At 43.5% G+C, this 72,089-nt stretch overlaps 1 protein-coding gene across 2 annotated transcripts; it reads right to left on the bottom strand.

Moving 5' to 3' along the window:
- Nucleotides 1-8,414: 8,414 nt before the first annotated feature.
- EPHB3 (EPH receptor B3) lies at nt 8,415-58,787 on the bottom strand. Of its 2 annotated transcripts, none has more exons than XM_063916653.1 (16): nt 58,137-58,787; nt 29,674-29,738; nt 28,516-29,188; nt 28,155-28,310; nt 21,062-21,391; nt 20,757-20,881; nt 20,402-20,564; nt 19,518-19,623; nt 19,326-19,378; nt 15,619-15,741; nt 15,178-15,425; nt 13,685-13,900; nt 10,487-10,636; nt 10,176-10,369; nt 9,824-9,979; nt 8,415-9,677 (listed from the first exon to the last, which is right to left on the bottom strand). In XM_063916653.1, exons 1-16 carry the CDS (start codon nt 58,219-58,221, stop codon nt 9,569-9,571), a joined length of 2,952 nt encoding a protein of 983 aa, XP_063772723.1. In that variant the 5' UTR covers nt 58,222-58,787; the 3' UTR covers nt 8,415-9,568. The 2 variants fall into 2 exon arrangements, with proteins under 2 accessions (XP_063772723.1, XP_063772722.1); XM_063916652.1 differs by having other exon boundaries at nt 19,326-19,381.
- Nucleotides 58,788-72,089: the final 13,302 nt, after the last annotated feature.

The following is a 72,089-nucleotide window of genomic DNA, read 5'->3' on the forward strand; positions in this document are numbered from 1 at the left end:
AATTTGTTTGCCGGTCGTCTCATGTCGTCAACCGGCTCGCAGCGTGTTGACATGATCACGTACTTCCACAAGTAAGCCATCCATTCCGGTGTCGACTCCCTAGAGAGTGACATCACCATTACAGGCAATTTGCTCCGCCTCCTCACCAACATTTTCCTCATACATGTCGACACACACGTACCGACATACAGCACACACACAGGGAATGCTCTGATAGAGGACAGGACCCACTAGCCCTTTGGGGAGACAGAGGGAGAGTTTGCCAGCACACACCAAAATGCTATAATTATACAGGGACAACCTTTATAAAAGTGTTCCTCCCTTATAGCATTTAATATATATTTATATCGCCAAATCAGTGCCCCCCCTCTCTGTTTTAACCCTGTTTCTATAGTGCAGTGCAGGGGAGAGCATGGGAGCCTTCCCCTCAGCCTTTCTGTGAGGGAAAATGGCGCTGTGTGCTGAGGAGAATAAGCTCCGCCCCCTTTTCGGCGGGCTTTTTCTCCCGGTTTTTAGGAACTGGCCTGGGTTAAAATACATACATATAGCCTTAATGGCTATATGTGATGTATTTATTTTGCCAATAAGGTACTTATATTGCTGCCCAGGGCGCCCCCAGCAGCGCCCTGCACCCTCCGTGACTAGGTCAGTGAGCCGTGTGACAACAATGGCGCACAGCTGCAGTGCTGTGCGCTACCTTCATGAAGACTGTGAAGTCTTCTGCCGCCTGTTTCCGGACCTCCGTTCTGCCGTCTTCTTCAGCGTCTGTAAGGGGGATCGGCGGCGCGGCTCCGGGACGAACCCCAGGCTGACCTGTGTTCCGACTCCCTCTGGAGCTCAGTGTCCAGTAGCCTAAGATCCCAATCCATCCTGCACGCAGGTGAGTTGGAGATCTCTCCCCTAAGTCCCTCGTTGCAGTGATCCTGTTGCCAGCAGGAATCACTGAATGAAACCTAAAAAAAAAAAAAAACTTTTCTAAACAGCTCTTTAAGAGAGCCACCTAGATTGCACCCTTCTCGGACGGGCACAAAAACCTAACTGAGGCTTGGAGGAGGGTCATAGGGGGAGGAGCCAGTACACACCATGTGACCTAAAAGCTTTTTTAGATGTGCCCTGTCTCCTGCGGAGCCCGCTATTCCCCATGGTCCTGACGGAGTCCCCAGCATCCACTAGGACGTTAGAGAAATGAAACATAAATGCATTCTGTGCTTAGACTTGGGTCCCATCACCATGATATCTCATTATGGTATGCTATGATTCCAAAATACATAAAAATCAGATATCCAAAATACTTCTGGTCCCAAGCATTTTGGATAAGGGATACTCAACCTGTATAGTCACAAGTGTACAATGCAGAAATTATACTAAAACCATAAAACTGCATTGGACTAGCAATACAAAGTAATACTCAGTATAGCTATATATGTAAATAGTAGATATAACAAAACACAGTAGGTACTGGATGTATATCACAGGGTGTTTGTACCACACAACCCTGAATGTATGCACTCTCTTAACTAACACTGTCCCTTGACAGGTAGAATACTTAAGTGTCCTGTAAAATGCACAGCGCTGGCGAGCAGGCGGCTTTACAGAGGAGGATTTGCCCCAGCAGTCCCAGGAACAGTGCAGCTCCGTGTGATGGTGGCTGACAGGGAGTGAGGGAGAGATATGCAGCTCCAGGGCGGGAACATTTACCCAAATGGTGCCCTGGGGCTACAAGTTAGTCCTTATCCCCCTGCTGGCTTCCCCAATGGCCGCAGCAGGCTGTACAAAAACGGGTTTTTATAGAGAGAAATCCCCCCCCCGTGCCCCGATGGCTAGTGGAGCGGCCGCCCTTTACAGTGTCCACAGCCGCGCCGGATCGTGATAACAGCGGGCCAAAGAGACCCCTTACCTCCCCTTGTACCTGCAGCCACGCGATCTCGGAGGGCAGCGACAAGTGTGTGTGAGAAGGACACCAGAGCCTCCGCTGTAGTACCCCGGCAATCAGGGCACAGGAGTATACAGCGCCGCTGGGGGAGTGATGGAGCTGCAGCAGAGAATGTCCGTCTGACATTCATTAAGCTGCAGCCCTTGAAGTCTTCAGATTTCTTCTGAAATTAGCTTATAATATGGGCTGCAGGAGCAGCCCCCTGTTGATTGCTTGCTTACTGCATGGCACCAACTTACAAACTGAGCTCCTGTGCACGGAGGCAGGGTTATAGAGGAGGCGGCGCTGTGCCTCTTGGGAGCAGTCAAAGCTTTGAGCCTGTTGATGCCTCGGATCAAGATTCTACTCTACACCCCGATGTTAATCCTTGTGGAGCCCAGTGTACCCCGCAGCAGAAACCCATGACACTAATTCTATGTATAGTTTTATCTCTATAGCAGATACTGGTAAGGCAGATCTGCTGATACAAATGGGTTATGTGTAACCGGCGGTCACCATTCCGACGCCAGGATCCCGGCTTGGAGATGCCTGGCTGGGGGGTGACCGCAACGAAGCCCCTCGCGGGCTTACTGCGCTCGCCACAGGTTCTATTCTCATTCTATGGGTGTCTTGGACACAGAGTGTGAATAATCCCCATTAGTCGGCATGCCCACTATCGGGATTGTTAGAGGGTGGGATGCCGGCGTCGGTATTGTGAATGGCGGTCTCCTGACCACCGGTCACACAACTACATCCCGGTACGAACATAAGGCATTTAAATTTGGCAACATATTGGATCACACTGTTATTTTAGGTTCATTATATAAGTAAACACAGAATGTATGTAGTTTTATATAACACTTTCCATTGTTATTTTTTGTTAAATCTTTCTTTATTGAGGAATTAGAATACACAGAACCATTCTTCCTTTTATGCAGTTAGCACAAGTTCAGAACATTGTCCTAAAATGTAGTCGCCTGCTTTCTCACAAAATGTAAAACATAGAATTCTGGTTAGCTTTTGGGTCCAAGAGCAACTATATAATTGTTTTTCCCTCCAAACATCAGAAGACTCCAACAAAACCAACATCTTGTCAGCACTAAAAGTACAGCAACTGCTATTAGTTCCATTTTGCATGGGTCAGTCAGTAATGGTTTTCCTGGTTCTGGTGAATTTAACAGACGTCTTTCTTTCTTGACGTAGAATGGATTTCCCAGTACAAACGTGGAAATATACAGCACTTCTGCATTTAATAACACAGTGCTCCCTTTAAACCATAATGACCATGGTTCCAACCACCAGACCTCTCAACAGTAAGTTACAGCAATAACAAGGTTTTCAGCACCACTTACTGGGGTCAAGAATCCCCCCTAGTGTATACATAGACTAGGCAGGTGAAGATTTGTTAAAGGCATTGCCTACTTTTGGAATTGTTGCCTCTAATTGTACATGCTCTAACAACTTGAAGCAAAAAGGAAGTTCCTCCCAAGACTTTGGTATTAGCTGCAGCTGGGGTCCATGCTACTATTTCACAGGTTGATTCTTTAGCTCCAAGTGAATAGGACTCAATGCATCCAACCCCATCCAATAGAAGTATAAAAAACAGGACAAGGTGAATCCTTCTGCATTGGTTACGGTTAGCAGCAGTGTCCCCACAATTTGATACTGGAGACAAATGAAAGAAGTGGGGAGAACATAAAGAGATGAAAGCTATGCCTCTTGAAACTACAAAATGCTGGTACAGTAAAGATATCAATATGTCTGTAGCGTACATACTAATTTGACGACATCAGTCAGGAGCGAAATTAGTGTAGTAGAGATGTAACCGATATGGAGCCCGGCATACCCCCCCCCCCCCTCTGTTCATGTGGGCATGCACAATGAAGCCCCATTTGGGATATCAGTTCCAGAATGGATGTATACAGCGCCCCATCCAAATTTTGCTATGTGGACAGATGATTGCATGTTATGTCCCAGGCCTTAGCCTAGTGACCCAAGGCTTTCAGCACCCATATATCAAAATCAACACTAAGCGCCTGTGTCACTAGTCTTTTTGGTTGATTGCTGTGGAAAACAAGTCTAACAGCCAGTAAGAGGTGTTGAAAACCACCTGTTGACTTTGAGAGCAGGAAATAAAGTCTGCGATTCATTATTTAAAGCTGAAAAGTGTGCAATATTCCTACAATATTTTGATCTACATCTAGATTAGTATGATCACAGTGAAATATAAAGACTTGAGCAAAGGCCAAAAAACACACAAGCAAAGTAATATACAAGTGAAAGCCAGAAATTCCCAGTTGGAGGGTACAGATGGAATGTACATGTAAAACGGAGAGATTCCTTCAGGTTTTCCTGATTTAGTACTAAAATGCTGGTGATGACTGAAAGCATCTGAAAAGCGGGTGCACATTCTAGTTTAGTTCAGCCGATTGCTCCTAAGCATCATGTATTTACATTAACAAGTGGATGGAATTTATTCCTCATACGTGGTTGTCTGGGATATGGCTTGATAAGAGTTTTAGCTCAGAGAGGTTTTGGCATTAAAAATCTAGGCGCATACAAGTATGATGCAAGAGGTTGTGAACGTCCAGCATGAATACTCTGGTGCTTCAGATGCAGAGTGGTTTTGTGCCTATGCTACTTGTCCTCCTTAAGCTGCACACATTTATATCTTTTGCTTACATCAACATAAAGACGTACTAACATTAAATCAATGCAAACAATATAAATACTTGTTCTTAGTCTTTTTGACGGGTCTGCCTAATTTATGAAGTTTAAAGTGGAACATCACGTGTACATGTAGTCACCACACATTAATTACATTACTGTATGTGCATAGTCTGGCTGACAGCTTAGACGTGGGTAGATTCAGAATTGTAATATTAGCTTTAATATACAACAATATACAGTACATATTGCACTATATTAAAAGGTAAATCTTTCCTTCAGACTGCCAAATAACTTATTACACTAATTATAAAACAAAGAAATAATAAATATTTTGTTGGGCGATTCTCCAGAAAGTGAACATAAAGTCCCATATATCACACGGTTTTATTTATTTTTTCTTTTAAACTGCTCTGTCAAGAAATTGTTGTTATATGAAAACTTAATTGCTAAGTAGCAATGTCTTACCCTATAACTTAAGACCCACTAAAATATTGGTATTTTGGAGAAGTATGTAGTTTCTGTAGCTGCCCCAAGCATCACGAGAATCGCCCTGTTACGTAAAACATAAGTCAACTAAAAGGTGCTGGTCAAATAAGAATCCATGTCACATTTCTGATCAATAGGAACTTAACAATACAACAAAGTATACGTGACAAGTCATGTTTATCCTTTTCTCCAAAACAGAATCTGCCAAGAAGAATGAACACAGAATAAGCCTAGCAGATTCCCACCGATATGTCCTAATTTAACAGTTGTCAATGACAGCTGAGCATATGTTAATAATTTAAACAGACGTTAGGGTCAAACATTTATAAAACACCTTCTAATATTGATATCTCCTAACAATATTTTTGTCCAAAAATAAACACAAAAACAGTCAAAAGAAGAAATAAAAAGGAAAATATAACGATCACAGCCTTGACAACGGATCGTAGCTAAAAGCCTGATAATAAAGAAAAACATCAAACATCTTTAAGAAACAGGGTGGTCTTTACAGATAAATCCAGTCAAACTGAGCCAACTGATGTGTAATATTGCAGCTGTAAATAACCGCTCTATTCATTCCATGCAGTAGTCCAGCCTGGACAATAGTCTGCAATAGAACTAGGATGAACTAATCACATGCCTTACTTGTGAAGACTTATTCTTGTTGAGTAAGGAGTTTCATGACCCACTAAACAGTGGAACAGAAAAACGAGACACTAAGACATTAAATTAAGAAAATGTTCTACATCACAGCACATTATAAATGACTGACATTTAAGTAGAATACAAGTGTCCTGCCGGGCTGAAGTCAAGCAAACCTCTTTTTCCTAAACACACTACTGGAATTTTCCGTAACAGCTTTAATGGAACAAGGAGGTACTTCAGAAAGAGGCTTTGGCTCAGTGATTAAATGTGTCTACTGTAACAAAATGCGACACTGGGACGAATGTTGGAGACCCTGAATTAAAATCACAATGTCATGACTTTGGTTAATGTTGTATCCCAAGAAATGTGCTGTCCAAATAATCCAAAGTAGTCACTTAAAAATGCTACAATGAACACAAAAAATGCCTCACAGCTAGTAGGAAGGCCATGTGGCGTTACATGGTAATAAACCATGTTAACTGTGCTTATAGTGTATTGTATAACAAATGGCTACTTTGGATTTTGTGCGGTCCAAAATTCAACCTCTTCTAATCAATCTCCACTACAGGCCCTCTTGTCTAGGCAGGTCAAGCTTCAGGTTTGATTTCAGTGGGGACAGCCTTCCAAGGAGTTGTATGAGGGACAAAGACATAGGGAAAACTCTTGCATCAGAATAGTTAACACAAATCAGGAAGAATGTGTTGAGAAGTTAGATTTGCACAAGTTGTGTACATTTCCCAACTTCAGCAAATCCCTGCTGGAGAAATTGCGGTGTAGAAAGAACTTTAACTCATATATGGTGGCACTTCCCAAATATGTGCCTCTTTAGAGATAACAAAAGCACTTCTCCCATCTAATATTATATACTCGCTCCTCCCATGACCAATATCAGATGTTGTAAACCATATTATAAGATTATAGAACATGGACTCAACGCATCAAGAATTTATACATTTAACTGGAAGAAAACCAAACTATCCTTAAACCAATGACATCTGCAAATGAACAAACTAGAACAGCTGACATGCATACTTTACTTGTCCCCTAATCATTTTAGAAGTATTTGGCATACATGGATCTATTATGTGCCCACTTAGGCAACACCTACCCAAATCCCTTTGCCACTATATATGGCCTCTCTCTCTATCCTGGACCCACACGGGGAGTTAAAACTCTTCCTCATTCTTCAAAATACTTATAGCCATCTTCTGTATAAATACCTACAGTATGTAATGAATGTATTGCTTGTAACAAAAGCATGCATCTCTCTCCATCCATCTTCTCATTTCTGTATCCTCACCAATCTGCATTTTTGAATAAAATATTTTTACAAAAATAAAGTAATTCATAAACACATTACTAGGCAAACAAAATTGTGTACCAGTTGCAAGCTATTTTATTGTATAGGCAACTATACGTTATAGTCCTTTTTGGGACATGATCGAATACTGCTAGTCTTTATATATAAAAAATGTGTTTATCAGGCTCTTTTTCATTGGTGGATATCAAAAACAAATATTGGTGGTTATATAACAAATAAAAAGCAGACATTACGGTGTCTATTCATGAAGCAGTGAAAAGAGTGTAGAAATGATCCAGTGGAGAAATTGTGCATGGCAGCCAATCAACTACTACGTATACGTTTATAGAATGTACTTGGTTTCCTTACCTTTGGCTTATTATATTTCATTATTTGACTTCATATAAAGACAACTAAAGCTGCTTGTCTCATAAGAAGTCTTCCCATTTCCTACTAATAGGAATTTAACTGTACTACTAATAAAATATCTTTTATCAGTTTTTAATACATTTAAACATAATTTCCTTTGTAAATGGACTAAGATGCAATTGTAAAAATATGTTTCAGTCAATCAAATACAGTTACATCAGAATTAAGGAACGCTTAAAAATATTCTGCATATATGCAGCCCATAAACTTCCCCCAAATCTTCTGCGGAATTCAGTGATCTACCGTTCTGTTTATATTCCCACTCCCCTATCCGCCACATATCATGAAGTGTTTTGGCCAGTCTCCCAGTGTTAGTCTTTCACAGTCAGTTGACAGCTTTACCTTATTGGCTATGAAACTTAAAAAAAAAAAAAAAAAAACACCTCTCCTTTCCAAGACAAGCTCGTCAACAATACCATGTTCAAATTGTCTTCTGACAGGAGTAATTGAATTTAACAGTGCTCTTAAGAAGTGCATGTTCCCAACATGCAAAATACTGAAATCACTTGTCTGATTCATTGAAACTTGTCCATATTTGAATTAATGTCTTAAACTCAACCTTTCTTTGACCTCACACATGAAGCAGTGAAACCTGTCACAGCTGTTGTAGGCTTCTGGTTAAAATACAAAAGTAGTGTCTGAGAAAAAATAGGTTCCATTAAAGTGCTCCCATCACCTATGCCCTGTGGAGGCAGACGTTTCCAAGCAGCCAATTCAGTTCAACTTCGTGAGCCCTGTATGGGCCAGAAAGTGCCTCTGTGACATCACTTCCTACTGACTTAAGTTTCATTTTTATCAAAAGCGTATTGATGTGAAAAAGGTCACATATGAAGTAAAATGGTAAGAGTTTAGTTGCTACATAAGGCATTGGCTATAGACCGTTCTTCTTGTACAGCCCTTTTGACAACATAACAAAAATTTTCACTTCAGACAAGAGGAAAGAAATGTATGATGCAAATTTTTTCCTTAAATAATTTAATTGAAAAAGTATTTCTTAAAAAAAAGAAAAGAAAATTATAAAATGCAGTTATGACATTTTCCATTTTGAATACATCCTCATATCACTGGAAGTGTGAGTACACTTGCAAAATAAAGAGCGTAACATGGCTGCAGGAGGGTGGGCACAAATAAAAACGGTAGATAGGGAATAAAGGCAGGTGTTTAAAAAAAAAAAAAAAAAAACTTTAAAAAACCCCCACAACACAAACAAGCGTATGTGTGTAGCCTGTGTGTGTAGAGATATAAGGAAGTGACAAGTTTCCAGATGGGAGATGTCAACAGCGGAGGAAAAATATGAGGGAAAGGGGGAGGCGGCAGAGAGAACAAATAGGAGGGGGGTGGGGGGAGTGACGGAGTTGTACAGCGCTAATTCCTTATCTATGAGGCACAGGAGTTTCTGAAGACAAAATGGCCCCTATAAGAGTAAACTTGGTGCCAAGGAGTGTATTGTATTAATTAACACCAGATTAAAAACGATGGGCCAAGAGGTCTAAATCACAGGAACTCGCACAGAAAGGTCTCTGTACAATCTTACGAATGTAGGACGCGGGCAACTCTATATTCTGCATGCAGGTACAAAACATTTAAAAAATAAATAAAAGAAGAGGGAAGAACTGGGAATTATAGACGCCTGCTGTAGGTACATACAGAATAAAAACAAAATAGCTAGCTCTGCAACCCTGCACCCTTATTATTGTCATAGAGGTTTTGACGTAGGTGGAAGACACTTTAAAGATTTTGCCTTTCTTGTACTCTCGTGGGACCCTCTACTTACACTTACACTGCTCATATTTACACACGTACTCCACACGCTTCACATTCATGCTTACCAATCTCTTGCACACATTATCATTCACACAAACCAACTGATACCGATGGCCCTATAAAAAAAAAAAACAGAAGTAGGGCTGTAATATACAATCTATCCTGCCTACAGCAGCAGATCACACTGAAGTGCAAGTAATCGGCAAGCAGAGGGATGAGAGTTCTTTTGTGCAAAGGGACTGTGACTCCACTCAAAACCTCACTATCCAGGTTGTCTTGTGCTCCCTTGAGCTCCCGTAGAGCCCTTTGAAGTCCATATTATTTCTTCAATATGAAGAGCTTTGTCCCATGGTGTAGAGATCTCACACCTGAACTGGAAGAGTTTGGCTCATTTGCAGCCTCATGTCTTGGACACTATGGAGAAGCTTCTTTTGATGACCTGCTAGTGTCACCCCGATACGGAGCAAATCCCTAAAGAGCAGAACAGAGAGATTTAGGATTTACACGTTCAAACATGTCTTCTAGCACATAGCATATTAGCTCAAATAAGGAATGCAGACATTGCCTACAAAAATATCTGTATTATCACGCTGCCCATCTCCATCTGATCTACTTACTCAGCAGTCATTTGTGCCACCAAATGGAAAGAGGTAAATCCAGCACTCAGAAATTTCTCCTGATACTGGCCCATCTTGATGGCTTCCAACCAGTCACCAACAGTAGGAAACGTTGTGTAATCTGGGACGGTACGGTCTAGAAGCTGTTGGGAAACACTGGCAGAAAAAGTACAACGTAAGAGCAAAGTCTAATGAGACAAAATATGAGAAAAAAAGGGTCATAGTAACAAAGAGTTACAGTGAAGGATGACCATGAGAAAGAGGATTTCCAAAAAAAAAAAAACAGACACCAAGAGACAGGCATAGTATAAGTATAACATATATAGTGTGTAAATGATGTATGCAGACTAACCCTGCCTGTGCTGGACTGGTAACTTTCAGACTTGCTGCATTTCGTATTAACTTGTCCAAAGAACTGACAATCTGTGAAAATTTAGGCCTTAAATTACGATCACGGAGCCAGCAGTCAAGCATTAGCTGGTGGAGAGCAGACGGGCAGTCCATAGGAGGTGGAAGACGATAGTCCTGCTCCACAGCATTAATAACCTATAAAGAGACAACAGGTTTATATTCACCTATACATTTTCTGCAGTTTTGTATCCACTTAAGGCCCTAACTCATCTTTGTTACTGATAAGGCAGTTTTTACCAGGGTTCCACTTACATCTTGATTAGACATGTCCCAGTATGGTCGCTCACCATACGACATAACTTCCCACATGACAATGCCATAACTCCAAACATCACTTGCAGATGTGAACTTTCGATAAGAAATTGCTTCTGGAGCAGTCCAGCGAATTGGAATTTTCCCTCCCTGTTGGACACATTAATGTAGTTAGTGAAATAGGCAATTCTACAACAGAACTATGTAATGGCTTCACTACTACCCTATGTATTATGCAGAATTTCCACTGGTTTACGGTCGTACTGGTCTACACTTATACAGGGCTGTCTTTTCGTATGGGCTCAATGGGCCCTTGCTCAAGGGACCCAAGAGTATAAGGGCCCTAGGCTTATAGCTGAGGGTCCACTCTTTCCAGGGGTACCAGATTTTTGAAAATTGGCCCTGGGGAACCTGAGATATCTGATGTCAAAGCAGTGGTCCCCATCCAAGCCTGTTAATTGCACTTCCCAGCCAGATATCTTGGGTTCTGTCTGACTTTAGAGTTTTTCTGAGGGTATATTCCAAAAACTCAGACTCTCACCTTTTGGTGGACACTGGCAGCTTGTCTATACTATGCCCAGAACCAGAGATATCGCCTTCAAGCAGCTGGTCCCTGCTGCAGCTCCACACGCATAATTTGCAGTTTTATATTTTCTTTGGTTGATTGCCATGGCTCCTGAACTCTGATCAACAAGTCCCCAATACCTCCTGAAAGGTTGGACTCTCTAGGTTTTTTCCCATTCAAAGCCAAGAAATCTATTTCCAGGAACTTGAGATTTCTGTAGTCAAGCAAGCTGCCCTCCCACCAGAAAATTAGGAATATTAAGCCCACTCCACTATCCACCCCTCCCCTGCGTATTAAACACCCCCTACCACCCTGGAAGTCATGTACCGGGGCCCCTTCATTCAGCCCAGTGCCCCTTTTACAGTTTAGTGTTCACCCTTACCCCCCCATCTCCTACCATCTGTGCAGTAAAGGAGTAATTAGCAGAAATTACTGCTCCAGGTCCTACATGCTGAGCGGAAGATAGAACACACCCTACCGCCCGTGGGACATCAAAGCTGCTGCTGATAGCACCCCCCCACCCCTCCCCCTGGAGGATGGGTAGGGGACCCAGTGTGTTGCTATGCCCAGGGCCTACACTGCTGTTAAGAAGGCCCTGCACTTATATACAGTAGAAGCATTTACTATTGTTTCCTCATTGCACAGTGCTCTAGAAGTATTCTAATGGAATTACATGGCATTTCTTGCCTATCACACAGTGCCTGCAAATAACGAGCCAGCACAATAAATAGCATTCATCAGAAATATACAGGCCCTTTTTTGTGCACGTACCTAATACGGGTTGTGTACAGGAGGTTTACACTTACTTTGTTACCAATGGAGTATGTCAATCTAACATTGTGAGGTCAATATACTCACTGGTGACTAAGGGATCTATTTACTAAGCCTTGGATGAAGATGAAGTGGATGGAGATAAAGTACCAGCTAACCAGCTCCCGACTATCATTTTTCAAACCCAGCCTGTGACATGGCAATTAAATGTATGTGTGGAATTTATTAAAATAACAAAAACTTGTATATCGAACGAATACAAAAAAACACACACCATATTTGCAAGAGCAATTTACTGTGACAAAGGATCTTTCATATTATATTTTTATAACATCAGGTTGCTATATATATATATATATATATATATATATATATATATATATATATATACACACGTACGTACGTACGTACGTACGTACGTACGTACGTACGTACATGTATATATATATATATATATATATATATATATACACACACACATACATACACATACATATATACATATCTCAGCCCTGTAACATTTTACAAATGCAAAGTAGGCATGGTGATTTTTGAATTGGGATCACTGGCCTTCTGTGTGACAAGAGTCCGATAGAACTGGGGGATCCGGTCAGCTAATATATATCTCAGATTCTCAGTGGCTCCATAAATATCTCTATTTCTACACCTTGTTAGGAGTAATAAGTGGAAGTACTGCTTTTTAAATCTATTTACACTTATATCTATTTCTTTTCACCTATTTGTCTGTATGTGTCTAAGTTTTTAACCTCTATGTTTTGCTGTGTAATCCCCAGAGAAATGGGATATTTTAGAAGGCATGAGCAATAAAAGCTAAGTTTTATACAGTTAATTTAGTACAAATTTCACTTGTGCGCCCAACTAGGCAACTACTTTTTGGGTTTTCCCCCCTCTTTTTTTTCGTATTAAGTCAAAGTTGCAATCGGGCTGCACCCCCACACAGTTAGATCTAGTATCAGATTTAGAATTTCCTTAATGAGGTCCAAATGTCAGATAAGATCCAATTGGTCTATTGATCTTCAAGTGTGCAGATACATTTCTTTTTCCTACACAAGACATGGCAATTAAACACTGATCGGCTGGGACTTTATATCTCCATCCGAGGCTTAGTAAATAGACCCCATACGGAGAATGTATCAACTTCGTGACTTTATCACACCCAACACAAGAGCTGGAGAGTAGCAATTCTAATGGGGTGAATGTGCCACCACTATACCAGTAATGACATAATGTACTGCTTTTGCATCATTAAATAAAAACATAAGTACATAGAAAATGAAAGTAAAAATGTAAAAAAAAAAAAAAAACACCAAAATACACAGTAGAGCAAGAGACCTGGAAGCAAAGCGCTGGGCAGGGAGGCAATGGAAATATTTGATCACATTTAATTAATGGCCCATGTGTGTGGTGGAGATGTTCCAGCATCCTCAGCATGACGACATGGATCTTGCAAGTTCAGCAAATATACTGAATATTTTGATTAGGTAGCTATAGTGACATAATGGATGAAATTTGGCCTGGTGTATTTAGATTTTATTAGGGTACTGGAGACTGTCCAGACACACAGTCGTTCAGAAACAAAATAGGATCATAATGCAAAAATCTGCAAGTTGGTACTCAAAAAGAGGAAAATAAATTGTGCAATGGTTTATGGGAAATAGCAGGACACAGAAATATGGTTGCATATGTACATTTAGAGAAAGCAACGATTAATAATGGCTTAGCTAAATACAGCTCTGCAGAGTTTTTTTTCCCACACACACACAGCACTTTTCTCACTCTTTCAGGTTCTTTTTCACTACGGGACCTACGTCCACATCAATTCTGTCACAAACAATTCTTACCAAGGAGCTGGTATAAGTGGGATCAGATCGGCTGTTCTCCAGGAACCTGGACAGGCCAAAGTCAGACACCTTACAGACAAGGTTGCTGTTCACCAGAATGTTACGGGCAGCAAGATCTCGATGAACATAGTTCATCTCTGCCAAATACTTCATTCCTGATGCAATGCCACGTAGTATTCCTACTAGCTGGATCACTGTGAACTGTCCATCATTCATCTAACAGAAAAAAAAAAAAAAAAATCACCCATTATAGAACAATGCATCATTTACAGGACAATTAAATCCTGCATATAAATTTGGCTAATATGAATTTTACCCTTCCAAAAGCGTAGGCTACACTGTTCAGGTACCATTATTCTCAAACACATTTCAATGGATCCATTTCCTTTCAATTATATTTTTCCAACATTTTACCTCACAAAAACTACCCAGATACATAATTATGTCTTGCTAAATAGGAGTACAGTAGTTTTTATCGTATGTCACTACATATGTTCAGTAATTCATCAAAAGTTACAGAATATATGAATGGACAAGTCTGCTCAGAAAAGACAGAATTTAATTGCCCCCCCTTCCCCCAACAAAATAATAATAATAAAAAAAGATTTCATTTTACTGTGCAAATGCGATTTTTAAAACCATGTGAAGAACAAAATAATGGTTTAACGAAATCATCCGCTGTTATGAAGTGCAGACAACCTTGTGTGCTTTTATTTTACTTTGATGGGGTTTAGACATTTTACCACTTGCCAGAATCTACTACAATATTTCTGATTATATTTAATCAATAAGAAGCACTTTTTTTTTTTTTTTTTTGCTTAAGGGTCCTTTATAATATAATCAACAAGTTGTCAACAAAGACAGTCTTATCCTATTATATGGCTGCACAAGCCCTCCTCCTCAGTCATTTTTTTACAAAAACAGTAGCACTAACACATATGTATTTCTCGGAGGCACTCCTAAATTATATTTGTTGCCAATTTGCACTAGGTGTTACTGCCCATCATGTGTGTGGGGGGAATGTCGCTGAACAACCCTCCATTTTGAGACATGATCCAAAATGTAAAACCTATAATGCAATCTTGCTTTATGCAGCATATGTGCATTGAAAAAAAAAATCAGGACTATATTTAGTTGAAAGAAGTCCCGTCTGCACAAAAGAGGTCTAGGTTCCACCATAACCTCGCAAGTGTAGCTTTACTCTGCAAACTGCAGAAACAGATTAAAACCCAGTCAGTGTTTATGCATGTTACTGTGACTCCCAAACACAGTAAGGGGTATCTGTACTAAAATGGGGATTTATAGAAGTGGAGATGTTGCCCATAGTAACCAATCAAATTCTAGATGTTGTCTTCTAGAAGGTGCTAGATAAATAAGTAGAATCTGATCTGTTGCTATGGGCAACATCTCCACTTCTAAAAATCAGCATTTTTTTTGTAAAATAGACCTTTAAAATGGAAGCGGGTAGTTTTAAAGAATTACTATTCATTCACCCTTAGGAAAGAATCAAGTGCTCCATTCTCCATAAACTCTGTTAGGATCATCACTGGGCGACTCCTGGTCACAACGCCTTCTAATCGTATGATGTTTGGATGATCGAACTGTCCCATAATGCTTGCTTCACCCAGAAAGTCACGTCTTTGCTGTTCTGTATATCCTGCTTTCAGCGTCTTGATTGCCACCAGCTGTTCCCGGCGTCCAGCCTGCTTCAATCTTCCACGACAAACCTCCCCAAACTCACCTAGAAATGAGTAGATAAGAAATCAATCTGCCCATTCTTTTCTACAGTGTAACAGATCACATTTCACTTAATATATTCACGATAACCTTACGTCTGCACTATGCACTTCTAAATCCTTCCTTGCATCATTAAGTGAAAAACTAGACGCATCTGACTTTAACGGATATGCAGTGAATGTTTTTAGGAGACAAACCTGCGCCAATCACTTCTTCAATCTTCACACACGAAATGTCAATTTCTTTAGCAAAGTCTCGCACAGCTTCATTAGGATCCTCATAAGTAAACGGATCAATGTAAAGCTTCATGCCAGGAACCACTGTGAGAAGAAGAAGTATCAAGTACCTTTGTCACTCTGCACTGTCTTTAAAAAGCAGAACTACAAAATCATCCAGAAAAGACACACTCAAGAAAGGCTCTTTAATAGTCTATATATAAAAATACAAATAACCTGAATACTACTAGTATACAACTCAATCAATAGTGTTATAAAGAAAACTGTATACTGATGATTTTCTGCCACTTATTTATAAGACCATTACAATAAGATAGCTTACATTGAATAAAACATGAACCTGCCATTGTAGTTTTGCCCCAGATATGCACTGAAGGCCTTCTATGAAGTAAATCAGATATGAGGTGGTTGCCGCATAAGGGTAGACTTGTACCCACTGTCCAAAGTAACTTTAGAATGAAAGAAGTAGCCTGTGTTATTAATAAAAAAAATAAATAAATGTTTGTCCCTAATATGGTTAAAATCTATTCTTGTGGATTGAGTTTACAAATAACTGTATGCATTAGATCTATTTGCTGAACTGCAACTTACTTTCTGTTTTTCTGTGTACATGTAGATGTAGGATTAGTCATAATGGGGGGGGGAGGGGGGGTAGTGCTATCAGCTCACGTTATGTACGCTGACACTGTTTCTCCCCATGTATTACTGTGGAGGTGTGCTAAATGACAGGGGCTCAGCGCTGCTACCTACTAGATAGCGCGTAAGATGTCCCAAGCCCATGTATGAACAGCCAGTATCACTGACCTTACTGGAACCTGCAGTTATAGGGGGGAATTCAATTGTTTGAAAAGTCGGTTGGGTGTCTTTTTTTCCTGTCTATTACATAGGAAAAAACAGACACCCAACTGACTTTCCAAGCAATTGAATAGCCCCCATAGATTTCAAAAGCTGTAGGTGTCATTGCCCCATTCACAGCCACCGTAGTGGCTGCCAGGCTGAATGGGAGATCAGTGACGTGCGGTGGGGTGAGGCAGAGCCTTTCCTGTCATACAAACATTTGCGCCAGAGTTTTGACTGTATAAAGTATACGAAAAAAACAAAGAATATGTTTGATATATCTTCTTCGCATTATTCTAATCATTTTTATAGGCAAAACTATGGAATAAAAAGTCTATGGCAGGTGCCTGATGCGCACATCTCTGATCAAAAGTCACCAAATTTCCAGGAGTTTGCACTGCTGCACGTGTGTATAGTTTTCACAGGAACCCTTGGACTCATATTGTGTGTAAATCAGACTCTGCCTCCTGAACCATTTAGCTCACCGTACGTCCCTGTGGGAGATGGGAGATCTTGTGAGGCTTGTGAGATCTTGCACATGCCCAGTGGAGCCGGCTGGGAGGAGAGACACAGCGCATCTGCACTAGTGTGGGTTGTGACAGGGGAAAAGGAGGGGGGGTTCCACTTCCCCACTACAGCATCCAAGATGTTAATACATCACATAGGTAGTGTCAGCAGTGTATTGAAGGAATGCCTAGTTTATAGTGTTATTGTATTGGTCCACGATGAAGCCACACAGAGGGAATGGATTTAATTTCCCAACAAAACCTTTTCGTGCAAGCTTTGGACTGGGGTGTATGCACAAACCGTAATTTACATGTAGTCATGGTGCAGATGTCAAAGGGAAACCTGGTGCTCAAAGTGAGGGAAATCAACCACTACTATCGGGAGTAAAGTAAGTGTACTGGACTGTACACAGAGTGGAAATTAAATGCAATGTTTAACTTGACCGATTGTACACAGAGCAATACATTCACACACACAGCATAACAAGTGTTGTGTGGGAAAGAAAGATATGGAGGCTAATGAGGTGCTACACAAAACATAGGGCTTGATGACAAAGATGGAGGCAATGTCAATATGGAATGCAGTAGAGCAAGGTTTTGCACTGTGCATGTGTTGCGATTGTCTTATGATGACAGATGCAGAGAGAATTTATTCGCAAACGGAGTACGGATGGTGTAATGGTTAGCATTACTGCCTCACAGCACGGAGGTCATGGGTTCGATTCTCATCATGGCCCTAATTGTGTGGAGTTTGTATATTCTCCCCGTACTTGCGTGGGTTTTCTCCGGGTACTCTGGTTACCTCCCACAATCCAAAAATATACTGGTAGGTTAATTGAATCCCAACAAAATTAACCCTAGTGTGAATGTGTATGCATGTACATGTGATAGGGAATAACGATTGTAAGCTCCACTGGGGCAGGGACTGATGTGAATGGGCAAAACATTCCCTGTAAAGCGCTGCAGAATGTGTGCGTGCTATATATGTAACTGGTAACAATAAATTAACAGAGAGGCACCTTTTGTGGCTAGTAATAAGGGGGAGGGGGGGGGGGGGTAGAACGGTTTGCAACTGCGATTCTGTGTATAGTCAAAATGGCTCCGCTGCCTCCTGGTGGCTGTGACATTTGCGTATTTACACACAGCCGCTGCATACTGAATCACAGCTGCAGTGGCATTAGTGTACATCTGACCCAGGCCCATAGACTTCTATAGACACAGTGTCATGTCCTCTGCAAAGTACACTGCTGGAACTAAGTCTTTCACAACCTCTAATCATGGTCTACAAACCCTAATCATCCAACACACAGAATGTAGGCCAGTTGTAGGCAACATTTGGCACTCCAGTTACGGAACTACACATCCCAGCATGCCCTGCCACAGTTTTAGCATGTCCTAACAGCAAAACTGTGGCAGGGCATTCTGGGACCTGTATTTCCAGCTGGAGTGCCACAGGTTGCCTACCCCTGATGTAGTCAATATTTAACAGAACACTAGGCCTAAAAAATATAAATTCTAGCAACATTCACAGATGGATGTAGTCCTTTCAGGATCTTTAGATTTCATATAAAACTAGCCATAGGAAAGATTAGTTTTCAATGTTGTTTGAGGAAATTGCTGGTGGTATATTTTCCTCTCTCCCTTTGGAATCTGAGATAGCAGGTAATAGCCTCAGTTGCTTGGTGGCCACAAAACAAGAAAATCTGAATAATAGCCAAATAGGGTGATCCACAGATCTGCAGTCAGTCCATGCGTGAGGATACCTTTCTACACACGACTGCCAATGTTAGGAGATCCTTTCATAGATTTGGGGACTCAGAGTTAAAACAGAGAGTCAAACAGAAAGTCACACTGTGCAATGTCTAGACGTGTGTGTATATCGTGAGATACATTACACAAAAACTGAAGCCATCACATTAAATAAGAGGAAAAGAAAGCCACATTTAACAAGAGCAGGTAGAAGTGCATTGTAAAAAATAGGCAGCAGATGCAATTATTTACAAGCACAGAGAGATACAACTAGCGAAGTAGTTTTAACAACTGCCAATTACTACTGAACTCCACAGGATGCTAATTACAAATTGCTAAGCAATGCAAAGTGAGAATAGACAATGTGCAGCCATCCAGAACAAGCAAGTCAGCTGTAACTACCAGAAGGTAGCTCATCACATGTTACACCCAGTCAGATGCCCACAATGGTGAAAGCAGAAAGGGAGACCACAGGTTACAACAATAACGCTTTCCATGTGTGATACAGAGAAGTAGGTCATTACAGAAAGATCATCAATATCTACTGTGTATTATTGCTCATTAAACTATACTCACTGTATTGTTGCAGTTTCTCGGTGTATTCAGATTCCGGATCATTTCTCTGCTTTCTGCTGAATAAGGGACCAACAAAGTTCAGTGAACATTCTGAACACCAGCCACGCTCAGAACAAACCATGCAGTCTGCAAATGATAGCACTGCCACACCCAAAACCTTTATCACTTCTCCAAGCACTGCATACCACTCACCTGAAGCACACAATGACAATAATGACCACTGCAATTATAAATATCAGCCCAGCTATCACAGAGCCAACCACCATCGGGACCTGCTCCTTGAGACTGCTCCGATCTCCTGTAGGGGGGAGGAAACAGGGAAGGGAAAAAAGGGGGAGGGGAAATGAGGGATCAGTGGGCACCAGGAAAAAAATAAGGAAGTGAGAAATAACAGGGATAGAAGGTATGGAATCTGTGGATAGAGGGGGCACTGGGAGCCAAGGACTGTTTGTCAAAGGTGAATAAAGGAATTGAGAGGTGAAAGGGGGAAACTGCAATCAGTAGATGGAAGAAAAAGGTCAGATGGATAAGAGCAGTAGATCTGATGTACAAGCTGGGAGACATATTTGGAGACTAGGAAAATCACTTGAAGGGTAAGAATAGGTAGATTTAAGTCAGAAAGGCCAAAGGAAGCAGGCACAAAAAACATGGAAGACCATAAGGCTTGTCATGAGGGGGTGGCTGTAAGCTTCCATAAAAGATGCTGGGACATGCTGCAGGTCAGGGATTTTCATTGTGTAACTGTCATCCATAACAACAATTAGATTTTAAGAGTGATACTAGCATTGTAGAATATGGGCTTAGTAAATATGCAGAATAATGTACCAGGGAGTTGCCGGAGACATGGGTGGAACATTGTGGTTTGTGGCGAGTTAGCAATACAAAATGAATGAATAAGGAGGACCTGTCTGAACGTAACTGAACAGATTAAAAAAATAAGTAGATGAAATAAATACATATTTTCAACAGGTAAACAAGCAGTAGTAAGACTGATCAGATTTTAGTGTGGTTACTATATACTGATTTTTGGTTCAGAGAAAGGAGAGTGATATATGGGGGCAAAGGAATTTACGCACCATCCTCAGCTATGGTCAGGAACTCGTGTGGCTCACTGTACGCTCCATATCCAGCAACTGTACGAGCACGAACTTGAACCACATAAGCAGTGTCTGGAAATAAGCCCTCCATACGCACATTGGTGCGCTGACTGGTCACTGTGTTTCCTGCGCCGTTGTGAGCCTGGGAGTAACAAATGCAAGGAAGAAAATGTAAGGCACAGAATTCAGCAGGTGGCTACAACATGCATGCATACATACAGACAGAGACAGACAGACATTTAAACGGGAAATCTGAAAGAAGTAGGAAAAAATATGGGACGAACTTGAACGGTGACAAACAGGACTTAAATGTATGGCTGTTTGGGATGCTCACCTTTGCATAATACTTTATCTCATAATCCAAAATGATACCATTGGGCCGCTCAGGGGGAGCCCAGGACAAATGGAGAGAACTTGCTGAGCTTCCATGAGATTGCACGATAGGAACAGATGAAGGAGCTAAAGGGAAAGTGTAAAGTCATAATCTGTATATTAAATTCCCTTTCCTAATCAGATATGCATTACACATCCCAGCATGCCCTCCCATGCAATTTCCACTTCTGATCACCTTGTTGTTCTATCCCTACCACATTCTTATTTTTGCCATATCTCAATGTTTCAATCCTCTCTCTCACTCACCTGCTTGGTTGGTTGTGATATTTACAGAATAATAATTTGGGGTGTGCTGGCTCTTGCTAGACACCCCATTAATAGCCTGGACTTCAAAGCTGTATTTTGTATGGGCCTGGAGATGACTGACTGAGACACGTCGCTGCTTGACGCCTAGTTGACGTGGCCAAAACTGAACGTTATCATCACAGCGAGAGCACGTTTGTTCCGAGCACTTTTTACAGATCACATTGTATGAAGTATCATTTCGACCACCCAATAAGGTAGGTTCTCCCCACTCTAGGATAACAGAGGTCTCATTCACATTGGATATCACATGTCGTGGTCCCGAAGGCACAGCTGGAAGTAAGAAGAGATTACATGTGGCAAGCACATCACAAACTCCTCACATAATTATCTTCTACCTTTATACTACATCACACTTATTTTCCCACTGCAACATCACTGGTCTTGTAACAAGCAATTGCTTAGCTTTGTGTATGAAAAACTGGCAGCATAGAACACTACAATGTGCCCATATAACATTCATATGAACAATGTGCAAAGTATAGCATGTATAAGGCAGGAAATAAGATCACCGACACTATGGGCCTGATTCAGATGTGTTTGGAGAGGCCATCACTGCAGTGATAGCGCTGTATGGTGATGTAGCAGGAGGCATCTAGTACAGGCAGACGCCTCTTGCTGCAGTAGTGATCCGACCTGCATCCTAGAACGCAGCATCAATCCCTGGACTCATCATCGGGCGGCTTAAGGCATCCATAAGGATGCGCAAGGCACCCGTTGCAGAGGCCAGAATATCTCTGTCCAGTGACCGAGATCCTCTTCCCTCCCCCTAAACAGCAACAACATGTCTCTGTTTTCACTTGCCTTCGAAATGGTACCAGACTATCAATCGCTGACAGTCCGATGGCAGGTTACTTGCTACATTGCAGGATCAGTCCACGCCAAGTTCCGATAATCGGTACTTTGTGCATCCTGTAGCAACAGCTACAGGATCTGAATCATCCCCTATATCAGGCCTGTCCAACCCGTGGCTCTCCAGCTGTTGTGAAACTACACATCCCAGCATGCCCTTCTACAGTTTTAGAATTCCCGAATAGCAAAACTGTGGCAGGCCAGGCATACACTATATGGCTCTGGATAATAATAATAATAATAATAATAATAATAATACTATTATTATTATTATTAATAATCATAATAATAAGATTTTACTCACCGGTAATTCTATTTCTCGTAGTCCGTAGTGGATGCTGGGGACTCCGTAAGGACCATGGGGAATAGACGGGCTCCGCAGGAGACTGGGCACTCTAAGAAAGATTTAGTACTACTGGTGTGCACTGGCTCCTCCCTCTATGCCCCTCCTCCAGACCTCAGTTAAGGAAACTGTGCCCGGAAGAGCTGACATTACAAGGAAAGGATTTTGGAATCCAGGGTAAGACTCATAGCAGCCACACCAATCACACCGTATAACTTGTGATAACATACCCAGTTAACAGTATGAACAATCAACAAAGCATCAACCACGGATGCCAACATAACATAACCCTTCATTAAGCAATAACTATATACATGTATTGCAGAAAGTCCGCACTTGGGACGGGCGCCCAGCATCCACTACGGACTACGAGAAATAGATTTACCGGTGAGTAAAATCTTATTTTCTCTAACGTCCTAGTGGATGCTGGGGACTCCGTAAGGACCATGGGGATTATACCAAAGCTCCCAAACAGGCGGGAGAGTGCGGATGACTCTGCAGCACCGAATGGGCAAACACAAGGTCCTCCTCAGCCAGGGTATCAAACTTGTAGAATTTTGCAAAAGTGTTTGAACCCGACCAAGTAGCTGCTCGGCAAAGCTGTAATGCCGAGACTCCTCGGGCAGCCGCCCAAGAAGAGCCCACTTTCCTTGTGGAATGGGCTTTTATCGATTTTGGATGCGGCAATCCAGCCGCAGAATGAGCCTACTGAATCGTGTTACAGATCCAACGAGCAATAGTTTGCTTTGAAGCAGGAGCACCCAGCTTGTTGGAAGCATACAGGATAAAACAGCGAGTCAGTTTTCCTGACTCCAGCCCTTCTGGCCACATAAATCTTCAAAGCCCTGACTACATCAAGCAACTTGGAATCCTCCAAGTCACGAGTAGCCGTAGGCACCACAATAGGTTGGTTCAAATGAAAAGATGACACTACCTTCGGCAGAAATTGTGGACGAGTCCGCAATTCTGCCCTGTCCACATGGAAAACCAGATAGGGGCTTTTACATGACAAAGCCGCCAATTCTGACACACGCCTAGCCGAAGCTAAGGCCAATAGCATGACCACCTTCCACGTGAGATACTTTAGCTCCACGGTCTTAAGTGGCTCAAACCAGTGGGATTTCAGGAAACCCAACACCACGTTGAGATCCCAAGGTGCCACTAGTGGCACAAAAGGGGGCTGAATATGCAGCACTCCCTTAACAAACGTCTGAACCTCAGGAAGAGAAGCCAGTTTTTTAAAGAAAATGGATAGGGCCGAAATCTGGACCTTTATGGACCCCAACTTCAAGCCCATAGTCACTCCAGAGTGTAGGAAGTGCAGGAACCGGCCCAGCTGGAATTCCTCTGTAGGGGCCTTCCTGGCCTCACACCAGGCAACATATTTTCGGCATATACGGTGATAGTGTTTTGCTGTCACGTCCTTCCTAGCCTTTATTAGCGTAGGAATAACTTCATCCGGAATGCCTTTTTCCGCTAGGATCCGGCGTTCAACCGCCATGCCGTCAAACGCAGCCGCGGTAAGTCTTGGAACAGACAGGGCCCCTGTTGCAACAGGTCCTGTCTGAGAGGCAGAGGCCATGGGTCCTCTGTGAGCATTCCTTGCAGTTCCGGGTACCAAGTCCTTCTTGGCCAATCCAGAACAATGAGTATTGTTCTCACTCCTCTTTTTCTTACGATTCTCAGCACCTTGGGTATGAGAGGAAGAGGAGGAAATACATAGACCGACTGGAACACCCACGGTGTCACTAGTGCGTCCACAGCTATCGCCTGAGGGTCCCTTGACCTGGCGCAATACCTTTTTAGCTTTTTGTTGAGGCAGGATGCCATCATGTCCACCTGTGGCAGATCCCATCGATTTGTAATCTGCGTGAAGACTTCTTGATGAAGTCCACACTCTCCCGGGTGGAGGTCGTGCCTGCTGAGGAAGTCTGCTTCACAGTTGTCCACTCCCGGAATGAACACTGCTGACAGTGCTTGCACGTGATTCTCCGCCCAACGAAGAATCCTGGTGGCTTCCGCCATCGCCACTCTGCTTCTTGTGCCGCCCTGGCGGTTTACATGAGCCACTGCGGTGATGTTGTCTGACTGAACCAGCACCGGTTGGTTGCGAAGCAGAGGCTCCGCTTGACTCAGGGCGTTGTATATGGCCCTTAGTTCCAGGATATTTATGTGCAGACAAGCCTCCTTACTTGACCACAACCCTTGGAAGTTTCTTCCCTGAGTGACTGCCCCCCATCCTCGGAGGCTCGCATCCGTGGTCATCAGGACCCAGTCCTGTATGCCGAACCTGCGGCCCTCGAGAAGGTGAGCACTCTGCAGCCACCACAGAAGAGACACCCTGGCCCTGGGGGACAGGGTGATCAGCCGATGCATCTGAAGATGCGATCCGGACCACTTGTTCAACAGATCCCACTGAAAGATCCTTGCATGGAACCTGCCGAAGGGAATGGCTTCGTATGATGCCACCATCTTTCCCAGGACTCGCATGCAGTGATGCACCGACACCTGTTTCGGTTTTAAGAGGTCTCTGACTAGAGTCACGAGCTCCTGAGCCTTCTCCGCCGGGAGAAACACCTTCTTCTGGTCTGTGTCCAGAATCATGCCCAGAAAGGGCAGACGCGTCGTAGGAATCAGCTGCGATTTTGGGATATTCAGAATCCAGCCGTGCTGTTGCAACACTTCCTGCGAGTGTGCTACGCTGATCAGCAACTGCTCTCTGGACCTCGCCTTTATGAGGAGATTGTCCAAGTATGGGATAATTGTGACTCCTTGCTTTCCCAGGAGCACCATCATTTCCGCCATTACCTTGGTAAATATTCTCGGTGCCATGGAGAGCCCAAACGGCAACGTCTGGAATTGGTAATGACAGTCCTGTACCACAAATCTGAGGTACTCCTGATGAGGTGGATAAATGGGGACATGCAAGTAAGCATCCTTGATGTCCAGAGACACCATAAAATCCCCCTCTTCCAGGCTTGCAATGACCGCTCTGAGCGATTCCAATTTGAACTTGAATCTTTTCAGATAAATGTTCAGGGACTTTAAATTCAATATGGGTCTGACCGAACCGTCCGGTTTCGGTACCACAAACATTGTGGAATAGTATCCCCTTCCCTGTTGAAGGAGGGGAACCTTTACCACCACCTGCTGGAGATATAACTTGTGAATTGCCGCTAACACTACCTCCCTTTCCATGGGGAAAGCTGGCAGGGCCGATTTGAGGTAAAGGTGAGGGGGCATCACTTCGAATTCCAGCTTGTATCCCTGAGACACAATCTGTATAGCCCAGGGATCCACCTGTGAGCGAACCCATTGGTGGCTGAAATTTCGGAGACGCGCCCCCACCGCTCCTGGCTCAACCTGTGGAGCGCCAGCGTCATGCGGTGGATTTAGTGGAAGCCGGGGAGGACTTCTGTTCCTGGGAACTAGCTGTATGGTGCAGCTTCTTTCCTCTACCCCTGCCTCTGGCAAGAAAGGATGCACCTCTGACTTTCTTGCTTTTTTGTGATCGAAAGGACTGCATTTGGTAATACGGTGCTTTCTTAGGCTGTGGGGGAATATATGGCAAAAAATTTGACTTCCCAGCCGTAGCTGTGGAAACTAGGTCCGAGAGACCGTCCCCAAACAATTCCTCACCCTTGTAAGGTAAAACCTCCATGTGCTTTTTGGAGTCGGTATCACCTGTCCATTGCCGTGTCCACAGGACCCTTCTGGCAGAAATCGACATTGCATTTATTCTAGAGCCCAGTAGGCAAATGTCCCTCTGGGCATCCTTCATATATAGGACAGCGTCTTTTATATGCCCCAGGGTAAGTAAAATAGTATCCTTGTCCAAGGTATCCAGTTCCTCAGACAGATTATCTGTCCATGCTGCTACAGCACTACACATCCATGCCGACGCAATTGCCGGCCTCAGTAGAGTACCTGAATGCGTATAAACAGACTTCAGGATACTTTCCTGCTTCCTATCCGCAGGATCCTTTAGGGAGGCCGTATCCTGTGACGGCAGGGCCACCTTTTTAGATAAGCGTGTCAGAGCTTTGTCTACCCTAGGGGAGGATTCCCAGCGCATCCTGTCCGTTGGCGGGAAAGGGTACGCCATAAGTAACCTTTTGGAAATAAGCACTTTCCTATCGGGGGAATCCCACGCTTTTTCACATAACTCATTTAACTCATGTGAAGGGGGAAAAGTCACCTCTTGCTTTTCCTCCCCATACATATAAACCCTCTTGTCAGGGACAGGGTTTACCTCTGATATGTGCAATACATCCTTCATTGCTATAATCATGTAGCGGATGGCTTTAGCCATTTTAGGCTGCAATTTTGCATCATCGCCATCGACACTGGAGTCAGAATCCGTGTCGATATCTGTTTCAACAATTTGGGATAGTGGGCGCTTCGGAGACCCTGACGGCCTCTGCGCTGTAGGATCAGGCATGGGCTGAGACCCCAACTGTCCCAAGGCATCAGCTTTATCCAACCTTTTATGCAAGGAGTTTACATTATCATTTAACACCTTCCACATATCCATCCAATCAGGTGTCGGCGCCGTCGGCGGAGACACGTCATTCATCTTGCTCCTGCTCTGCCTCCACATAGCCCTCCTCGTCAAACATGTCGACACAAGCGTACCGACACGCCACACACACAGGGGATGCTCTATATGAGGACAGGACCCCCACAAGGCCTTTTGGAGAGACAGAGAGAGTATGCCAGCACACACCCCAGCGCTATAACACCCAGGAATCACACAGTAACTTAGTGTTTACCCAGTAGCTGCTGTATATATGATTAATGCGCTAAATTTATGTGCCCCCCTCTCTTTTTACCCTCTTTCTACCGTGAGTCTGCAGGGGAGAGCCTGGGGAGCTTCCTCTCAGCGGAGCTGTGGAGAGAAAATGGCGCTGGTGAGTGCTGAGGAAGAAGCCCCGCCCCCTCAGCGGCGGGCTTCTGTCCCGCGATTTTGTGTAAAAATAATGGCGGGGGCTCATGCATATTACAGTGCCCAGCTGTATATATGTTGCTTTTTGCCAGGAGGTACTCAATTGCTGCCCAGGGCGCCACCCCCTGCGCCCTGCACCCTACAGTGACCGGAGTGTGTGGGTTAGTGTGGGAGCAATGGTGCACAGCTGCAGTGCTGTGCGCTACCTCATATGAAGACCGGAGTCTTCTGCCGCCGATTTTGACGTCTTCTTGTTTCAACCCGCCGGCTTCTGTCTTCTGGCTCTGCGAGGGGGACGGCGGCGCAGCTCCGGGAACGGACGACCAAGGTTAAGTTCCTGTGTTCGATCCCTCTGGAGCTAATGGTGTCCAGTAGCCTAAGAAGCGCAACCTAGCCGCAGTTAGTAGGTTTGCTTCTCTCCCCTCAGTCCCACGTAGCAGAGAGTCTGTTGCCAGCAGAAGCTCTCTGAAAATAAAAAAAACCTAACTAAAATACTTTCTTAATAGCAAGCTCAGGAGAGCTCACTAAAATGCACCCAGCACCTTCCGGGCACAGATTCTAACTGGGGTCTGGAAGAGGGGCATAGAGGGAGGAGCCAGTGCACACCAGGAGTACTAAATCTTTCTTAGAGTGCCAAGTCTCCTGCGGAGCCCGTCTATTCCCCATGGTCCTTACGGAGTCCCCAGCATCCACTAGGACGTTAGAGAAATTATTATTATTATTATTATTATTATTATTATTATTATTATTATTATGATGATGAATTGGCAGTTGGAACTGGCCTAAATAATCATGGGTTATACAATGATAAGTCAACGTATTATTTGTCATCAATTCATTAATATTTTTAAGCCAAAATCACATTTACAATTTCTCTCCACACTCTGCCCTCTTACTTGTGCAAGGCGTGTCAGGAGTCTCGTTGTCAGCTCTGTAGAAGCCATTATGGCAGGAGCACACAGTAGCTGCAGAAGAATTGGCTTTGCTGCTTGCAGGACAAGGAGTGCAGGGCCCTGTCCCTTGGTTTAGCTTGTATGTGTTACTAGTACAGGCTGGCAAAGAAAAACAAACCTGTTAGTGCTTAAGAAATGAAATATAGGGAAGCTACATACAATGGGGAGGGGAAAAGAATAAACATTTGCAAAATGTTTCCACTTCAAAGGAGTTCTGATGCATTTTCTTTGTACAGATCAGCTACATTGAAAACAACCCTCTTTCACCCCAAAGACACCTGGACAAATCCATGCTCTACATTACCTTGGCACTGTGTGTCCTTTGCAGCTGCTTCATAACCAGGTTTACAGGTGCAGGATCCCACAGGTACCATCCAGTCCCCATCTCCATTGCAGTATAGCCTGAGAGGGACAGACACTTCCAAGGCATTAGGGACACAGACACCAGGAGCAATAACCAATGAGGTGGGTTCAGCCCCGGTGAGTGTCTCTGGGAAACTTGCAAATCCGGCTAAAGTGCGCGGGCACTTTTTGTAGAAAACACGCAATGAAATTAAAGAAACACAGGCACCCAGGTCCTGAAACGCCAAGTAAAAGCCAGCACGAGACAGGGGCCCAAAGCTCCGTAATTTGGTGTTAGCGCGGGCAGAGTCACGGCGTTTGAAAGTCTCATCTGGTGCAATAGTGTCCACCTTAATGTATGGATTCTCCATCCAAAAGGGACTGTTAGCAGATGCAGAATCTGTATCAGACTCATAGTAAAATAAATTAAAGGTCTCTTTGCAAGATCCTGGAATGTTTGGAAGACTGTTGCAGTCTCGCACTGTGAACTTCAACTCCACATAGACACGCTGTACGTTCTGTCGAGGGATGAACTGCGTCCGTAACCAGTTATTCTGATTCATCATCTGAACATTACACACCTGATAAGTCCGTATCGGGTTTAATGCATCGTCATATCCACTAACTTCTTCCCACTACAAAAATAAAAAAAAATAAAAAATTTAAAAAAGTTTACTTCCTAAAGGAACTTCATTGACATCAATCTGTAAAATAACATCCCTCCCCTAATATACAGAATTTCAGTGCTTTGGTCATCACGGTTCAGGAAACTTCCCAACACTGTAATACACATCTCTCCCACACAGATAGCCCAGAGAAATTTGAAAATTAAACTCTGCCCGGAAATGTTGCCAGATGCAACCAACTGGACAAGCAGGGCACTCGTAAGCTTACGTTTCCAATTCTTCCAGCCTCAAAAGTGGTCTTACAGCACTAGCTGAGGCAAGTGGCTCCCGCATAGGGTAAAGTATTACTTAAAAGAAGAAATAAAATTGACAAAGCTAAAAGAAAGCTAAAAGAAATAAGAAAGGAACATAAAGGAAAGAGAAATATGTGATGCAGGACGGAACTTAGAAAGGAGTGAAGCAGGTAGAAGAATGAAGGGGGTGATGTTTCTTACCCCAGATTCAGGATGTGTAACCCACGCTAGCTCTGATGTTGTCCACCGAGTATCCAAGAGAGTTTCTGCACAAATAAAACACATCCAATAAGAAAATGGCAAACTTTTCCGTCATTGATAAAAACAAAAAGCTCTGTCAGAAGATTAACATTTTCTCAAAGAAAAGACAAGATCTATAAGCTGTTCACGTCATGTTTCCTAAATAAATACTGTATAAGAGTGAATAAAAGTAATAACTACATCGCCATTTGGGAGTGCACCGTGCGTACTAGATTGTTAAATTTCATGTTCTACATTGAGTGGTCTAGCCTCAGAAGTCAGTGGAACCCCCACATGATGCCGTAAACAAAGTAGGCTTTATTGTGTTGCAACATACCATTAAAGGCGCACAAACACAAAGTACAGGTTGAGTCTCCCATAGCCAAATTGTTTGGGACCCAAAGTACTTTTAATATCATTTTTTTCCATATTTTGGAATGTTTGCATACCATAAGAGATATCTTGGGGATGGGACCAGAGTCTAAACACAGAATGGATCCATTTTCATATATATGTTGGAAACATAGGGGCTAATTCAAATCTTCTGTGCGTCCCCTGCTGGGCGCCTATATAGTAATGGCCATCTATATGAGCTGTTCAACTGTTGTTCCGATCAGACACCTATTACCCGTGGTGCACACATTTTTTTTCTCGCAGCCTTCAAGAAGAAAAGAAAAAAAAACATGCATTTTAAGTCTGTGGCCCAAAACTATCAAACCCGGACTTTTAGATGCCCAAACCCAGAGCTATCAGCCATGTAAAATGCTAATGGGCGTCTGATCGGAGCAACAATTGAAACGGTCCTATAGCCTGATGGTCACTTAATTGAATTTTTTTTTAGAATTTTGTGCATTAAACAAAGTTTGAGTACACTGAACCATTGGAAAGCAAAGTTGTCACCATCTCAGTCAAGCTCAAAACAACCTTTTTGTTTGTTACACTCATAAGTAAGCCTCACTCATAGCAAAACAACTTTGTACTTGCTGTTAGGTACACAAATTACCAGAGTTTCATTAACAGCCTAGAAATACACAACTCTACAAACAGTAAAACGCTATTGATACTGTAGCTCAGTATTCATGGATAGGAAAAACAATATACTCCAGAAGCCACACTGTGGCGCGCTTATCTTTAAAAGGGGCACATATTATACTTCCTCTCAGTAATACAAAAGGAAAAACTCCTGGCGCTATGATTATACAGGTGTGTAAGCAGCTCTCTCAGGGGTAATTGGTATTTCACCCCTGAAGTAGAACAAGAAGATCAAAAAATGAGAAAGCGCTATTCACATCTGATGTGGATTTTATTTTTCATTCATTATCAGTTTTTACTAAAAGCACATTAAATGTATTCAGTGCCGGCCGGCAATACACAAGAAAAATAATAAAATATTACAATAAAATTAATAATATTCTAGACATAACTTTTCATCTGCATATTGTGAGTATGATGACTCTAATTTATACTGTATCTAAGTTATAACAATGCACATAATGTATTAGCCCGGGGATCCTCTTCTTATCCTCAGATATTTTGTTACTATTATGCTCAGGCAGATGGTAATCGTGTGTCTTTGTAACAATATTAGACAATGCTTATGTCCGTGCGTTCCAAATTAATGGAGTGCGTATATGAAGAATAAATTAGACAGTCCTGTTGTTGATTTATAACGGATATTAATTGCAGTTTATGGAAGAAAGCTGATATGAATATGGTCACTGTACCACAGTGTATAATTGAAAAGTACCGTATTTGAAACCTCTGTTCAGACGCAATGGTAGAGATGCTTCTCCTGGCTGAATGTAGGCCTTTAGTTGGAGTTGAACAGGTGTCCGCTCGTATCCACGGTGTGTTTGCTTTTTCCTCCCGGCCGGTGTGCACCACCCTCGGCCTTATCCGGAGTCCGTGTGCGGTTGATGGAGGGATTTTTCTCACCTCCACAGGAACTGTGTTCAGCTGGCCGGCTGATGAACTCGGTCTGCAGTATGCTGTGACCGGAGATGCTGACAGACGCGTTTCTCCGCCTATTAGTGAATATCGGCGGCTTCCTCAGTGTCATATATTTTATGACACTGAGGAAGCCGGTCACAGCATACTGCAGACCGAGTTCATCAGCCGGCCAGCTGAACACAGTTCCTGTGGAGGTGAGAAAAATCCCTCCATCAACCGCACACGGACTCCGGATAAGGCCGAGGGTGGTGCACACCGGCCGGGAGGAAAAAGCAAACACACCGTGGATACGAGCGGACACCTGTTCAACTCCAACTAAAGGCCTACATTCAGCCAGGAGAAGCATCTCTACCATTGCGTCTGAACAGAGGTTTCAAATACGGTACTTTTCAATTATACACTGTGGTACAGTGACCATATTCATATCAGCTTTCTTCCATAAACTGCAATTAATATCCGTTATAAATCAACAACAGGACTGTCTAATTTATTCTTCATATACGCACTCCATTAATTTGGAACGCACGGACATAAGCATTGTCTAATATTGTTACAAAGACACACGATTACCATCTGCCTGAGCATAATAGTAACAAAATATCTGAGGATAAGAAGAGGATCCTCGGGCTAATACATTATGTGCATTGTTATAACTTAGATACAGTATAAATTAGAGTCATCATACTCACAATATGCAGATGAAAAGTTATGTCTAGAATATTATTAATTTTATTGTAATATTTTATTATTTTTCTTGTGTATTGCCGGCCGGCACTGAATACATTTAATGTGCTTTTAGTAAAAACTGATAATGAATGAAAAATAAAATCCACATCAGATGTGAATAGCGCTTTCTCATTTTTTGATCTTCTCTCTCAGTAATACGTTTGATCTATACAGTTAATAAAGAAAGAAGCACCTATCCAATGACTTTACATGTTGCATGGTCTAGAACGCCTGCTTATATCATCACTCGCAACAAATATGCCAAAGCAGAAAGGAACAAAGGACGGCAACTGAAGCTACATCACAGGTCTAACTCGGGGTATCCACAAGTGTGTTTAAAACCCAAAGCAAAGCTCTGAATGCACACATAAATGTCATATTTATCTACTTGTGTTTCATTTAAGCTGTATGTTTACGCATCTTATGGCTTTTCCATGAAATGTGCCCTCCACCTCCTCAATTTCCCTTCCATCATGCTTTTGTGTAGTTAACTAATTCAAGGCAGCCTCAACTAAATTACAGGAAGACTCATAGTTTTATGCCCTGACACACTAGAGACAAATACCAAGTCTGGCTGTGAGATAAAACCAACAGCGCTAAAAAACAAACAAGATTTTTCGCACATTAGAAGCATAAAAAAAACCACCTCACCATTGAAGACATGGTTGGGTTCACGTTACGATACAATGATTAGTATATTGTAATGTAGATGTAATTCTCCAAACTTTTATGCAAATGTGAGCTGCCTTTAGGGCTATATGAAGAATAAGTTACTCTAAACTGTTATAATTACCAATTACTATAAATAATGCCAAATGAGAATAAGGACTGGAGCGCAAAGTAGTTCCATCATACAATGTAGAGAGTGCGTAGGTATTTACTGCATAATAATTATACCACATTCACATAGAAGCAAATAAATCCCTTCAACAAGGGAACACAAACACAGACTACATATTCAGTCACGCCATCTGAACTCGACATATTAACAGTATAGATGTCAGATTTCTGGATTATTTTGCCCAGCACAGAGGCCCACTTTATCAGCTCCCCACCAAGTACTGACCTGCAAGGCAAACATTTCTGCTCAAACAAAAATGACGTAAAAAAGAAAAGAAAAAGGACTACGAGCTGCTGACTTTACACTAGACACTAACAAACCAATAAACATTTTATTTACGAGGCGATAGCAGAATATAAATATTTAGAGAAAACGTTTGCTGTTAATGTAATTCTGACAAACACTAAACCAAAAACAAGTAACAATTATAACAAAAGCTGGATTTCTATAGTGGGATTAATGGCTCATTTGCACTTGTGTGGCTGTCAGCTGCTTCCATACATTGTAAATCTGCATGGAAAATCAGTTGAAACCCATGCAGACATGAAAATAAATGCAAGTCTATGGTATTAGTCCCATATCTCGGAATGCTGTTTTCTAATTTTTCATTAAAAAAAGGAGCATGTGTTTTTTTTGTACAAGACCCAGAGGCGGTGGCTTACATGGAAACTCAGTTCAAAAGAGGTTATCAATGTGCAAAAAGAAAAATATGCTGGACACAGACCAGGTTCTGCTAACCAACACTGTACTCCGATAAGAACATTACACTGCTACACTCGCAGTCTGTGTATGGACAGTAGAGGCTGTACAATTAGTTCTGCAGATTGATGGGGGAGAATCATTGTGACTTTTTATTAAAGAGGAAACATTCTTTGCACTGTTTGGCTAAGCTAACTTCTATCCACATCGGAATAGAATGGCTTTATTGCTCAGTACTGAGCAGACTGTAAAGAAGCATTTTTCTTATTTGATTTAAAAAAAAAAAAAAAAAAAAAAAAAAAAAAGTTTTCACAAACAATCTACATTTAATAGACAACAAATGTAGATGTGATTTTCTAACAGACCAGTTTCTCTCCGGACAGTTAAGGAATTCTATTATTCTCTTATAACATCAGGGTGCCAGAAGCTGGACCAGCTGCTAGGAGTTGACTTTCTGATTTCAAGATACTACCCCGTGAAATAAATGCAGATGTAATGTTGCATATAATGAACTGTGTCTAAAGACTTGCTATGGAGTTGACATTTGATCTAGGATAGCTGTACCTTTGCTTTAAGAATGTGAAATGCTTCTCTGCACCCTATTGGGGGTCTAAAGCCCCGTACACACTGCGCGACTTCAGCCCTGTATATGACTAGCGTTATATCCTTCAGCAGTGTAGCGCATACACACTGAATGTTATCGTTCAGTGACGTCATCCTTGGCACTCCTCGAACATGCAGCTTAGCGATTACCGTATATACTCGAGTATAAGCCGGCTTTTTCAGCACTTTTTTTTGTGCTGAAAAAGCCACTTCGGCTTATGCACGAGTCAGTATTTAGGAGGGACACGGAGGGCACAGCGCGCAGCTCTCCTGTGTCCCTCCTGCAGCGGCGTGTGTGTGTGTGTTAAAGGAAGTGCACGAACCGGCACTTCCTTTAACACACACACGCCGCTGCCGCCGGAGACGCAGGAGGGACACAGGAGAGCCGCGCGCTGTGCCCTCCGTGTCCCTCCTTCAGAAGACAGCGCGGGAGCGACGGAGGGTAAGTAACTGGGCCTGGCACTGTGGGGCATATCTGGCAGCATGGGGGCATATCTGGCACTGTGGGGGCATATCTGGCAGTATGAGGACTGTGTACGGCTAGAGCTGCATTTCCCACCCTAGGCTTATACTCGAGTCAATAAGTTTTCCCAGGTTTTTGTGGTAAAATTAGGTGCCTCGGCTTATATTCGGGTCGACTTATACTCGAGTATATACGGTAAGTTAAAACTGAGCTGAATGTTCGGTAGATCATGGAAGAATGAGAACGACCTGCGGGTGCATCATTCATCCATGCACACTGGATGATATGAACGATAGATCTTTCACAAAAGATGGTTATCATTCATATTGTCCAGTGTTATCGCCCAGTGTGTACGGTGCATAAGAAAAATCAGCAGCATCCGAGGCATCATTTCATATCAGTTTCTAGTGTTTTTATCCTGTAAGCCAATCAATGGCACTCCCAATATTTGGAGGTGGTATTATTCATATCCTGCAAGTTATTTCACAAAATGTTTTAAACAGCTGCCAAAAGACTACAATAAACAGCTCAATAGTAATTTCAACACTTAGAGTACGGGTTATGCAGATTTCAACATTCTGCCCCTTTGACTGTAATTAAATTTTGCATTAGTGTTGACTCTTCAAAACTGAAGTAAAAGGACACATCCAGTAACCCGGCAAGGTCTGCTGGAAAAGGAAAGCCGCTTTTCCTCCCTGGTGACTCTTAATGAAAATCAAGCAAGGAAAGTTAACCTTTAGCCCATACCGAATAGGAAACTCCCTTTAAAAAGATAAATTATCATAAAATAAAAATAAAAAAATATTTGTGCATTTATATCACACGATAGCAATTTTCAATTAAGCCCTTTGTCCTTTACATTCTTAAAGCCATTTTATTCTTACATGAAAAACATGCATTCATGAAACCTCAGCAGCATGGTACACAGGTTTGCGGAGTTAATAAACTGTATGGAACCCGACACTATGCCCCACACCAAAAGGTGTCTATAAGTGATGTGTTGTTATGTCAGTCAGTTAAGTTTGCAGGTTATGGCAAGTTTGATGATCAGAAAGACTGTGATGTACAGCTCAGACTATGACAACTGCATTCTCTGTTGCACATATGTTGGCACTACAATAATCATTTACATAAGTCCCTGCCACAGAGGAGCTTACAGTCTAAATTCTCTTCCAACACAAACACACACTTACTATAGGGTGTATTTCAACAGAAACCAATTCACTGCATTTTCTGAAACTCACACAGACTCCACACATGTAAAACTCAGATTGGAACTGTATCTATTGCCCCAGCACTGTGAGGGAGCAATTCCAACCACTTTGTCAAATTATATTAATGCCTAATTTCTGCAAGTTCAAAAGTACTGAACTAAGATCGATCTACAAGTAGAGAAACAGCAGGGGGCACATTGTTGCCCCTTCTGTGTGGAAGATACCACTCTATTCTATTCGACTGTATTGCAGATTTCTTATGGCAACCCCAGATGGAAACGGGTACCCCCTCGAGTCACTGGGGATGGGCTTTGTCTAGGAGCTCTACTTAAATATACCAGGAAGTATGTACTTTTAGTATTATTAAGTAGAACCTGTCAAACCCGATTCATATATTAACCAAAGAATAAAGCAGCATTTTGTTTCCTAACAAAGTACAGGAGGTTTGTGAGGTATTATCAAGCAATTTGTTGATATGAAAAGACACAAGTGGAGTCAACAAGAAGATTGATCAGCAAGCTAAAACGTAAATGAGTTCCTGATGAGTATATCAGTAGCCGACTAGGAGCAATACTGTCAGATGCTAGTATACCTCCACATACGTACATCTTGCTCCTATTAGTGCGCAGTGTCTGTAAACCTAGACATATTATGTATCGGTATATGCTACCTACTGGCAGAGATGACATGAGTATCAATTACTGCAGGCGAACACAGAAAATGTCATAATCAGATGCCCTCTCTGATGGAGTTCTAGTTCCTTCTCTACTGTTATCATTTTAATGAGAAAACATAGATAAAAAAGTAGCTGTAACTTACTCAATTTTGTCTCCCTACTTACACAAATACTATAATAGAGGGGAAAAACTGTATCCATAAGCAAAGGCTGAGATTTCTGTACAGAGAAATCTGGACTTCACAATAAATGTACCACATGTGGCTAGGTACAATCAGCCAGACATCTGTATGCAATATCTATATTTACAACACTGCAGGCTTGTCCCATTCTACGTGTGTATGATATAAATATATATATTTTATATAAAATTATCCTTTATTTATATGGCGCCACAAGGGATCTGCAGGAACATAAATAAGCAAAACAAGAAAAAAAGGCACTTACAGTTCAAGACTAGATAGGACAAGTACAGAGTGCATCAGCAGACGACACTGAAATAAGTATCAGGGGTTTTTTTTTGGGGGGGGGGGGGGTTTTTGGGGGGGGGGGGGGGAGGATAGAGACACTTGGCACTTTTTTTATTGTAATAGCAAATACACAGTGTACGTGATACAGTGCTCATGTAACAAACTATACGTAGGCAAAACTAGTAGGACACTAAAAATACGTTGGGCAGAACACCTACGGAATATACGTAAGGGGTTGGTCACTCATCCCTTTTCACTTCATTTTAAAGAGGTCCATAATTGTTCAACTGACCATATAGTTTCATTTTGTGGTATTGAATTAACTAAGGTGCAATGGAGGAATAATGATAGGGACATCAGACTAGCAAAAAGCGAAATGAAGTGGATTTTTAATTTACAAACACTCGCACCGGGAGGTCTTAACCATGAGTTTGAACTCAGATGGTTTTTATAATACTGTTACAGTCGCCCAAATCCAACTTCATGTTATCAAGGTGTCTTTTTTATTTAAATTTCAATATCAAATTTTAATATCATTTATTCACATGCTATTTAGAGATTCACCATATAGCCATTATATTAAAATTAAATTTATTCTTTTAAACGGTTGTTTTTAGCAACAGCTAAATTAATATGAGCTGTTTAGTACATAGGAAGTTAGTTCATAAGTACGGGAAATATGCAGATCACTATGGACATAGAAAAAGGAGTCTTTGTTCTAAATATACACATTGGTTCACTACAGTGATGTATGTGTATGTAGATCTTTCAATTTATTGGGGCCGTTTGTAATTTTATAAGTCCCGTATTTAGCTTTATGATAGTGGAGTCAGGGCAGCCGTGTGGGCGGAAATGTATGTCAACATTGGGAGTCATAGGTTACGTTAGGCCCACGTCAGATCGCAAGTACAGGGAGGGCGGAAATGTCCGTCAGTAATGCGACATAGAGGGCATACCAGGACACATGTCCGTCCGCGACTAAGGGCGGTTACCATGGTAACGCGGACGGGAAATCACATCAGTGAGGGCGGAAGTGGTCGCCCGCGATGGGAACGGTAATTCCCGCAGTCAATTTAGATCTGCAAAGGATGCTGGGTACACGTGCAAACGTGTTACCATAGCAACCATTACTGTTATTGGAACCAGCTGTTCTGTTTTCAATTTCCGGTTTGTTCTTATAAATACCCACGTCAGTATAGCACTCTTGATCCTTGAAAAAGCCCCATTTACGGGGAGAAACGCGTTGGATGAGTGCATACAGGTGGGTCCTGCACTATTTGGTTATTGAGGTTGGATTTGTGGCTATACCATCCTGCTGATTAGTGCCGTTTTCGGCCGGCGGCCTCATTAGCAATATTCACCGTCTGCCTCGAACCATTTGTGTGTAAAGGTCCACGGTTTGTATTTTATTTTATGTTATTAAAGTGTTTTTAAAGTATCCCACCCCTGGTGATATTTCTGGAGCCTGATATAAAGAAACCGTTACGGGAGGATTCGCATCTCATTCTGAGTGAGTAATGGTACGCACTGCACTTTACATTGCACTTCTAATCACTGGGTGGATTTAAAGATACCTTTATGTGTGAAGAACGTTCTTAACCACTGTGAGTGGGGTACGCCATCCATCTTCTTTGAAAGTCGATTCTTGGGTTGCATTGTGCATATTCTGGGTTTTAAAGACGTACTATACCATGATGCATATTTTCATTTTTGTCCACATATGTTGTTGACACATCGTATGAAGTGGAAAATCTGACCGCCTCTAGACAACCAAAGGAGGAATTGCCTTGAGATTGGACTTCTGATATATATATGGACTATAAGTATTTTTCCAGTTATTTTTTCATGAAACTACATTGAGCGCTATTATTTGAGTTTTTTTTCGTTTACTAGGACCATCTAATTTGCCCGATTACATTTTTCTTTGACCAATTAACAAATGGAGGGGGTTATTCAGATGTGAAAGCAAACCAAAAAAACAAGCAACTGGGCAAAAACCATGCTGCACAGCAACAAAAGTTCTAATGATTTTGTTTTTCTTTCCTCGGAACAGATAAAGGCTTCACTGCTGTAGCCATTGCTGTCCTATTAGGAGAAAAGTGCTATACAAATAAAATATTAGCATACTGGATTAAAATAAGATTTTAAACCTACCGGTAAATCTTTTTCTCCTAGTCCGTAGAGGATGCTGGGGACTCCGTAAGGACCACGGGGTATAGACGGGCTCCGCAGGAGACATGGGCACTATAAAGAACTTTTAGTATGGGTGTGCACTGGCTCCTCCCTCTATGCCCCTCCTCCAGACCTCAGTTAGAGAACTGTGCCCAGAGGAGATGGACAATATGAGGAAAGGCTTTTGTTAATCTAAGGGCAAGATTCATACCAGCCCACACCAATCATACCATATAACCTGGAATATACGCAACCAGTTAACAGTATGAACAAAAAAAACAGTATCAGTCAAAGACAGATTCCAACTGTAACATAACCCTTATGAAAGCAACAACTATATGCAGATGTAGTCCGCACTGGGACGGGCACCCAGCATCCTCTACGGACTAGGAGAAAAAGATTTACCGGTAGGTTTAAAATCTTATTTTCTCTTACGTCCTAGAGGATGCTGGGGACTCCATAAGGACCATGGGGATTATACCTAAGCTCCCAATCGGACGGGAGAGTGCGGATGACTTTGCAGCACCGACTGTGCAAACGCAAGGTCCTCATCTGCCAGGGTATCAAACTTGTAGAATTTTGCAAAAGTGTTTGAACCCGACCAAGTAGCTGCTCGGCAAAGCTGTAATGCCGAGACGCCTCGGGCAGCCGCCCAAGAAGAGCCCACCTTCCTAGTAGAATGGGCCTTTACTGAATTTGGTAACGGCACTCCAGCCGTCGAATGAGCCTGCTGAATCGTGTTACAGAGCCAGCGAGCAATAGTCTGCTTAGAAGCAGGAGCGCCTACCTTGTTGGCTGCATACAGGACAAACAGAGCCTCTGTTTTCCTAACCCTAGCCGTCCTGGCTACATAAATCTTTAAGGCCCTGACTACATCCAGGGACTTGGAGTCCTCCCAGTCCCCCGTAGCCACAGGCACCACAATAGGTTGTTTCATATGAAATTAAGAAACCACCTTAGGCAAAAATTGAGGACGTGTCCTCAACTATGCTCTATCCACATGGAAAATCAAATAGGGGCTCTTGTGGGACAAGGCCGCCGATTCGGACACCCGCCTTGCAGATGCCAAGGCCAATAACATGACCACCTTCCACGTGAGAAATTTTAATTCCACTGTTTCAAGAGGTTCAAACCAGTGAGATTTCAGGAACCTTAACACCACGTTAAGGTCCCACGGTGCCACTGGCAGCACTCCCTTCACAAACGTCTGGACTTCTGGGAGAGAAGCCAATTCCCTCTGAAAGAATATAGATAGGCTCCATTAAGGTACAGATTTCGGCCCTAACTTCAGGCCCATATCCACTCCTGTCTGTAGAAAATGGAGAAACCGGCCCAGATGGAAATCTTCCGTAGGAGCATTCTTGGCTTCACACCAAGATACATACTTCCTCCAGATACGGTGATAATGCCGGAATACCTTTCCCAGCTAGGATTCGGTGTTCAACCGCCATGCAGTCAAACGTAACCGCGGTAAGTCTTGGAACACACATGGCCCCTGCTGTAACAGGTCCTCCCTGAGAGGAAGAGGCCACGGATCTTCTGTGAGCATTTCCTGAAGATGTGAGTACCAGGCCCTTCGAGGCCAATCTGGGACAATGAGTATTGTCTGCACTCTTCTTTGTCTTATGATTCTCAATATTTGCGAGAGGAGAGGAAGAGGAGGAAATACATAGACCGACTAAAACACCCATGGTGTCACTAGGGCGTCTACTGCTACTGCCTGAGGGTCCCGAGACCTGGCACAATACCTCCGAAGCTTTTTGTTGAGGCGTGACGCCATCATGTCTATTTGAGGAATTCCCCAAAGACTTGTTATCTCTGCAAAAACTTCTTGATGAAGTCCCCACTCTCCCGGATGGAGATCGTGTCTGCTGAGGAAGTCTGCTTCCCATTTGTCCACTCCCGGAATGAAGACAGCTGACAGAGCGCTTACGTGATTTTCCGCCCAGCAAAGAATCCTGGCGGCTTCCGCCATCGCCACTCTACTCCTTGTCCCGCCTTGGCGGTTTACATGAGCCACGGCTGTGACGTTGTCTGATTGAATCAGAACCGGTAGGTCGCGAAGAAGATTCTCCGCTAGTCGTAGGCCGTTGTATATGGCCCTCAATTCTAGTATGTTGATGTGTAGACAAGCCTCCTGGCTTGACAATAGTCCCTGAAAATTTCTTCCTTGTGTGACTGCTCCCCATCCTCGGAGGCTCGCGTCCGTGGTCACCAGAACCCAGTCTTGAATGCCGAACCTGCGACCCTCTAGAAGGTGAGCACTCTGCAGCCACCACAGGAGAGACACCCTGGCCCTGGGGGACAGGGTTATTTTCTGATGTATTTGTAGATGGGACCCCGACCACCTGTCCAGAAGGTCCCACTGAAAAGCTCTCGCATGAAACCTGCCGAAGGGGATGGCCTCGTAGGCTGCCATCATTTTTCCCAGAACTCAAGTGCATTGATGAACAGACACTCTTTTTGGTTTTAGCAGGTCTCTGACCATGTTCTGGAGATCCTGGGCTTTTTCCAATGGGAGAAAAACCCTCTTTTGTTCCGTGTCCAGAATCATGCCTAGGAATGATAGCCGAGTCGTAGGAACCAATTGTGACTTTGGCAGATTGAGAATCCAACCGTGCTGTTGCAGCACTTTCAGGGAGAGCGACACGTTCTTCAGCAATTGGTCTCTCGATCTCTCCTTTATCAGGAGATCGTCCAAGTATGGGATAATTGTGACTCCCGCCTGCGCAGGAGCACCATCATCTCCGCCAATACCTTGGTGAAAATCCTTGGGGTCGTGGAAAGCCCAAACGGCAACGTCTGAAACTGGTAATGACAGTCCTGTACAGCGAATATCAGGTACTCCTGATGAGGGGGGGTATATGGGGACATGAAGGTATGCATCCTTAATGTCCAGTGACACCATCAAATGCGCCCCTTCCAGGGTGGATATTACAGCTCGGAGCGATTCCATCTTGAATTTGAACTTTTTCAAGTACAGGTTTAGGGATTTTAGATTTAAAATGGGTCTGACCGAACCATCCGGTTTTGGGACCACAAACAGGGTTGAATAATACCCTTTTCCCTGTTGGACCAGGGGAACCTTGACCACCACTTGCTGTTGACACAGCTTTTGAATTGCAGCTAACACTACTTCCCTCTCCGGGGGTGAAGCTGGCAAGGCCGACTTGAAAAATCGGCGAGGGGGCACCTCTTCGAATTCCAGCTTGTAGCCTTGGGAAACAATTTCCATCACCCAAGGACCACGTCTGAAAGAATCCAGATCTGGCTGAAAAGTCAAAGGCGCGCCCTCACTGGTGCGGACTCCCTTAGGGGAGCCCCAGCGTCATGCGGTGGATTTCGTAGAAGCCGGGGAGGACTTCTGCTCCTGGGAACTAGCCGAAGCAGGTATTCTCTTTCCTCTACCCTTACCTCTGGCAAGGAAGGAGGAGCCCCGACCTCTTCTGGACTTACGCAACCGAAATGACTGCATCAGATACTGTGGAGTTTTCTTTTGCTGTTGGGGAACAAAAGGTAAAAAGGTAGATTTACCCGCGGTAGCTGTGGCAACCAGGTCCGCGAGCCCCTCCCCAAACAACACTTCACCCTTGTAAGGTAAAACCTCCATATGCTTCTTTGAGTCTGCATCACCCGTCCATTGGCGGGTCCATAGAGGTCGTCTCGCAGAAATAGCCACGGCATTGGCTCTGGAACCCAGCAGCCCAACGTCTCTGTGTGTGTCCCTCATATATAAGACTGCGTCCTTAATGTGGGCTAAGGTTAATATAATGGTATCCCTGTCTAGGGTATCAAGGTCAGCTGACAAGGTATCTGTCCAAGCTGCAACTGCGCTACATACCCATGCCGATGCTATTGCCGGTCTGAGCAAAGCACCCGTATGCGCATAAATAGACTTTAAAGTAGTCTCCTGTCTGCGATCAGCAGGATCCTTGAGGGCTGCCGTGTCCGGAGACGGCAGCGCCACCTTCTTGGACAGGCGCGTTAAAGCCTTGTCCACCCTGGGAGAGGATTCCCAACGTACCCTGTCCTGTGCAGGGAAAGGATACGCAATAAGAAGAACCCTTTTGGGAATCTGCAGTTTTTTTATCTGGAGTTTCCCAAGCTTTTTCAAATAATTCGTTCAGCTCATGAGATGGGGGAAAGGTTACCTCAGGTTTCTTTTCCTTATACATGCGCACCCTCGTATCAGGGACAGAGGGGTCATCAGTGATATGCAAAACATCTTTTATTGCAATAATCATACACTGAATACTCTTTGCCACCCTTGGGTGTAATTTTGCATCATCATAGTCGACACTGGAGTCAGAATCCGTGTCAGTACCAGTGTCCACTATTCGGGATAGGGGACGTTTTTGAGACCCAGAAGGGCCCTGTGACCCAGTCCAATCCATGGATTGACTCCCTGCTTTCTCCCTGGACTCTGCTTTGTCCAGTCTCTTATGTAATGAGGCCACACTCGCATTTAACATATGCCACATGTCCATCCAATCATGAGTCGGCGTTCCCGACGGAGACACACCACACATCTGCTCCACCTCCTCCTTAGACGAGCCTTCCACGTCAGACATGCCGACACCTCCACACACACAGGGATATATCTATAAGGGGACAATTCCCCAACAAGGCCCTTTGGGGAGACAGAGAGAGAGTATGCCAGCACACACCCAGCGCCAAACTGACACTGGAATAAAACCCAGATAGCGCTAGATATATATATATATATATATATATATATATATATATATATATATATATATATATATATATATATATATATAAAAAAAAATCAATGTTATACACTCACTGCGCCTTAAACATGCCCCCCTCTTTTCAGCCCTCTGTCACAGAGTTCAGCAGGGGAGAGTCCGGGGAGCCAGCTTCTCTGCAGCGTTCTGTGGAGAAAATGGCGCTGTTAGTGCGGAGGGATCAAGCTCCGCCCCCTCCAGCAGGCGGGCTTCGGTCCCTCTTCAATATTCAAAAAATGGCGGGGGATCTCTTCATTTACTGCCTCCGCAGCCTAATGTACCCTTGTATGCCAGACCAGAGGTTTATTGCTGCCCAGGGCGCCCCCCATGCGCCCTGCACCCATCAGTGCCCGTTCTGTGTGTGAAGCGTGTGGGAGCAATGGCACGCAGCGGTCTCAGTGAAGATCTGAAGTCTTCTGCCGCCTTGAAGTCTTCTTTTCTTCTTATACTCACCCGGCTTCTATCTTCCGGCTCTGCGGGGAGGACGGCGGCGCGGCTCTGGGACGAACGGCGGGGTGAGACCTGCGTTCCGACTCCCTCTGGAGCTAATGGTGTCCAGTAGCCTAAGAAGCAGAGCCTATCATTTAAGTAGGTCTGCTTCTCTCTCCTCAGTCCCACGATGCAGGGAGCCTGTTGCCAGCAGTGCTCCCTGAAAATAAAAAACCTAACAAAATTATTTTTCAGAGAAACTCTGGAGAGCTCCTCTGTAATGCACCCTATCTCCTCTGGGCACAAAAGCTAACTGAGGTCTGGAGTAGGGGCATAGAGGGAGGAGCCAGTGCACACCCATACTAAAAGTTCTTTATAGTGCCCATGTCTCCTGCGGAGCCCGTCTATACCCCATGGTCCTTATGGAGTCCCCAGCATCCTCTAGGACGTAAGAGAAATATTATTTTGTGGGCTTAATATAGGTATAATCATACTCAAAAACAAGAAAGTACTTTTAGGCAACCAATGCAACATCAGAAATTGACCTGTAACTTGAAATGGCTCTTGCCTCTTGATAAAGGAATATCAAACGATTGCTATTACTATTATTTAGTTATACAGCTTTTTACAAAAGCACTTTAGAGATAGTCACATCTGTCCCTGTCTCAAATGGTACAGCCTAAACTCTGCACCACATAATAATAATAATAAAAATAATAATCTGTTAACGTGTTTTTGGACTAACGGAGTAACCCCCAAGTAAACACGGGAACAACGTACAAAAGTCACAAGCATAGTACCCTTATTGGACTGTAACCCATGATTTAAAAAACTGTTTTCCATTTAAAGGTATATTATTAAGTGTGCACAGATAGCACATTTTTGTAGCTTTGGAAACACGTGCTTCCTGTGGGACATGAGCATTTTCAGGTGACAACTTTCAGGAGCTAGGAAAGGACCAGAACATCATTTTAAAATGTGTTAACTTACTGTATTGACCACAAATATTTTAGAGAAGCACTTGGACATGTCAGTTAATAGTACAGAGGTGTATATGGGAGAGCTGAAGCTACTCTTCCCTCCTTTGATAGGGCTGATCGAGGATGAGGGGGTATTCTGGCGATGTCCAAATTAAATCATCAGGTTTCTATGGCAACCACAATCAGGAAATACTATCTCCCTAACAATAGTGGAGCCACACTCATGAAACAATTGGATGCCTGAAACCTGGATAAATCAGGTCACAACTCTGGAACTGTCGCAATAGTAGGAGAGGGGCCTCCAGACTCATTTACTCCTAGGGGGTCAGGAAGTGGTTAATCATTTTACTGATTCATACAATCACAGTCTACTGTAGTCTACAATCACCGTCTACTTTCAATTACACAGTATTCCAAACTTTACACCTCAGCACTTCGATGTCCAAAAAAACAACACCTCTATTCTTAAGTATATTCCCTGTACTTAGCATTTCGTGTAATTAGCATTTTGTGGTAATTGGATGTTTTAGATAATGAACTGCCATGCTTACTACAATGTGGGACACTACAGAATTTCATTGCTTATTGGTACCAACATTTCTACAGAGTTTCCAGGAGGAAATGTATACTATATGATAGGAATAACTGAAAAATTGCTGCATCAATCAGGAAAAGACGCCACTGGTGACCATTAATGTATCTGCATGGAGTTGGTATATTCTTCCAATATTTGTATAGGATTTCCCCTTGGTAATTAGTTTCCTCCCACAGTCCAAAAAAATACTGACATGTTAAATCGACTTCTTATGAAATTGACCTTGCTGTGGGAATGTTTGTGTGTGGCAGGGAAATTACTTTGTAAGCTCCACTGGGGCAGGGACCAGGGTGGGTGAGTAAATTAGCTGCACAGCACTGCGCAATATTTTGGTGCTTTATAAAATGACAATAATTGCCTGTACCAATCCCAAGCTATGCACGAATTATTGCACAAGATATACTGCAGTTCAGTCATGCGATGGTAGATAAAAGTGATTCATACTGTATGAGCGTAGTATGTGGATTACCAAACCAGCACAGCATACGTGACAATAAAACATTAGAAAGTTTTCATTTTAGTGGGAGGTGATTGGAGAGTGTTGGAGGACCACAAACAGTCTCTCTTTAGGCTTTCACCGGAAAGAACTGCTGTATCAGAACAGTTTTGTGCAAGGATTATTTAATAGCATTACATTACACATGCACTGCCAAAGTACAATGATAGGATTTACAAAGAGTTGTGTACAGAACAGAAGGCAGTGGGGGAAGGGAGGAGCAGGGGAAGTTCTCATCACTTACTACTGGTGCTATAGCAGAATTTGTTGCTAAAGCTGTACATTATTATTTTTTCATTTTCTTTGGGGGGGGGGGGGGGGGGGGGTGTGTATATATATATATATATATATATATATATATATATATATATATATATATAATTTTTTTAAATCTTTTTTTATCATTATTATTTTTTATTTTTTTTATTAGAAGTCAAAGCATAACATATGCTTTGAGGATATTAGAAACAGTCTCTTAACATTAAATGCTATGGGGCCAAAGCACGTTCCGGTACTCTGTTCCAACCCAAATTAAGGCCTGGCTGTTCACCTTTCCCCAAACCAGGTACCTGCTAAAATCTTTGTTATGGGAAGTCAGTGTTTGTTTTCAGGCATTGCACAAGCCTTAAGTAAAGGCTGTATCATGCACACTTTAAAGGGCCCCATACGCTAGAACGATAATGCCCGATTTCATCCAATTTCGGGCATTTGGTACGATATAACGAGTAAAATCTGGCATTTTGGATGCGTTTCCGATCCGCGTTCCCGTGAGGGTCAGATCGGCTAGATCGTTAGTGCTGCACTCGTGATATGTGGGTTGCGATCCGGCGCCGGCATGGCTGGCATCGCAAACAATATATCGCATGCAAAATGTACCAAATCGTATGAAATCGTATGGAACCACTCCCGGGAAGCTCCCGGAAGATTTCAAGGGAAATCGCTTCCGACTTCAGCCTCAGACATATCGTTGTAGTGTATGGGGCCCTTTACTCTTCATGGTTTCCAAATCGGTGTATCTGCAACCATCTTCAGTTCATATTCACGGTGCGGTGATTGCTTGGGAATTCATTCGAACTGTACTGTGCTGCTGACAGAACACGTTCAGTATTAGAACGCAGTCACACTGCAGCCTTATGAGAGACATCTGCCCTTTCCACATTCGGTTAGTCATGAGCCACACTGGGGGTACTGTACAGGCAGGCAGAGTTATATACAAATCACACAGGTACATGCACATTCTGCCCCCAGAACTATTTCTTTCTACAACATAAGGTTTCACTGTAATTTCTAACCCTGGCTACGATTCAAGTTGGACACATTTTTCTCATTAAAATAGAGAAGAAAAAAAAAAAAAAAAGAAAAAGAAAGGCCTGGATTTGGTGCAGATTGCTGTGTAAAACAGGGAAAGCTAATCCTAACACAACCCCCTCCATCAGACAGTCCCAGGGGAAACCCCCCTCCCTACAGGACAGCTCAGCTCAGAAAAGGGCCCCTGTCGAGGGGGAGGTGTGAGCACATGTACAAGCATTTTTAGGCTTTTTTTGTTGTTGTTTAAATGTAGAACTTTTTGCTATACCTAAAATGGATCTAGTTGGTTAAACTTTGCAACATGGAACATTGTTAGGCACAGGTACAAGTCATCATTCAGGCCTTGCCATAATGGATATTTTATTATATTTATTATGTCAATTCATTTTAAAATGTATAACAGATCAACCTGATCAGATATAAAAATAGCATTGTCCACAAGCTCAAATTTTAACCCTACCACACTAAACCTGATGGATCTAAATGTTCTACTGCAAAATTCTCAGCCAAGAGATACCCTGGGAAACGCCATGCAAAGGAGAACATTTCAGATTTACATAAACTCTCTACCATACTGTAGATCAGGGTATAAAGTGTTAAGTGCAAACAACTTTATGTATTTTATATTCAGCCCCCAGCGATTTCTCTCCCCTACAGTTCCCTGACTTTTTGCAGTTACATTACATTGGTCATTATAAAATCTGCACGGAGTTACTATAGAAACAATCTGGGAATTGTGCCAAGTTGAACTTTGATATTTGTTGTATCATATTGTTGTTACATTATTCTGGGATAAGTGCCAGGAAAAAAGAATGACAGACCGAAGATCTGATGTCATCTAGTAGTAATGTGACGAGTAAATCAAAAATCATTGTGGACATATTAAATAAATAAAAAACAACAAAACAAAACAAAAAAAAACCTAAAAGTTTATCCATGAGCAGCGTCAAGTACTAGGGGTCTCATTAAGCGTAAAAAACTCTGGGCATCTGAAATATGCACATGCAGAGTCACACGTATTTTGCACGTTCAAGCGCAAGATATTTACAGTAGCCTACTTAGGAAGTTGTATAACACAAACACACACACATATATATATATATATATATATATATATATATATATATATATATATATATATATATATATATATATATATATATATATATATATATATTATATATATATATTTAAGGGATGGGCAAAGATCATGGCATCACCCCACAAGAGGGACAACCAGCACCAGTCCTTACTAATGTGTGTGTGTATAAATCTATAATACTATAATCGTACAGTACTTGGGCAAACTCATGCTTGTACATCTACAGGGGTTGATTTGCACACACTTTGCAGGCCCTCTTTCACCCATTTCCTGGCGTGCTTGTTAATTATACAAGAACCACTGTACATGTTAGCTGAGACTTCTAATCATCCGCTGCAAGGATCAAGTAAGGAATACATCTTGTCCGATAGATAGTGGGAGATATGAAAACAGCTGGTTTGACAACTGTAACTCGCCAGCATCACTTTGTTCCAAAAGTCCCCAAGAAGACTTTGACCACAGACAAGAAACCGGCAGCTGTTTTCAGACCTCTTCATACCTGTCTAGCAATCATTCATTCACTGAAGGGCAGTGGGAGTACCGAAGCATTGGTTATAGTGGAAGTGGCATGACACGTATGAGTTACAGTCATTTTCTCTTAACTAACAAGTACTCAAATCTATCGTAGAGTACACCGCTGCTAAACCTGATGCAGTCTATTTACCGATACATCAGCACTTTGGACAAGTGATGGACTTTCATAAAAATATGGAGAGTTACTGTAAGCGGTTATAACCATCATCTAAGAACCAATGAAAAGTATGATCGTTTACAACATACAGGGAACCTAAAGTAGTAACAACTAACAGAAAATAAAAAAAAATAAAAAAAACAGTATTTTATTCCAATTATAGAAAAAATTGTAATGTATCACAATGAAGACAAGATAATAAAGGCAAATTCTTCTGAAATACCTTAAGAATCTACCAGTTGTTTATAAAGTAAAAAAATAAAAAAGGGGGGGGGGGGGGGATAACCAGTTATGGCCAATGGAGACACGGGTGGTCTTCAGTTTGCTGGCTGTTGGGATCCCGGCGCACAGTATACCAGCGCTGACATCTTTTCTCCCTTTTGGGGGTCCACGACCCCCCCTGGAGGGAGAATAGATAGCGTGGCACCGGAATCCCAACACCCGGTATACCGACAGCTTTTCTCCCTCTTTGGGGTCCATGACCCCCATAGAGGGAGAATAGATAGCGTGGCCCGCAGCATGGCGAGCGCAGCAAGCCCGCAAGAGGCTCATTTGCGCTCGCCCAGCTGTCTGTATGCCGGCGGTTGGGATTCCGGCGCTGGTATGCTGGCTGCCGGCATACCATACTAGTGTTCACTCTAGGAGTGAAAAGGGGCAGGGCGCCGGACTCCGGGGGCACATGTGCGCGCGTCCGAAATGGGGCGGCGGCCACGCAAATTAGGGGGCGTGGCCACGCCTCCGTCATTTTAGGGGGCGGTGCGGCCCACAGACGCTACTATAGAGAGCGTCTGTGGCCGGCGACGTCACTGTTGGGGGCGTGCCCAGCACCTCCGTCGGTGCTGGGCTTCCCCCAGCCCTCTCCCAATGCGTGAATGGATGCCGCGCGCATGCGCACGCCATCTATACACGCCAAGAGGGCAGGAAGCGGGCGGCTGTTCTAGCAGGGCGCTGCAAAAGGGGCAGGCCGGGTTTTGCTTGTTAAAAAACGGGCAGGGTGCGGCGCCCTGCTAAAACAGCCTAGAGTGAACACTACCATACTACACCCGGAGACACTTGCATTAAACAAACATCACAGTTTATTGAAAATAAGTAGCTGCAGCCACTTCCACGGATATTATATACAATACAGATTTAATTAATCTGCTATACTCAGAGTGCCGTCTGTCTGGAGTTATCTATATTTACCATGGACGTGCAGTCAAGGTAGGCAGGGCTTCACCTATCATACTCCCTGTCAGACTTCAGAGGTTTGACTATAAAAATGATTAGAATACTACAAAGATATTGTACCTTATAAATATCTTCTTTGCATTATTCTGATCTTTTTCATAGGCAAAATACACCAAAATTACAGCAACAAGCTCAGCCTCACCTCTTATAGTCAGACACTGCCTGCAGCTGCTGGTGGAGCCACACAGCAGCCAATAATACCACCTCAGAGAAACAGAGCCAGAGGAGGCATGCCTCACTATGGGGGGGGGGGGAGGAATGTGAGCTCTGATGGACACCTCTGACAATAAGGTGACCAGTCCAGGAAGTGTTCCGACACAGGAGCTCAGCAGCACTGAATATGCATTGAAAACATATGAAGGAAAGCAAGGTGAGGAGGGTCTGCTTTGGACAACAGGACATTGTCTGTAAACCACTGCGTAACAGGATGAGACATTGTCCTGCAGACTTCAGTAGCTAGCACCTCGTCACTATGCAGGGACTGGCATCTTCTAGGTAAGGGATGGGGTATCTTCTGTGCTGAGGGAGAGATCTGTGTGTGTGTGTGTGTGGGGGGGGGGGGGGGGCGGGCTTCTCTGCTAAGGGCGAGATGTGTTGTATAAGATAGGGGATCTGTGCTACGGGTAGATGTGTGGTGTGTGCGGGGATCTATGGCAGTGGAGCGTGTGTGTGTGTGTGTGTGTGTGTGTGTGTGTGTGTGTGTGTGTGTGTGTGTGTGTGTGTGTGTGTGTGTGTGTGTGTGTGTGTGTATGTGTGTGTATCTAGTCAGTGCCTCCCCAGCCATTGACCTCACCGGACGTCACTAATAGCTAATATGTAAATTTGCATGTACATAAATACAATGTGGTAGAGCCATGTGTCTGCCACATACTCAATGGAGAGCAGCAGGGAGGCCCCACCCAACTCTCACTGGCTCCCTCTTAGATAGAGCCTGCATAGCACCCCTCCCTCCTCCTCCCCCTCAGGAGTAAAAAGGCCCTGACCCCGGCAAAGATTAAGGACCGGACTGCCCCACCCCGCATTTGCCCCCCACACTGCTGGGTGTTACACCCAGCATGTGCATCAGGTGTCCGTGACGGGATGGCAGAGAGCAGGGTCTAATAAGGGAATGGCAACAGCCAAACACATAGACATGCTGATCGTGAGGAGGAAGGGACTTAGGACCAATCATCCTCAGAAACCCCATCCTCGCGCTGCAGTCAGCAGCTGCGCAAGAGACTGCAGCATCTTCCCCATAGGAGGAGTAATTGAAGGAGCTACACCAAAAATAGTCTGCAGGTGCCAGATAGAAAGGATCTGAGGGGAAGGGGAAGGGGCTAGACAGATATGCAGGCAGCAGCTACCAGGTAGGCAGAGATAGAAGATGTATTACATTTTAGAGAGAGAGATAAAGTACTAAAGCAGCAGTTAGAAGCAGATTGGTAGGCACTTTATCTCTCTCCGATGTTTGATACATCTCAAACATGGGGGAGGGGGGGTTCAATTGTGCCATGCACCCCCATAGTAATGGGCATCTATCAGAGCAATTCAATTGTTGCTCTGACCAGGTGCCCATTGGCCGCGGTATTCACTTTTTTTCTCGCAGCCTCCGAAGGTGTAAGAAAAATGGGGCAGATGGATTAAGTAAGGCATAAAGAAGTGATAAAGCAGTGATAAAATTCAAGGTGATAATGCACTAGACAATCAGCTCCAGTATGTAAATTAACAGTTATGAGCTGATTGTAAGCTTGCAAGCAGGGTCTTCCTTCCTCTATGTCTGTCTGTTTTTTACCCAGTTTTGTTTTATTACTGTTCTAATTGTAAAGCGCAACGGAATATTCTGCGCTATATAAGAAACTGTTAAAAAATAAATAATATTATTATTATTAATAATAACTTCTTTATGTGTTCTCCAGGCTTAAAGCATCTGCCCCAATGTGTGATAAGTCTGTAGTTTGGGCGACCAAACCCAGACTTTAGACGCCCAATAGAGAATTTTAGACTGGTTTAGTCGATCTGTTGCACCTAGTTTCAGCTATGAAAGGCAACGTGAAACATTTGTATTTACCAACTGTGAAAGTGCAGTAAGTAAAATTAGGTCATCGTGTTGGTATGCACCTACCCACCAGATGATGCCCTGCTGGAAATATAGTATGAGAAGACAGTAGGCCAGGAAGAAGAGGGATGGAAGTACAGGTAAGTGGGGAGGGTGGATGAAGGGAAGGAGTAAAAGCCTGAGGGGGCAAACTGTAGGGAATAGATAGGAGGAAAAAAAGAAACATGCAGTGCTGGGGACAACATATATGCCCACACTTAGTTTGTATATACAAAAACAGGACTGAGCACACAGCACGAGTACTAAAACCAAGTAACATGATGGGCAAAAAAAGCCCTCACTCAAATTCAAACGTAAATAAAACACATCTGACACTACACTCCTAGGACTATAGTTGTTTAACGCCATATTTAAGAAAACAGATTATTCACAAATTCCAATGAGGTAAACCTCAAACTGCCCAAACCAGAAGGGAGGAAAAAGGGTGTGTGAAGTACACTAAACTTCATGGCCACCTTGATGCAGCAAATACACAGCAGAGGGCCAGTACTAGTTGCCCCAAACTGAAATGCAGAGTCTAGACATATGCAATGGGTTTCAGGTTTCAAGATATATCATCAGCATTGATCTTGTCTACGCAGGAAACAGAAGAGTTAATGAAGAGTTATGAAAAATCCATACTGCAGGGACAAATCAGGAATCCGCTCTGTAAGGCAACATTGCATTGTTTCTGTGGGCTCATTTTGCCACTCAAATTTGTCATTAAATGTTCCAAACAGAAAGAGAAATAAAAATAACAATCCTTCCTGTTGCCCACCAAATCACGTAACTTTTTACCTGTCATTTATATAATACCTATAAGAAGGGCTTTACACGGAATTTTAAATAATTTACATCAGTCCCTCCCCCAGTAGAGCCAACAATGTATATTTTCTACTACACAGACAAACACACAGAGTCCTGGTTGGAATCAAAGCCATGACCCTAGAGCAGCGGTTCTCAAACTAGGTGCCTCAGGGTACTTGCAGGGGTACAGGCTGGTGGTCCAGGGCCAATTCAAATGATTTACGGTCAATGTAACAGACAAAACCAGTGCTGGTGGATTCCAATTATAGAGTATGTGGACAAACAGAAGTGAATCCTGTCTCTCACTACATAACTGAACCTGAGGAGGACATATAAAACACAATTTACATAATTGAATATTTTTTTCTGAATTTTTCAATAACAAGCGTTTGGCCTAGGGGTGCAGTTAAAAATAAATAAATCTTAAACTATAGGGCGCATTGATTCAAAAATGTTTGCGAACCACTGCCCTAGAGCTAAATATTCTTAGGATACAAACACAGGGTCTCCCTCAAGAATAAAGAGCTAATAAGTAAAATTGGTATAAAAGATGGCCTCTATTTCACGTGAACATTCTGTTTTACCTGCTGGTTCTAGAAAAAGACAGAAAAAATGAAAATAAAACAAACTCCAGAATGCTACAAAAGTACATATGCAGCCAACAAAGAATGATGAAAGCCTGTCACAGACACACACACACAACAGTACCACATATCCTTTAGACTAAACCAACACACAAAAACAGCCAGCCAGCGTCTGCCAAAACATCAAAAGAATGGGCAAAGCACTTGTACCCTCCTCCAACAGAAACTACAAACCAACACCACAGGAATGTGAAAACATCCCAAGGCACATGTAGCTCAGAAACATTACCAAATGAGTCAACACCCCAACACGCTACAAACCAACAGTCAACATCACCACCATCTGTGTGAGAAACAACCAGAAGTGTCACACGTACACAATAAATGGTCCACGGGGACATAATAAAACTAAGGAAACTGGATGGTGTAAAAATGCACAACACACCGATGCTGCTGCTCTCCATTCGACTTTCTCACTTGTCCACAAACCGATATGTAACCAGAGCCACGACACAGGACCTGTCAGGGTTAATCTAGATCAACATACCCAGAATATGTACAAAGACATTCCTAAACCTAGTATATTTATGTGCACATTGAAAGAGGAGATATTAGCCATTCTCTGTTATGAGGGGTTTTCACCCAGGTGCCTGAACGTATCATTACACAGTTCCAGCACGTATTACCCAAACAGCAGACATCGCAGAGAACAATCCTTTTGTATTGGAGCAAAATGCACAACTGATATGTAGCCACTAGCAACCACATTACAGCTTTGCTCAAATGAAGGTAAATATCCAATACGGACATCTAATATTCTACAGGACCGTGTGCACTGTTTGTTTAAAGCGATTGCATAAACCCGAACTAATTCTTACTTTGTTTTAGCTTTTGCAGTCATCATGTACCCATCACCAAAACACACTGAAGGCAGTCATCTGGTGACTTAACATATGCTCAGTCTATCAGTTAGCAAAGAATTTTTAATTGAAAATTGTAGATTTACATGAGACATTAAACAACAAAAAAAAAACATGACAAAAAAATGCACAGCCGCCGTAACACATTCACATCAAGACATATACTAGTCATATGTTGTGACATAAAATAGGGCATGTGGTGTACAACGTGGACCTTCATCACTACCATAAATTCACTGGGAAATGAACTCACTGGAGGTGTGTGGCACACAGTGTCTCCTGCCTCACATGTGTTACCAGATTCTATAAAATTATAGGCTGCATTCAAATAATAATCAGATAAGCCTACCTCCTTTGTGTGCAAGCAACAGGTACACTAAAAGTTGTGAAGCAGTTAAATAGATACAATTAAAGGTAATTAAGTAGTTTAAAGCTATCCACATGGTTCTTCACCTAATATACATTTGGCTTAATGCTGTCTGTCAGGTCCCTATATAAAGTTGTATAAAGTGTTTCTATATAAAACAAAAAGTTGTATTTACAATTGGTTACAGAAGGCAATATAATTCTGAGCAAAGAAAACCCATATCCATGGAAATATAATCATATTATTCACTGCACTTTTACTGTAAAAATATAACTGGCTTCCTGCAGTATTTTCCCAGCAAACAGATCTGCAAGAGACTGAGAAATCACGCTCTTTGGTTGTTTGTTAAGTCACGATTACACACTTTATTTGGGCAAATCAACATGCAACAGATTAATGAGCCAAAATGCAGACAGAAAGGACATTGTATGAGGTAAATAACTAAGAAAAAAACCCAAAACACAAAGAATATTATAGAGAAAAGAAAAAAAAATACCACAAAATATCCCGACCCATATAAAAACTAACAAATATATTTAAGTATTGTCTTAATTATACATTTAACAGATATAATTCAAAAGAAAAACTTCAAGCCATCACACAGCCCCTCATATATTCAGTGCACCAGACGTTATTAAAACCAAGTCTGCATTTATAGTGGAAATATGAAACTTTAACCACCACCAGCTATTGCTCACCCTTTCCTGAATTATGGAGGAGGGGCGCCAAGAAATGGACTCTCAAAACTCAGGTAAGGGGTCATCAATTGTGTGTTGTATTAAGTACAAAAGTGGGCCTGAACCTATGTTTCATATGACCACCATGTTCAGGAATGTTGCTCTTTCCACCAAGGTAATCGCTAATAAAAAACACAAGTAATGGCAGCATATCATACACATTTCACCTATAGTTTCAGTGGCATATGTACCTGCATTTTAACACAAAACATACAACAAAGGCTATAAGGGCTTAGTGTACTCACAAAAGTTAAATTATTAGTTACAGGTAAAAATACTGCATAGAAAAAGGAACTGAGATACGCTTATTTGTTCATTCTAGAATGTTAAGTCAAAATACAAACTGCCCAATTAAAGTGCCTTCTGCAAACAAAGTAAATGGTCGGCTAATTTACTGAGGAAATCTGATTTAAGTTAACTTTCCGAGAGGTGTCCAAATTGGAAATAGTCACCAATTGTTGGCTTACCCTTAACCACACCCTGTTCTCATCAGATACCCAAAAGGATAAAGGCCACAAAGATTGGAGATAGGAAAGGCTTTTGTCAGAAAAGCAATAAATCCTTGTTAGTAAAACACACAAAGAGTATAATAGCCTGAAGAAATCAAAACTTTACTACAGATAACACTTATCAATCATTTAAAAAAGGACTCATTCAACAAGTACCTGGCAATGCATAATTCTGTTAGAAAATATCAAGTACAATGAGCCTGTTGTTCAAACATATCCAGAGAAAGAACTACATAACTGGGGAAGCTGAATGAGCGCTTACACTATCTTACTACCACATATACTGGAATAATGTCACTTGCAGCAAGCCTGTGTGTCTGGCACATACTATGCACCTGGCTTAACCCATCATTATCTGTACTCCATAGACATGTCCATCAAATGACAATACAGTGCTGAGAGAGCAGATACCATCATCATAAAGCAATATCCCACTATTAACTTACAGGAACAACATTCTCATCTGCACATAAGGCACCAGAACATTTAACACGCAGACTTGGCCGGTCCCTGTTTCTCACATCCATAACCCGGAGACCCATGAAGGCTGCAGACTTGGATGCAGGCTATGGATGAGATCAGGGTGCAGGGTTACATGTGGCAGAGCAGCAGCAGGGCACACGGCACAGACCTGAGCATGGGGTAATATCAGGGCCTGGTCTGCACGCAGTATGGGGGAGACACCCCCGTAACCAGGATAGAGCTACCTGTGGCTCCCGGCTGCTGGGGCGCTACAGCCATGCTGGGACTTGCAGCTCCCCAGCAGCAGGACATTAGAGCTGCGACGCCGGCAGTAGGCAGAGCAGGGTGACCAGGGGGCAGCAGCCACAGGTGCCAGCAGCACTCACTTCCCCCCGGGCACCTCCTAATGCTGCACCCAGACAGTGGCGCCTCCTGTGCGGGACGGAGCCCCGAGAGCACCGGGTAACCCCCCTACCGTGTCAACGAGTGCCGGCGCCGTGTGTCCCCATTAGAGACGCGGGGCACGTAGCGAGCAGCACACCGACACCCCGACCCAGAACCCGATCCTCACCTTCCAGTCCTCTCACACCCGCCAGCAGCAGCATCGCCAGCACCAGCATCTCTGGGGGACCCGCGGGAACAACACCCAGCAACATTCCAGCAGCAGCTCACCCGGGTTACCCGACACACTGGGCACCAGCTCTCGCGTGTCCGCTTCCACCAGCCCCGGTGTTTCTGGATTACTCTTACTCTCCAGCGGGTATATCCGAGTTGTGTTGCCCCAGGCGGGTGTAGCTCAGTCCGATGTCTCCGCCCGGCTGTGTCCAGCGGGTGTAGGCGAGTTTCTTTGTTCCTCCTCCCAGCGGGTGTATCGGGCAGACTATAGCTCCCCTGGGGTACACTCGTGTCACTTTGTCCCCCCCGCGGGTGTTTCCAGTCTTTCGGGGCCCCCCGCGGGTGTAATCGGGTCACTCCCGACCTCACAGTGGCGAATCCCGCACTGCAGCCGCAGCTCAGTCTGGGGGAAGGGGCGCGTCAATCACGGCGCAGGCCCCGCCCACATGCCCGCTCAGCAACAGCCCCTCTCCTATTGCTGCCAGTGCGTTACAGGCGGAGGCTTCTCCCAGCCGTGCGCGGGACACGTGGGGGCAGAGAAGGGGGGCGGGGCCTGGTAAAAAGATGAATTGAGTTGGGTGGATTGTGGAGCGCTGTAACTCCGCCCCCTGCTTTCCATTGGTTGCTCTCTCTGTTGCCATAGTAATAGTATAGTAGACGTCAATCACGGCGCCGTATTCGATGCGGCTAGCGACCTCTTGTGGTGATGAGAGTTTACGGCAACAAAAGAAAGGTAAGAAAGAAAAGGAGAGGAGGACATAGGAAGGAATATGCGAAGTGTGCGGGGCATGAGCATTACATGCGATGTATCATCGTTCTCACCTGTGCCCATATCATTGCTTGCGGCTCTCGTTGGCCTACATCTCCTACAGTATATTTCCTCCTGGGCTTGCTAATGCTGCAGTCAGGGCTCTGCTTAGGTCGTGCACATTGTTGTGTGTTGTTACTAACAATGTTAGCGTCACGTTCCAAAAGCAAATGTAAATACTGCATTAAACTTAAACCATGTATGCCAAAGAGCAGCTAGTCGGTCATGCACAGATTGCACATAAGATGCTCCCTTCCTGCTGATTACAGCATGGCAAGCTTAGCATTATGCCATGAGCCGTTACACATGCCTTGCTCATGTCCTTGTTCTTAGATAGCAGGTATTTCAGGAAATAAAATCAAATAGCTGAACTTCCTATAATGCATTTGTTGCCTAAGCACAATGGAAGCCAATATGTTTTTAGGCTATACTAAAAGTCATGGCAGTGCAGCTAATCAGTCCCAATGGCTAGTTGCTGATCTCTAGTATCATGTAACTGTGTTTGTATTTTCATTACTCTTCGTCTCAGTAATATGAGCAGAGTACGAAAGCCTAATCATATACTGATTTAAGGGCTATCAGCTGAGCAGTTGGCCCATACTGAAAATTACCAAAAGAAAGGAGAGGACTATGGGGGTCATTCCGAGTTGATCGCTCGCTAGCCGTTTTTAGCAGCCGTGCAAACGCTATGCCGCCTCCCACTGGGAGTGTATTTTAGCTTAGCAGAAGTACGAACGAAAGGATCGCAGAGCGGCGGCAACGTTTTTTCGTGTAGTTTCAGAGTAGCTCAAAACCTACTCAGCGCTTGCGATGTCTTCAGACTGTTCAGTTCCTATTTTGACGTCACAAACACGCCCTGCGTTCGGCCAGCCACGCCTGCGTTTTTTCTGTCATGCCTGAGTTTTCCCGAACACTCCCTGAAAACGGTCAGTTGACACCCAGAAACGCCCTCTTCCTGTCAATCACTCTGCGGCATCCAGTGCGACTGAAAAGCATCGCTAGACCTTGTGTGAAACTACATCAGTCGTTGTAATAAAACATCGCGCATGCGCATTGCGCCACATACGCATCCGCAGAAATGCCGTTTTTTTGCCTCATCGCTGCTCAGCGACCGAAAGCAGCTAGTGATCAACTCAGAATGACCACCTATGCCAGTGGAAATAGTGTTGGCAGCCATGCTGTGCTCCTGGGTGTGGGGACTGATAGTCTGTATTCTTATACATATTGGGGTAAGCTCAAAAACAATTCTGTCACTAAAGTATATAGCTTGTACCTCTAGTGTTTCCAGCCTGCTCCAATAGGGCTCTCCTCTCAGAACAACACATACAAACAATTACTTAATTTACAGTTCATTTTGTTTTGTTTTGTTTTGTTTTGTTTTGTTTTTGTTACAAGTTTACATTTTTTATTGAATCGCATCACACATCGGCACAACATAAATAATCAAAGACACAGATAAATAAGGACGTTCTCAAATAAAATGATTCTAATGTGTATCATGCATTGCAGACTTGATGGCAGCCATCTCCAAGAATGTGTAAATATTGTAGATAAATGTAACAAAACAAAAAACACAAACCAGGAGCCAAATAGTCAAAGCATAAAGACAAATCTGCAAAGGCAGACACCCAGTTAACGGAACACTGAGAAAGGTACCATAGAACTAATTTGAGGAGGTCTCACCCAATAAGTAATGGGAAAAAGACAAGTAATGACTTATCTAAGTAGTAAGTGTAAAGTCAAATTGTCATGTGCCAGTAAAAGAAAAAAAAGTGAAATGATGACATTTCACACAACAAACAACCACTTGGTTATAATTTGTATATAAAGTATATTCTCTAGACCAGGACTACTTAACTAGGTTCAGTAAAAGTCCCTTTCCCTAAGAATCTAGTCAGTTTAAGGTACAAGATGAAAACCAAAATGAAAAAATGTCTGGTTAATTATTCACAAACTTTGCAGAAATATTTACATCTAGCTTTCTTATTAGTATCATTTTAATGGTTAATGGGAAAACGGGCACCTTTCAATTTTTCCTTTCCCTTCATGCGCTAACCATGATTCACTTCCTGACAAGTTTTGCAAACACACAAGACTGGCTGCATCTTTAACACATTTTGCTCTACAAATACACAACAGGATTCTGCAGAACAATATGAATTTTAAATACAGCCAGCACCTTAATGTCACATTTGCGGCATGTAAAACACATATTTGAAGAGAAAACAAACTATGGTGGCATTTAAAATAAATTTTTCTCTACAAACAGAACACAAACTTGCTTTTAAATCACAGACCACACATGCTAACTAATAGCCTGAACATACCCTCCTGCCTCTTTCACTGTCACTTCATATTAGGTTTGATGGTTCCTGGCCTGGTCTACCTGCCTCACTGTCCTCTAGGATGACACAACTCTGAAGACATTATTGGGCTTCATTGCAAAGCTACAAATTGCTCTGCTTTCCAAATTAGGAATGGCCATCAGAAGGGTCAACATGGAATGGCTCTCAGGTTTCCATCATCATATATATCCTATCAGTGGCGTATTACTATTGTTTAGGAACTATTCAGTAGTTAGAACCATAGATGGTTCCTGCGCACTTGCGCAGAAGAGACCTGCTATCAGATTAGTAGAAAATTAGGACATCCAATAACAGGCAAGCAAGTAGGACATAGGGTTGGCCCTTTATACATATTTCTAAAAGGCTGTAAGTCATGTGACAGCACCCAGGGAATAGGATAAGTGCCCTCAGCGGTGGTGGTGGTGGTGTGGGTAGGGGGGGAATTAAACATCGCATTACCTTGTTCACTAGTCGGTGCCAGTGAACGTTGCAGTTCCACAATCAATTGGAAGTTGTATTACCATGAGAAAAAAAGCATTGATAGTTTATAACTATTACTCATTGATGGCTATCCCTATTTCTCTTACGTCCTAGAGGATGCTGGGGTCACTTCAAGAACCATGGGGTCTAGACGGGATCCGCAGGAGACATGGGCACTTTAAGACTTTCAAAGGGGTGTGAACTGGCTCCTCCCTCTATGCCCCTCCTCCAGACTCCAGTTTAGAATCTGTGCCCAGGCAGACTGGATGCACTCTGAGGAGCTCTACTGAGTTTCTCTGAAAAAGACATGTTAGGTTTTTTATGTTCCGGGAGAACTGCTGGCAACAGACTCCCTGCTTCGTGGGACTTAGGGGAGAGAAGTCAGACCTACTTCTGTGAGTTTAAAGGCTCTGCTTCTTTGGCTACAGGACACCATTAGCTCCTGAGGGTCTGATCGCTAGGTACGCCTAGATGCTCGTTCCGAGAGCCCACCGTCACCCCCCTTGCAGAGTCAGAAGACAGGTGAGTAGAAGAAGATCAGAAGAATTCAGTGATGGCTTTGAGGTACCGCACAGCGATCGCACGCTGCGCGCCATGCTCCCACTCACAGCGGCACTACAGGGTGCAGGGCGCATTTGAGCCTCAATGACTACCTGGCAAGAGTGGACTAAGTGTCCGGACCCCCGCCAGTATAAAAAAGCTTAAAAAAGTGCGGGTCTGAAGCGCGCCATTACGGGTGCGGGGCTTAGCCTTCACAGCACACAGCCCGGCGCCATTTTCTCTTCACAAGGCTGCAGAGACGCTGGTCTTCCTCACACTGCTGTACAAGTAACAGGGTGCAAAACGGGGGGGGGGGGGCACAGTTGTTTTGGTGCATTATATGTAGCTTATAAAAGAGCTGCAGGTCTGGGACATCTTCTGTGGTGTTTTCAGTCCGGGATTAGGCGCTGGGGTGTGAGCTGGCAATACTCCCTCTGTGTCTCTCTGACAGGCTTTACTGTGGGTCTGTCCCCTATAGGCCCAGTGTCTGCGTGTGTTGGGTGCACGTGTGTCGGCATGTCTGAGGCAGAGTGCTCTTCCCAGGAGGAGACTATGTTAGGGACACAAGCGGCTGTGGGAGTGACCATGTCGGCACCGCCGACACCGGATTGGGTGAATGTTTTGAGTGCCTTGAATGCTAATGTGGCTCTGATAAATAAAAGATTGGATAAATCTGAGTCTCAGAACCAGGCTTGGAAAAAATCCGTAGAGGATGTGTTGTTTCAAGTCCAGACCCCCTCGGGGTCACAAAAACGTTCATTTGCCCAGCTGGCAGACACGGATACCGACACGGACACTGACTCAAGTGTCGACTATAGTGATGCCAGATTAGATCCAAAATTGGCGAAGAGCATTCAGTACATGATTGTGGCTATAAAAGATGTGTTACATATCACTGAGGACCCTACTGTGTCTGATACTTGGGTCTGTCTGTATAAAGGGAAGAAACCTGAGGTAACATTTCCTCCTTCTCATGAACTGAACACGCTTTGTGAAAAGGTTTGGGAAAATCCTGGCAAGAAGTTTCAGATTCCCAAAAGGATTGTAGTGGCGTATCCGTTTCCCTCTGGGGATAGGAAAAAATGGGAGTCACCCCCCATTGTGGACAAAGCTCTGTCACGGCTGTCCAAAAAGGTGGCTCTTCCGTCCCCTGACACGGCAGCCCTAAAGATCCGGGGGATCGTAGGCAGGAAAATACATTGAAATCCATTTATGTCACCACGGGTACGCTACTCAGACCAGCCATTGCATCTGCGTGGGTGAGTAGTGCTATTGAAAAATGGGCACATAACTTGTCATCTGAAATGGATACCCTGGATAGGGATAGCATTCTTTTGACACTAGGTTATATCAGGGACGCTGCAGTCTACCTAAAGGAAGCTGCGAGAGATATTGGCCTCTTGGGTTCACGGGCCAATGCCATGGCAGTCTCAGCTAGGAGAGCATTGTGGATTCATCAATGGAATGCTGATGCTGACTCTAAGAAAGCTATGGAGTCTCTACCGTATAAAGGTGGTGTATTGTTTGGTGACGGCCTCGCTGATTTGGTATCTACGGCTACCGCGGGTAAGTCATCATTTTTACCTTATGTGCCCGCACCACAAAAGAAAGCACACCACTATCAGATGCAGTCCTTTCGGTCCAATAAATACAGAAAGGGCCGAGGATCTTCCTTCCTTGCTACTAGAGGAAAGGGAAAAGGTAAACGATCACCGGCCGTGGCCAATTCCCAGGAGCAGAAGTCCTCCCCGGCTTCTGCCAAGTCCACCACATGACGCTGGGGGCTCCTCTGCGGGAGTCCGCACCGATGGGGGCACGCCTCAGGCTATTCAGTCAGTTCTGGGCTCTTTCGGCCCTGGACCCATGGATCTTAGAAATAGTGTCCCAGGGGTACAAACTGGAGTTTCAGGATGTTCCCCCTTACCGATTTTTCAAATCGGCCTTACCAGCTTCTCTTCCAGTGGTATGCGCCGCAATACAAAAATTGTGTCACAATCAAGTCATTGTCAGGGTTCCCTCGTCGCAACAGGGAGAAGGCTTTTATTCGAGCCTGTTCGTGGTCCCGAAGCCAGACGGCTCAGTCAGACCAATCCTGTACCTCAAATCCCTCAATTTCTACCTGAAAAAATTCAAATTCAAGATGGAATCTCTCCGGGCAGTGATCTCCAGTCTGGAGGAGAGGGATTTTATGGTGTCGGTAGACATAAAGGATGCCTACTTACATGTTCCCATTTATCCTCCACATCAGGCTTACCTGAGGTTTGCAGTTCAGGATTGTCATTACCAACTTCAGACGTTGCCGTTTGGTCTGTCCACGGCTCCAAGGATTTTCACCAAAGTAATGGCCGAAATTATGGTTCTCCTGCGCAAGCAAGGAGTCACAATTATCCCGTACTTGGACGATCTCCTGATAAAGGCGAGATCCAGGGACCAATTAATGCAGAACCTTACGCTATCCCTGACAATTCTGCAGCAACCTGGTTGGCTCCTAAACTTGCCAAAATCACAGTTGGTTCCGATGAGACGGCTGTCGTTTTTGGGAATGATTCTGGACACAGAATTACAGAGAGTTTTTCTTCCAGTGGAAAAGGCTCTGGAAGCTCAGAACCTAGTCAAACAAATCCTGAAACCACCAAGAGTATCGATCCATCAATGCACTCGGTTGCTGGGGAAGATGGTTACGGCCTACGAGGCCATTCATTTTGGCAGATTCCATGCCAGAGTGTTTCAGTGGGACCTGTTGGACAAGTGGTCCGGGTCCCATCTACACATGCACCGAAGGATAACCCTGTCTTCCAAGACCAGAATCTCACTCCTGTGATGGCTGCACAGCTCTCACCTCCTAGAGGGACGCAGGTTCGGGATCCAGGACTGAATCTTAGTGACCACAGATGCGAGTCTCCGAGGCTGGGGAGCAGTTACACAGGGGGAAAACTTCCAGGGAAGATGGTCAAGCCAGGAAATGTTTCTACACATAAACGTTCTGGAGTTAAGGGCCATTCACAACGGCCTTCTGCAAGCGGAACATCTTCTTCGCAGTCGGTCCATCTTGATTCAGTTGGACAACATAACAGCAGTAGCGTACATAAACCGCCAGGGCGGAACAAAGAGCAGAGCGGCTATGGCAGATGCCACAAAAGTTCTCAGTTGGGCGGAAAGGCATGCAAGCGCTCTGTCAGCGATCTTCATTCCAGGAGTGGTGTCAAAGTCAGAAAAATATCACGCTGCACACTGCCATATATGCACCTCATGCGTGTGCCCGCGGCACGTGCATGAGCCCTCCCGTGCGTGCGTATACTCGCGGTCGCGTGCACTCGCGGACGCGCGGTATGCGCATTTACGGTAGAGTTTATGTTCGTCTAGCGAACGACTCAATCGTAACATATTTTAATCATATAATGTATTTTGTAGATTATGGTCCCTTTGATAGAATCTGAAAGTTTAGTTAATGTAGTATGTTCGGGGACAAAGAGATCCCTCTTTGTTTGATACGAAGGGTCAGACAGGGGTTAAACAGTGGTGTTTAGTATCCATCGGAAGAGAATATAATTAGCAATATTCCGGTGTTGGTTTGATGCGGATTAATCGCTCGTGCGTATAGTTATGGACATAAGAAGTTTATGGACATTTACTATATTTGCACTTTATTACCCATGCGGCGGGAAACCCAGTTTCCCACCCACCTGAGCAGTTAGGAATAGTCACAGCCCACCTGTATGAACCAACCTATGACCTTTTGTTATAATGCGAAGACGAATTCCTGTGTCCAATGAACAATAAGAATGTAGGGACCATTGTACTGTATTGTGTGTAGTGTATAAAAGGACAAGCCGATCTGGGCCAGCTCTCTACTCTCTTCAACGGTTCTCATTGCTGATAATCGGGAGCTGGATATCCAGAAAGGCGCTTGCGATTGTTTCCCCTGGTGCGTAAGTTCTCTGCAACCATATTGTCTCTTATTTTAATGTTATAAGCCATTCTCTCTCTCCTTCCCCCTTAAATGTAATTGTATCGTTATTGTATTTTATGTGTAGTGATTCGGTTAGGTATTTTATGTTATCTTGGTAGTGTATAACTTGTATTGTATTATTCTTTTGCAATTGAACGTTCATTCATTTCCTTAAAAGGCGTTAGACCCTTAGACCGGTATTTGAGTGTTTATTATATTGCTAAGGGGTTCTCAGAGCGTCACATACGCTCATACAGCTTTTAAACTAACAAGGTTACACTGTGTTGCATTTACACCTTATCACTGCACAAGGGTTTACAGTATAAGTACATTGTTTATGGTATAGTTATAAAGGTTTAACTCTGTGAGCGTCAGCGCCGCTTGTGATCTCCTCGTGGTCTCGAGCGTCCGCTACGCTGATAGCGTATCATTATGTTAGTCGGCAGCCTATAGCGTGCTTGCCTTTACGCTCTAAGCCGTGAGCGAACGTGCCGCTCGTGCGTCTCGTCCACGGCTAAGCATTCGTTACGCTACGTGCGTACTCTTACGGTATTCCATACGCCAATTGCGTACTGTGTTCTTTAACCTTTTAGAGTGTTTTATACAAGGTATAGAATAGGCATTGTCAATTGGGGACTCGCCCGCTCTTCACATATCTGCACTAGGTAATTCCAGCAGACATTATCGGTCAGCAAAAGGCGGGAGGTAATATTCCTCGTAGTGCTGACCGGATAAGCGTCTGCTTCGCTTAGTAAGGAGTGCTGAAGGAATCCGGAACCAAAAGGTAGGAACAGTACGTTATTGTCTTTTAAAACCTGTTTAGTTTCTGTTTTGCGAACGTAAGCAATAAGCATACACATCTGTATTTCTTGTTTAGTATTGTTTTCGTGCCTCATTCTCCTGATTGCCACACATTAGTGATAACGTGTTGAGACATTTGTTGTTATTAATAGTTAAAAGTAATATTTAAGGGAATAATTGTAAAAGGCACGCACACAATCTCGCCTAGAATACAAGGGAGATTTGAGTGGTGGTCAGTGAAGGATTACTGTTAAAAATCATTCACATTGATAAACGTGTAGTGTGTAACTGTGGACGTACTTGGTCTGTGTACACGTGTCCTTACAAGGGCAGGGCGTACGCAGCAAGGGTCGACGCACGGAGCGTGTATTACGCAACGGAGCGTACGGATACGCCCACATGATACAAACCACACGATAGTATTGTTTAGTAAGCGATAAGGAAATAACGCGAAAAATAACACAAATCTATCTCAAATCCAAAAGTTTAAAAGTTAAAAGAAAAAGACTTTCTCTGTTGCAATTCTTCTGGGTTAGGCTAATACCGAATGAAAGGATTTCTGCGCAGAAATAAAAAATTAAAGTGTACATGTGGTAAGAGTGTGTGTATATATAAGATTTCTCTTTTATTACGGAAGTGGGAACCATAGGCCAGTAGAAAGAGATACACCAGCGAGAGTGATATCGTGGGGTGGCTTGGGAGGCGTCCCTTGTTAGACTCGACACATTAATGAGCAGTAGAGTCTGCTGTACATAACAGACCAGGAGGTCACAGACCAGGAGGTCACAGAACAAGAGGTTCAGGTACAGCAGACTAGAAGTAGAGAGCACAACCGAAGAGGGGTTGGTGCGAGACCCATATAGGCCAAAGAAGCTCATCGCTGAAGGAATTTGCAGCAGAAATTTTCAATTCCACTGATCGTTCCGCACATAAGATTAGTTGCTTGTGTGCAGATACGATTGTACCGCATGTGATTGTGTGCATTAGCATGTCTTGAATTCAGAAGAACGCTACTTGCACATTGTTAACGTGATTTGTGTAATTTTTTTATTTTAAGGGAAGTAGCCTGATCACTCGGGGACATTCCAACAACCGATACTTGCTGGGGACTGGAAGGTCCAACACGCCCCAGTAAATAAAGGTTCATAGGGGCCCTAGGTTGGGTACGGAACCTCTGGGAACTTTGGTCGCCGTATTGGCCAGCGTGGGCGGAGTTAAGTGGGCGGAGCTCGAGGCAAAACCCCCACCGCAGCCTTACCCCGGACATTCTGGTTTTCTGTGAGGGTTGCCGGCGACCCTGATTGGAAGTCAGAAGTAGTGAAAGCAACGCCTGCAGAGATGGGGGCCGCTTGTTCAGGTAAGGGGCGATCAACCCTGGTTCAGGTTGATTTGAAACCGATCAATCAGGTCGGCAAGGTCATGTGTGAGAAATCAGACCAAGATGGTCATCACACAGAAATATTATGCAATGAATGGGAAGAGATGACTGTGCATGACGGGGAAAAGTTTTCCCGGGTAGGTACTTTTAACCCAGAAGTATTACAGAATTTAAGGAGAAGAGTGTGCCTGATTAAATCTGCAAAAAGGCGTAGTAAACATTATGATGATTTAAAATTGTGGCAACAGGAAAGTGAAATGCAAAGAAATTTAACTTACATATCTGACTCTCATCTTGGGAAGAGAGACATGGCAATGGAGAGGATTATGGTTGCAGAGAATGGCACAATGGTGTACGATAAAAATGCACTTAGTAACTGTATTAAGAATGAAAGTAACAAATGTAATAATGTTTATAAAAATGAAAGTGTAAAAATTACAAATATTAACCTGTGCAAGTCGCACCCCATGTCAAACTTCCCTCAGGACTACAAGCAAGAAAGTGAGCCCAGCACGATGTCGGTACCTCTTCCAGAAGCCATCCTACAAGACATCCAGGTGGACGCGACCAAATCGGTAAAGGCAGTAATCAAACCCCCTAACGGAGGGTCAGGTGAGGTCGTGTCCACAGGTACGTACGGTGTTATATATCACGCACAAACAAATGTACCTCATATTGTAGAACCAACACAAGGTGATGTAGTTGAATTTAGTCCTGTCAGGGTGATCACAGTCCCCAATGGGAAGACTGACGCTCAGGGAATCATTCCCGCCAAGGACAGTGCAATGCGCCGTCCCTGGTCCCGGACAGAATTGAGATCAATCATGTCTGAATTCCCTGATCCCAGGGAAGATTTAGTTACATGTCAGAGATTTATTAAAGAACTAGGAAACTCCACAGAACCCACCAACAAAGATTGGCGGACAGTGCTGAGGGCATGTTTGCCCTCCAGTGTTGACCCTGCGAAATTTATTGCTGATTGTACATTAAACACAGAGGTACCTCGTACGGAGGAAAACAATCAGGAATGTATTAAGCAGATCAACCAACAGTTAGGAGTATATTTCCCTGCCGTTGTCAAGTGGAACAAAATCTTCTCCATAAGACAAAACGAAGAGGAAAGTACTTCTAATTATTTCCATCGGGCAGTGCACGACATGACTAGGTATACAGGTATAGAAGACATCAAAACAAATGCACAGCATAAAGAAGTAGCGGTTAAGTTATTAATGAATGGTTTAAAGGAGGTGTTGAGAACACGGGTACAGACCACCAACCCAAACTGGAGAAATATCTCGGTGGCTACATTAAGAGAGGCCGTTATTGATCATGATCAGAACATCACCAGACACAGGGAGTCACAGAGTAATAAGCTGATGGCTGTAAGTATACAGGCTCTAACCAAAAAGCCACACCAGCTTAAGACCCAAAATCCTGTGAGAAATTCAAATGTGGTAGTTTGTTACCATTGTCACAAAGAGGGACATTTTGCAAGAGATTGTAGATCAAGAAATATACAAAAGTCATATCAACCCCCTAGACAACAACATAACTATGGTATCCAAGAAATCAGGGAAGTACAGGGAAAGCGGTTGATGGTGATGAGCATCCAAGCGTTTGAGGAGGCATCAAATCAACCAAGACCTCAGGTCACTGGCACTTGGAGGAAGCCCAGGGCTTGTTATCTTTGTAAAAGAGAAGGGCATTATGCCAGCAACTGCAACAGCCCACATAAAGTCAGACCCCCTAGACATGAATATGAGCAAAGTTATGACACACCAAATTATAATCAGGGATCACATAGGAAGAATTTTGGGCCACACCCATGATATGTAGTCAGGAAAAGGTGATCATTAGGACTGATAGTAAGCCTGAGGTAACGGTTAATAAATTGGGAGGTCATTCCCTGAAGACACAGGAATGACTGGGTAAAATTTGTACTGTATCTGTGAAATGTTTTCTTTTTCCCCATTTCTGACGGTCATCAGCAGGACTCAAACATTGCATAGCTACTTGGTCTTTGCAGAAGTCTACCAAACCCCAGCATGACCTACCCGCATCAATGTATCCTGGCCAGATACAAAGGGTGGAGTATGGAGGTGCTGGTAGGAGGGACTGAGCAAGGATACCATTGGACATGTAGATATGACAGCCTGATGATGAACGGCAGATCTGACAATGTTTTAAAATGTTTGAAAAATGTTTTTTTTTTCCTGTTGATGTTTATTGTTGGTTTATGTAATATATATGTATATGAATTGTTCTCTCTCTCTTTTTTTTTTTTTTTTTTTCTCTCTTCTCACTCATGTTTTCATGTTTTAAAGATGGTATGTCACACTAGAGATGAGCGCCTGAAATTTTTCGGGTTTTGTGTTTTGGTTTTGGGTTCGGTTCCGCGGCCGTGTTTTGGGTTCGAACGCGTTTTGGCAAAACCTCACCGAATTTTTTTTGTCGGATTCGGGTGTGTTTTGGATTCGGGTGTTTTTTTCAAAAAACACTAAAAAACAGCTTAAATCATAGAATTTGGGGGTCATTTTGATCCCAAAGTATTATTAACCTCAAAAACCATAATTTACACTCATTTTCAGTCTATTCTGAATACCTCACACCTCACAATATTATTTTTAGTCCTAAAATTTGCACCGAGGTCGCTGTGTGAGTAAGATAAGCGACCCTAGTGGCCGACACAAACACCGGGCCCATCTAGGAGTGGCACTGCAGTGTCACGCAGGATGTCCCTTCCAAAAAACCCTCCCCAAACAGCACATGACGCAAAGAAAAAAAGAGGCGCAATGAGGTAGCTGTGTGAGTAAGATTAGCGACCCTAGTGGCCGACACAAACACCGGGCCCATCTAGGAGTGGCACTGCAGTGTCACGCAGGATGGCCCTTCCAAAAAACCCTCCCCAAACAGCACATGACGCAAAGAAAAAAAGAGGCGCAATGAGGTAGCTGTGTGAGTAAGATTAGCGACCCTAGTGGCCGACACAAACACCGGGCCCATCTAGGAGTGGCACTGCAGTGTCACGCAGGATGTCCCTTCCAAAAAACCCTCCCCAAACAGCACATGACGCAAAGAAAAAAAGAGGCGCAATGAGGTAGCTGTGTGAGTAAGATTAGCGACCCTAGTGGCCGACACAAACACCGGGCCCATCTAGGAGTGGCACTGCAGTGTCACGCAGGATGTCCCTTCCAAAAAACCCTCCCCAATCAGCACATGATGCAAAGAAAAAGAAAAGAAAAAAGAGGTGCAAGATGGAATTGTCCTTGGGCCCTCCCACCCACCCTTATGTTGTATAAACAAAACAGGACATGCACACTTTAACCAACCCATCATTTCAGTGACAGGGTCTGCCACACGACTGTGACTGATATGACGGGTTGGTTTGGACCCCCCCAAAAAAAGAAGCAATTAATCTCTCCTTGCACAAACTGGCTCTACAGAGGCAAGATGTCCACCTCATCTTCACCCTCCGATATATCACCGTGTACATCCCCCTCCTCACAGATTATCAATTCGTCCCCACTGGAATCCACCATCTCAGCTCCCTGTGTACTTTGTGGAGGCAATTGCTGCTGGTCAATGTCTCCGCGGAGGAATTGATTATA

Source organism: Pseudophryne corroboree, chromosome 4 (assembly GCF_028390025.1).
Source record: "Pseudophryne corroboree isolate aPseCor3 chromosome 4, aPseCor3.hap2, whole genome shotgun sequence".
Taxonomy (NCBI): Eukaryota; Metazoa; Chordata; class Amphibia; order Anura; family Myobatrachidae; genus Pseudophryne; species Pseudophryne corroboree.

Coding starts and splice junctions, on each gene's coding strand:
- EPHB3 (XM_063916652.1), bottom strand. CDS start 58,221: ATGTTGCTGGGTGTTGTTCCCGCGGGTCCCCCAGAGATGCTGGTGCTG. Junction 20,565..20,756: donor AGATAAAGTATTATGCAAAG/GTGAGCATCCCA, acceptor TGTTACTCCCAG/GCTCACAACGGCGCAGGAAA. Junction 19,382..19,517: donor ATTGTCATTGTGTGCTTCAG/GTGAGTGGTATG, acceptor TCCCTTATTCAG/CAGAAAGCAGAGAAATGATC.